The following is a 72,089-nucleotide window of genomic DNA, read 5'->3' as shown; positions in this document are numbered from 1 at the left end:
GGCTAGGTCTCCTACACTACCTGGCCATGGGTTGGCCCTCAGGTCACACACACAGGTGAGAGAGAGGTCAGTGGTCAAAGGTGAGAACCCTGCTGTGGACAGAGCTGTTTCAGCTCTGATCTAGAGGGTGGTAAATACCCACCTGTGATTGACCAAATGGTTAGAGTTCAGAGGTAAAAGATAGGGCCATGCAAGCCCAGAGTCTTCCTGGTCAGGAAAAACTGGTCCCTACTCATTGAGGGTATGAAGGACATGGGAAATTGCACAGTAACAGAATGACCCTGGTACTAAATTGTTAACTTTCAAACATATGACAAACAAAATACAAAGTTGATAGCAAAGTTTAACAAACAATACAACCATACGCATAAGGGTTACTTTTAACAAAAAAAAACAAAAAAAACATTTACTTTAAGAACTGTGCAGCTTTCAATTTCGGTAACGGAATGACCCTAAAATCTCCATGGGTTTTTTATGTAACCCCAAATTCAAAATATCTAAGTTAAATATCTGCTCCAAATTAGGATTCAAATATGCCTGCAGAAAGAGTGGGGTGTTAGCTATCATATGATACATTGAGTTTGAAAATATGTCTTTTGTTTTTTAAGCTACAGTAAGTAAAACGGATTTACATCTGGCAACAGAATGACGGTAACAGAATGACTAAATGGGTCCCCTACAGAAATGCATAATTTCTGGATTTTAATGTCATTCTGTACATGATGATATAGCTAAAATAAGGAAACAAAAGGTAGAAATATATGTATTATTTTATCAACTTATACACTCACCAGCCACTTTATTAGATTACACCTTGCTAGTACCGGGTTGGACCCCCTTTTGCCTTCAGAACTGCCTTAATTCTTTGTGGCATAGATTCAACCAGGTGTTGGAAACATTCCTCAGAGATTTTGGTCCATATTGACATGATAGCATCACGCATTTGCTGCAGATTTGTCGGCTGCACATCAATGATGCGAATCTCCCGTTCCAACACATCCCAAAGGTGCTCTATTGGATTGAGATCTGGTGACTGTGGAGGCCATTGGAGTACAGTGAACTCATTGTCATGTTCAAGAAACCAGTTTGAGATGATTTGAGCTTTGTGACATGGCACGTTATTCTGCTGGAAGTAGCCATCAGAAGATGGGTACACTGTGGTCATAAAGGGATGGACATGGTCAGCAACAGTACTCAGGTAGGGTGTGGCATTTAAACAATGCTCAATTGGTACTAAGGGGCCCAGAGTGTGCTAAGAAAATATCCCCCACACCATTACACCACCACCACCAGCCTGAACCGTTAATACAAGGCAGGATGGATCCATGCTTTCAAATTCTGACCCTGCCATCTGAATGTCGCAGCAGAAATCGAGACTCATCAGACCAGGCAACGTTTTTCCAATCTTCTATTGTCCAATTTTGGTGAGCCTGTGCGAATTGTAGCCTCAGGTTCCTGTTCTTAGCTGACAGGAGTGGCACCCGGTATGGTCTTCTGCTGCTGTAGCCCATCTGCTTCAATGTTCGACGTGTTGTGCGTTCAGAGATGGTCTTCTGCATACCTTGGTTGCAACGAGTAGTTATTTGAGTTACTGTTGCCTTTCTTCCCCATTCTGATGCTCGGTTTGAACTTCAGCAGGTCGTCTTGACCATGTCAACATGCCTAAATGCATTGAGTTGTTGCCATGTGATTGGCTGATTAGATATTTGCGTTAACGAGCAGTTGAACAGGTGTACCTAATAAAGTGTATATTACATAACAAATGGAAATTGATAAAAACCCACATAACACTAGAAACATGTGATTTTCAAACTCTTAATTTAATGTGATTTAAATCACAAATGACATTTGTGATTTTCAGTGTCTTTTTTTTCATTATTCCAAAAGAAAATAGCTACAACTTTTGGCAACAAAAAAAAAAAGAAAATACAAGTAGGCCTATTGTCATGTATAGACACACACAGAGACACCCAATTCTTTGTTGTGTGCAACCAGTGTGGGAATGATCCTAAGAATCTGTCTTAGGGACACCATACCAGATGTGTCAGTCCACTCTTTCATGATAAAGATAAATCCCTTGATGTTATTTTTGTAGAAGTGTGCAACATGTTTGTCATCATTCTCAATGGAAGTACTTGCTCTCCATATTTGTGTGATTTGTTGGCATTATTTTCCCCACTGTTCTCAACAACAATGAAGTCTCTTTTATTGGAGCATGAGATGAGGATGTTGTGGTTTATAACTACAACTGTATGATTTCCCACTGTTTGTTGGCTGTCCTTTTGGAAGAACCCTTGTGGAACCCATTTAAGTTCCATGTAGAATCACATTAGGTTCCTTAAAGGGTTGTCCCACAGGGACAGCCGATGAACTCTTTTAGTGCCTTCAGTAAGCCCTCCTGAACTTTTTCTACATTTTGTTGTGTTACAACCAGTATAAAATAGATTTAATTGAGATTTGGTTATCACTGATCTACACAAAATACCCCTTAATGTAAATTGAACATTATGTTTTAGAAATGTTTACAAATTAATTAAAAATGAAAGCGGAAATGTATTGAGTCAATAGGCCCCCTTTGCTATGACACTCCTAAAATTACAGGGGTTTAGACATGAACATTAAGGAGGTTTGATGCTTTTCTAAACACCTTTGAAGACTTTTTCACAAATTCATTTCATATACTGTTCATTTCATATACTGTATATGGGCAAAGACATCTCATTCTTTCCCCTCAGACTTTCTCAGAAACTGAGGGAATAACAAGACAACTTCTGTATATCACACACTCAGTGACGCATAACAATAAATCTTTTCTGAGTTTCACCACTGTATGTGTCTGTGTATGATTGTATGATTGAAGTGAGTTTGGTAAGTCCTCTTACTCCTCTTGGGGAAGGTATGGGGTATATTTGGGCATTCCTTGCCTTGTCACACATTAGACTCAACCTTCTTTAACACACACACACACACACACACGCACGCACGCACGCACGCACGCACGCACGCACGCACGCACGCACGCACGCACGCACGCACGCACGCCCACACACACACACACACACACACACACACACACACACACACACACACACACACACACACACACACACACACACACACACACACACACACACACACACACACACACACACACACACGCACGCGCACACACACACACACACACACATGCACAAACACACACTGCTGGCCTCAATCTCAAGAGTATTTTATGGCTGCAGGCTGAAGGGTTGCTCAGTCTGTCAATGAGATCCAGATGTGAGAGAGAGACAGAGAGAGACAGAGAGAGAAAGAGAGAGACAGAGAGAGACAGAGAGAGAAAGAGAGAGACAGAGAGAGAGACACACACACACACACACACACACACACACACACACACACACACACAGAAACATGGGTGTTAGAGAGGAACGGATGAAGTGGAGTAAAGAGTATAGAGAATACAGAGATGAGTTTGCAAAAGGGGAAAAATAGTGTGGGAAGAGGAGGAAGAAAGGGGTAGAGAAAGACAGAGGAAGACAGGAAAAGAGAAAGATCCATCTGTCTGGTTTTGTTTTATTGTCCCAGCATTCCAAACCTAACTCACATTCTGAACCAGGAACACTAGCCTCTGATATCACCACATTCCAACTGGAAAACACCAGAAAAACTCACACATCCAGACAGAGAAATCTCCCTCAGGGTGGTCAACTGGTGTTACTGACAAACAAGAGGAGGTATCAGGGTAGTCACTACCTGCTCCTTGCCCTGCTAAAGGATGGATGTATGTCTGTTTCTAACCATCTTAAATGTACACTCTTTGACTAAGGCATTTGAGGAACTCAAAAGGGCACTGTGCGATGGTCAAATGCCTGCCCCCCCTCCCCCCACCCACTTCCTGCCGTACCCTTTCACGAGCTCTCAAAGAGCTAATTATGGTCCCTACTATAAGCATCTGAGAGGGACGCTGGAGACAAAGCAACTCCCTATATGGCACCCACCATGCTGCTTTGCCCTATCCCTGCCCTGATACCAGTGCAGATACAGGTGAGGAGATGAGGAGAGGAAGCCACATCAGACAATTGGGATGCAGCCAGGGAAAAGCAACAACTATATGGCTAAGATATGTGCCAGGTAAAATGCTGAACTTTGACACAGATCAAGGATCAGCTGACCTTCCCAAAACCTAACCATTCCCATTAGGGGGGGGGGGGGGCATATGCAAAACTGAACTTATGTAGATTAGTAAAGGGGCAATTTCATAACACATCCCCTTTAAACAGAAAAAGAGTCCTTCCAAATGTTCACTGTTATTACAGCTGAATCTATTCTAGTGTTTCAGATGACAGGAAGGACTAAGAGAGCAAATAAGAGAGAGGGAGAGGGAGAGAAAGAAATAAGAAAGAGAGAGAGCATGGGAGAGAAAAGGAGCAGGAGAGAATACGAGAAGATCAAATGGCAAGACTAAAACTAAAACAGGTAACACTTTACATTAAGGTCACATTTGTAAAGGTTTATAAATGGTTTATAATTAGTTAATAAATCACTTATAACCAGTTTATTATTCAATTATAAACCAATTACAAACAGTTATAAGTAATTAGTTTAGATTTATCAATATTTACTTGGTGCTTGTGTAACCAAGTTGAGATGGTAAACTCACTCCTCAAGTTCAAATACCACCCACGCTGTATAATTGCTAGCTTTTCGATATTGTAGCTAGTTTACATCGTATTTGAGGAGAGGGTTAAGTGTGCTGGCAAGTCAGAGGTCGCAAATGTGAGGCTCGGTCGGAGCAAGCCAAATTGCGGGGGGTTAACACACAAATTTCAGGGGGTTAACACTTTCTTATCCACTTTCTTGTTTTGTTTTCTCAGGCCTCATTCACAACTGTATTACTTTCAGAGAGATATCCAGCTCCACTGAAACGGTCTTAGTGATATTAACAGACATATTGTTACATGTGGTAGAGACAACTTCCATAAACAAGGCACACATTTAAGAAACTACCTTTTCATACAGTACAAAATGTGCTCAATCTAGCCAGTGTGAGGGTCTTGAACTATCAACCCTATGTTTACACTCAATCACCAGTCCTGTGCATACAAGGTCCGCACCTTTCAGAATCATGGTAGTATGGCAGGGATGCTAGTAGGTGAGTGTTACCTGGCGCTTTGACTGTCATCACACTGATTACACACACACACACACACACACACACACACACACACACACACACACACACACACACGTACGCATGAACGCACTCACGTCATCGCATACAAACACACACACACACACACACACACACACACACAAGTATGTGTGTGTGTGTGTGTGTGTGTGTGTGTGTGTGTGTGTGTGTGTGTGCATGTGAGTGTGTAATCAGTGGACCCAGTCATTAGCCACAGACTCTTCTGGATCCCCATAAAATTTGTGGCAAAAAATACATGGAGGGAGGGAGAAAAAGAGAGAGAGAGAGTAAAAAAAGAAAAAGATAATGGAAGGACAAGGACAGAAGAAAGAAGAGAGAGAGAAAACACATCATTACTTTTCCAAAGACCTTGTCTGACGTACTGAACTCTGTCTAACCCAAACGTTGCCAGTCTGGCCAGAAGTGTGTGTCTGTGTGTGCCCTTGGATACCTGTCTAAGGATAAAGACAGGGGTCAGTAAGGGCACTAGGAGGTGCCAGCTTTACCCTCCCCCTTCTAAAACATTCTTTCATTCAACCCCACAGGGTTTCACAGACGCATGCATGCACACACACACGCACGCATGCACGCACACACACACACACACACACATACACACACACACATACACACACACACACACACACACACACAAACACAAACACACAAACACACACACACACACTACCCTCACAGGGTTTCTTGCAGGTTGACTCACAGTTTGGATGTTTTATGTTCAGGAGTCTTGATTTTCATTCTTGTCAAAACACAAAGGTTAGCAGCACACAGACAAACTGCAGACTACAGAATCCCTCTGTACTGTGAGAGCAAGTCCTATGACACACACACAAGTAAACAATGTCCCTACAAACAAAAAAGCTGAATGGCACCAAACCAGGCAGAGTAGATGATGTAATCCACATGTGAGTGATGTAATGGCAGGTTGGGAGAGTGTGATCACATCATACACGTGATATCGGTGATAGCCACTTCAAGGCTCATGTCTCTACAGCCTACAGGTGAACCACAGAAAGTAACAAACACAAGCACACTCTTAAGAACCACAACTGGATAGGTGGACCTTGCCTTGATACACCTCATGATCACTCATAAACAGCCTGTCTATTTTGCCCCACAGTCAAACCTGGTAGGGTTCAGACAGCAGACATCAGCTAAAGACAGACACTGTAGGAAATGTGTGGTTCAGGTCCCATCCATTGGAAAGACCAAAGGACTTCTTCTCCAGAATGGCTCACAGTGGACTACAGAGACAACAAGCACACACATAATCAGTACTGAAGAGGGATCTGGACACGGACACGGACCCGGACCCAGACACGCACGCACGCACGCACGCACGCACGCACGCACGCACGCACGCACGCACGCACGCACGCACGCTCAGACCTACCTGTATAGCTGCTCTGACCTGTGGCCCTTCCGCTCGTCGCTCATCATCATCATCATCCTCACCCCGAGCCCTACTCCGAGAGCCCAACAGCCATTCTGAAACGGCACTCCTGTTCTTCCTAGTTTTGCTATGGTTACGAGAGTCTTGGGAGTGACATCTGGAGCAAGAGCCAAAACGCCGGACAGAAGCCATGGAGGAAAAGAGGGAATGCAGGAGAATAGAAAGAGAGGGGAGAGCGAAAATAGGAGAGGTGAGTGTACCCTCTCTTGAAGTGGTGGAGTGTCCCTAGGTAAAAAGAGAAAGAAAGAGAGAGAGAGTAGAAAAGGGAAGAGAGACTAAATAGGACAGAGCTGCTCAAATCCACCCACAGACAAGTTGGGCCTAGAACATGGTGTTTGTGTTTGTGTGTGTGTGTGTGAGACTGTGTACACACACTTGTGTCTTTGTGTATGAGGAGAGTGGGTAGCATGCCTATGAGACAATAACACACACATGCTCACACACACGCACACATAGCACACATAGCACAGGGCATAGTTTAGGACTGGATACACACATGCACAAAATGTGTGTGTGATTTAACTGCTCTGATATGAAAGGGGAGATGGCTAAATGTAAGGATGGGTCTTTGTATTACAGACAGCTTTAAACTCTGTTAGACTATGAGTCAGAAGTGAACTACAGGACACTTTACTGTACTTTACTACAACACAGACAACCACAGGGTATAGAGCTAAGCACAGATATTCAACCTCACTGAGCGAGGAGACCAGGGGTGTGTCCGAGTCATGAGAACACACACACACACACACACACACACACACACACACACACACACACACACACACACACACACACACACACACACACACACGACAGCTCTGCTATAAAGTACTGTTTCAGAGTCTTCCCTTACAGAAGCAAACTGCTCTGTAATTTACCAGGGTGGATCCAACGTAACGAGATCTGAAACAGAGAAAAGAGAGAGGGAAAAAGAGAGAGAGGGGGGGAGGGGGGGGCTTACTTGGACTGGGAAAGATGGGAGAAAATGTTGCAAGAGAAAGAGAAAACACAGAAGTAACAGATTATTAATAGACGCTAAGTCCAGTCAACTAAATTAGGTGGTCTACGCTATGTCATAAAAGTGTGTTCATTTTCCCAGAAGAGAAGGGGATGGAGGGCTAAATTATTTGAAAGTGCTGTAGAGGAAGTGGACAACACTTGGGGAACTGGGGTTTTCTCGATGTTCTGCGGATATATGCCCCCGGCCAGCATACAACATTCCTGACACACTGGACACTCTCTTCATCCATCCCCCTCTTTCTTTTTGGCATTGTTTCAATTGGCCCTGAGCACTTTATTAAGAACACCTGTAGACCTTCTCATGGTGGAGGTGGTGTAATGGTGTGGGGAATGTTTTCTTGGCACACTTTGGGCCTGTTAATACCAATCAATCATCACTTGAATGCCACAGCCTATTTGAATGTTGTTGCTGACCATGGGCATCCCTTCATGGCCACAATTTACCCATCTTCTAATGGCTACTTCCAGCATGATAATGCACCATGTCAGAAAGCAAAAGTTGTCTCAAACTGGTTTCATGAACATGATAATGAGTTCAGTGTTCTTCAGTGGCCTTCCCAGTCACCGGATCTGAATCCAATAGAACACCTTTGTGATTTGGTAGAACGGGAGATTCACAGCTTGAAAGTGCACCTGAAAAATCTGCAGGAATTGCGTGATGCAACATGTCATCATGGACCAGAATCTCAAAGGAATGTTTCCAACATCTTGTGTAATCAATGCCACAAAGAACTGAGGCTGTTTTGAAAGCAAAGGGAGGCCCTACACAGTATTAGTATAGTGTTTCTATTAAAGTGTTTGGTGAGTGTATATAGCCATTGATTCTTGAAGAATATATCTTAGAAATGCCCTATGAGTTTACTACAACTGTCTTACCCCATATATATAAACATTCTTTCTGCTTTTGGCTCTATACTCCAAAAGTATGGATCTTAAATCAAACAATTACTATGAGGTTAAAATAGAGATTCTCAGCTTTTATTTGATAGTATTTGTGTACATATTGGTTTCACCATTTAGAAATGATAGCACTTTTTATACATAGTCCCCCAATTTCAGGGCACTAAAAGTAGTGGGATAATTGGCTTGACAGGTGTTTCTTCAATTGGCTTGACAGGCGTGTTCCATCACATCATTTGTGCAGGCATAAGAGAGCTGTCAATGTCTAGTACTGATGCTAGGCATTGCGTTTGCCTTTGGAGTCTGCCTATGAGGAACAAAGAGGTGTCAATGAAAATCCTAAACATAGCCAAAACCCTAGGCTTGCCAAAATCAACAGTTTGGAACATTATTAAAAAGAAAAAAAAAGCAACTGGAAAGGATTTGAAAATGATCTGCCCAAGATCTGTGAAACATGGTGGAGGGGGTGTTATGGTTTGGGCATGTATAGCTGCCAGTAGAATGGGCTAGATTTTCTCAATTAACTGCTGACATCAGCAGCAGAATGTAGTCTTAGGTGGATAGAAACATCTTGTCTGCTCAAGTACATGCAAACACCTCCAAATTCATTGGATGGCACTTCATCATACAGTAAGGCAATGACCCAAAACATATTGCCATAGCAACTAGGGAGTTTTTTCAGGGCCAAACATGTTCTTGACTGGTCAAGTCAATCATAATATTTAAAAATAACTGAATATGCATTTCATTTCCTGATAAGATTTTAGGCATAAAGACCTCAAAACAAACTACAACTGAAGATGGCTGCAGCACAGGCCTGACAGAGCATCACCAGAGAATGTACCCAGCGTCTGGTGGGGTCAATGGGTAGCAGACTTCAGGCAGTTATTACATGCAAAGGATTGTCGACCAAACACTAAACTTGAGTGCTTAATTTGGACATCATATCAATCTGCCCCATTACTCTTGGTGAAATGAGGGGACTATGACTAAAGTGTTGTCATTTCTAAATGGCATGTACCAATATGTACACAAATACTATCAAATAAAAGCTGAGAATGGATACTTCTTTGATTTCAAATCCACACTTTTGGTGTATAGAGCCAAAAAGCAGCTTCACTGTCCCATTACTTACGCAAGGGCACTGTATATGTGTGTGTGTGTGTGTGTGTGTGTGTGTGTGTGTGTGTGTGTGTGTGTGTATTTAGTGGACAGGAAACAGAGAGGATGTTCTCCTCTATGCTCTACTCTCCTGAGGCCAGCAAAACTGAGGACAGGAAACGATGGCAACCTCCCCAACCCATTAAGTTAGATATAACTTTATATTTATATATATTATATTTATTATATATATTATATTATATTTATATTTATATTTATATATATATAACTTTATATTTCTATGTTGGCACCAAACATTCAATGTAATAACAATGCAATTAGCATTGTAACTTTGTGTCTCGGAACATGACACTCCCTTGAGTTAGAATTGTAAATCAGAGTTTGCTAATCTTAGATCAAAGAAACCCTCTCTCTTGCTGAGGTTAAGAGCATCACAGGAAAAAGTGAACAGACTATAAATGCAATGTTATCCTATGTTATTACCCAAAGGTTATACAACAACCTGTCTTATGTGTATAAAGGGGTAGTTCACCTAAATTACACATTTCCTTTTATGGATGACCTGCAAGCAATCTATTGACCCTGAGAGTCAACCATCAGAAATATGGCCTAGTAGACCAGCCCGCAGCCTAGCATGAGCTAAGTGTGTAAAACAGAGTAATGAGTAATGGAAACTAACTTATTTTTACAAAACATTTCTCTTTACTAAAACAGGAGAAAGGGAGAGCAGGGGATAAGACAGCATGTTTGAGTCCTGGTGGGTGGTCTGATAAAAATAAGTAAGTAATAAATTTGATGCTATAAACACGGTGTGCTCTTAGTCTTAATCCACACAGGGCTTAGTGTAACTTTTCAGCACAGACCCTTCTTTCTTTTCATTCTCCCTCCATTTATTGCTCTACCCCCCTCTCTGCCCTCTCCCCTTTTAACCCTCTATTAAAATGAATAAACTGTCTCTTTCTCCTTCTGACAGTCTCCCTGTTGTCCTGTCCCAGCATTCTTGTGCTGTTCCTAAAAGCACTAATGTTTTAGTGCTCTGTGCACCTTTCTTAGAATCAGCACCTTTCAAAGGAGCAAAGAGAGAGAGAAGTAATGAGACAGGAAAGGAGGAAAGCGGGGTCTGATATGGACACACACACACACACACACACACACACACACACACACACACACACACACACACACACACACACACACACACACACACACACACACACACACACACACACACACACACACACACACACACACGCAGGTGTCAACCCACTTGCATTAGTTGTCTGGTGTTTTGAATGGCAGATGCACATCCATATAAAGCTTTATATTGGATGCACACTTATAATGATATGAGGATATAACTGATAAATTGAACGGCTTTGTACAAACACTTTACCTTAAGGCCATGAGTGCATTCTAGAGCGCTGATGATAAGCATGCACGCGCATGCACACACACCTCTGGAGTTTCTTTTGGGGAGTTCAAGGCCATTATGCAACAGAACATGGGAAGATAGGCCACATTCCTGCAGCCTGGTTAAGTGAAAACAACTCAGACAGTAGGGGCTCACTCACACACACGTACATCCACTCACACCCTTTTTCTGCCCTCTCCCTCTCTCTCACTAATCCCACCTTCCCCTTCTCTGCATCACTTCCCTCTCCCTTTCCCTCTTGTCTCCTCTCCTCTCTCCCACTCATCCAACTCTATCCTGATCCCTTTATTTTTGGTCCTAACTTTCTTTTCCTCTATTCTTTTTCTTTAACCATCTTTCTCCGCTCCCCTCCTCCCCAGTTTATCTCCTCTTCCCCTGCCTTCTCTCTCCCTTTTCTTGTTCTCTCTGTTCTTGTACCTGATATCTGGCTCAATTTAATTTCATGGAGCCTGAAGGAATGACCTCATCTCCCTGCAATGTTCCTGAGAGAGAGAGAGAACAAAATAAATAAAAAATTAGATAGCACAAGTAGGAATCTAGGAGAAAGAAAGAGACAAAAAAGAGAAGCAGCATGACGGAATCTGTGGAAAAAATGCTACATAATGACTCCATACTGCAGCACAGCACAACAGAGAGAGTGATAGGGTCGAGGGGAGAGGGAGGGGAGGGGGAGAACGAGAGAGAGAAACAGAGAGAGAGAAGGGGAGGGAGAGGGAGGGAGTTGACTTTCTTTGGTGCAGCGCAGGATCTTGCTTTGTAGGCAAGTGGGCTGCAATCCAGTCTCCAGAAAAGGAAAAAAAAAACTCCCTCTCTCTTTCTCTACTTGCACAGGACTTGTCTGCACTGCATTTCCATTTGGCATCAATTCTTCAACATTAAAATCCACAAAAGCTGCCTCCCCCTCCCCCCACCGGAACGTCAAGGCATTTCATGAGAGTTGGCACATTGCTGGACATTCTGACTTGGAACACTGCTCCAATATCTCCCAGACAAGCACAGAGCACACACACACACACACACACACACACACACACACACACACACACACACACACACACACACACACACACACACACACACACACACACACACACACACACACACACACACACACACACACACCAGCAGCAGCACTGGATATCGTCAAACACATCAGTAACCACAACAACTTCCTGTTTCTTTAAACCCATTTCCTGTCTGTAAACGATCAATCTCAGTTGGACTGTCACAGTCATGAGAAAGAGTGTGTGAGAGAGAGAGAGAGAGAGAAAGAGAGAGGAAGATAGAAAGAGACTTAAACTAAATTAATGGTGAGCATGATTGGATGATTGTAAGAGAGGTTCATTATAATGGTAATTAGGGAAAATGGTAATAAAGACGCACCAGAGAAGACCTGACCCAAAATGCATGTGGGGATGTGTTTGTGTGTATGTATTTGTCCCTCTCTGCATTAATGTGTGTGTGTGTGTGTGTGTTGGCCAAAGTAGGAACATTATTGGGACATGTAACAAACAAATATACCACCACGTCTCTAGCCCTACATCCACACCAGAATTAATCCTGCATACTCTGTCAGCACCCCACTATTACAGCAGCTCTGGGCCCACATGTTGAGGCCATTGTTCAAGTATAACAAAAACACACACACACACACACACACACACACACACACACACACACACACACACACACACACACACACACACACACACACACACACACACACACACACACACACACACACACACACACACACAATACAGTCATACAATGGAAAAGATAAACTGAGTAAAGCAGAACATTGTCCTGGCTATTAGCGACAGGCACTAGTCCAGACGCTAATGCGTTCTGTCTGACATTTGTTTAATGTTGGTTTTAGCGCAGTCTGTTTGTTTAACATTTGGATTACTCTGTCTGATGTTTGCTTTAATGTTTCTGTTAACAAATGCACTGTGAGATTAACCATCTCAAAGTATAGTCATAGCATTTAAGACATGTACGAGTGTGTGTGTGTGTGTGTGTGTGTGTGTGTGTGTGTGTGTGTGTGTGTGTGTGTGTGTGTGTGTCCAAACATCATCAGGTGGCCACTCTTCTGTAGAGCTTTAGTTAAGAGTGTCTCATGTCAATAACATTTGACATTCTCAATAGAATGTAGTTTCCATGAAATTGCAGAAAACATGCCACCCATTTCAGGTGCCAAAGGTCTCTAAGCAATGTCACTGGACAATATCAGAACATCACATCATGTGTGACCCAAAGTGGAAGAGGCATAATTCAATAACACACATCAATAACACAAAAACAAATGGGAAAGACAGAACTGATGTTTTCTCAACATGATTTAAGAAAGTGCCCCTCCTACAACACATCATTACAACAAGCGTATGGGTCGTAAAATGCATGTCAGAACAGCACCACATAACTATACAGTATATCAAAACCACAATCAAACTTAACTGTCTCTGTATAAACTATCCAATGGAACCGCATTTCAGATCACCTAACCAAGTGCTTCAGCACATAAAAAAGAATACACCAACAGACAAAGACAAAAACATACAAACACGCATGCGTGCGCACACAGGCACACACAGGCACACACACACACACACACACACACACACACACACACACACACACACACACACACACACACGCACACACACGCACACACACACACACACACAGCGCAGGTCTCACTCACCACTCTGGGCTTGGTTTTCTGTGGGGCTGGTGTGGTCGACTCCTCACTGCTCTTCCTCTGTAGTCTGGGCTCCTTAGCTCCGGTCGGGGTGGTGGGACTGGAATTGGACCCATCTGGTGCTGAAACTGACACCCCAGCACAATCCCCCATCCCAGGGCCAGACCCAGTAGTGTCTCCCTCCCCTGGGGAATTGAGAGTCAGGATATACTGCTTCGTAACATCCTCCAGGGAAGGGGCCTCCTCTCCGGGAGGTTTACCCAGGATTGCAGGCTCTGGGGCAGGTAGGAGGGTCGATAGACCTCCCTGAGGAGGCTGGGGGTGTGAGGGTGGGGAGATGGGAATAAAAGTGGCTGGTTCGCTGACATGGCGTACATGCTTGGATCTGGCTTTGGGTTTGGGGGGATGGGGAGGGGGTAGAGGGGGGGTGAGGTCAGTCTGGTCTTGATCCTGGTCCTCCTCTAGACCCTGATCCCCTGGTTCTGAAAGTTCTTGGTTGTCTGAGTGAATCTGAGCTACCCGATTTGGGCGTTTTCTTGAGGTCCGTCTGCCCATTCTTGGAGACAGAACCTCTGCTAGCTTGGGGTCAAAGCTGAATGGCTCCACTCCCCCTCCATCCACTGCATCACAATGGAGTTGGGAAGGCAGGGAGCATTCTGACTGGGAGCGAGGTTTCCCTACTTCGCTGTGGTTTCCATGATGATAATGATGCAATGGCCTTCGCCGTTCCTCCCCAAGTTCCCACAGCTGATCTCTCTGTTCACTCAGGATTGGCTCGCTGCTAGAGGGCGGGATCTGCCCAGGCTGGTCCAGCTCGCTGATTGGTTCATTGGGATGATGCTGCCCTTTAAACTCAGGGTTGTCGTGGGAGAGCAAGGGGGCGTCGCTACGACGACTGGGGTCACTGAATGACTTCTTCTTTGTTGCTCTTCCATTATTCTTTTCATCTGTCATCAGTCTGTCCATCGCTCCTGGCTCAGACACTATACTTCGGATCACCCCACTGTAGTCACGGATACTGCCATTATCACGGAGACCGTCGTCACGGAGACCCACATCGCTGCACACTGATAGGTCACTGGCCGCACTACCTGTGCATTCTGATAAGTTGGCTGCCGAGGAGGAGTCTGGGACAATTGCTCCTCCAATTCCTACTCCTCCTTTAGAGGAAAGAGAAAGAGAGCCCAAAAGGTTACTATCCATAGAGGAGAAACTGTTATTCCCCTCTTCTGCCTCTGAGCAGCGGCGGTGAGGCATAGGATCACTAAGTGAACGGTAAACAGTAGAATCTCCATTCCCATTTGTCGACTCCCCATTACTGCCATTACTGGAGTCTGAGCCGGTGTTACCGGCTGAGGAGAACTTACGGCGGCGGCGGATAGCACTGGGGGTAGGAGGGGCTTCAACTGCAATTGTGGCCCCCTGGGATATGCTGGTCCTCCCACTTGTGTTGTTGTTGTTGATAATGCTAATAGTTTCTGTTATTGTAGCAATAATTTCAGACTCTGTCCTGTGAGTGGGAACGACAGAAGAGAGGGAAGACGGGAGATGGGGTTTCTGTTCTTGTTTCTCTCTTGCTCCCTCAATTAAGGCAGAGCCTTCCTCCTCGTGAAGAGCAGACTGCTTCCAAACGGTCAAAGGTTGACCAAGCACATCTCTGCCTAGCATTGATCCCAAACTCATCTCTGTTGACCCCACAAATGACCTTTCTGGGTCACTCGGCCCTGTCTCTGGTTCTGTGACGATCCCCTCATCCGTTAAACTCGACTCATGACCTGACAGCTCATCAACAGACCTGTCATAAAACACATTCTCCTCTGAATCACCCTTCTGTAAGCACTTCTCTCTCTCCATGCTCTCTTTGTCCCTCTCTCTCTTCTCCGATAGGGAAGCAGTTGCACCATCAACCTCAATCTCTCCATCTCTCCTCTCCCCATCTTTCACTTCTCCTTCCACTCCAACTCGTTTCTCATCCCTCTCCTTTTTTCTTTTGAAACATTCATCCTCCCTACCATCTGTCCCTAGTACATCATCATCTTCATCATCATCACCCTCGCGAGCGCTCATCTGGCAGATGTCTCTGATTACCTGTCTAGCCTCCTGAACATACCTGTCCTGCAGTGTAGTAGGAATCACTTCCTCATACCCATAATTCCCTGCTCTTCCTACTCTGCATTCCCCCCCATCACTCTCCACTTCTCTATCTGACATTGATCCCCTCCCTCGTTCCCTCTCACTGTCTCCTTCTCCATCCAGGTCTAGACGTTGTTCAGAAGAGCTCCTCTTCGCTGTGGTGCTGGCTGAATTTCTACGCCCTACAGGCTTGTCTGAGTAAGTGAATGATTTGGCACGTCGGAGAGTTGCAGTGAGGTCCTTCAGCGAGGGCCTAAGTCCAGGCTGGAGGGTTCCATGACCTCTTGACCCCATCCTGTACACCGATGTTGACCCCTCAGTAACCCCTGTCCCCACCCCAGTCTTCCGAACCCTGAGCTCTGATAGGTCTGTTTTCAGGAAGCTGAGGAGAGTCATGGTTTCTGAGGCAATATCCGGGTTGGACATGGACATCCTGTTTCTGTCTTTATCACCAGCTACACCACCACTAAACGATTGTTGAAACATTGCGGTTTCCCTGGTGACCCCCCCAGCTCCATCTACATTCCCTGTGGGTAGTGGGGGGGGAGGGGTGACAGAAGATAGAAGGCAAGGGCGAACCCTAACAGGGCTACGGGAGAAGTTATCCCCATGTCCAAAGCTTGGGGAGCGGTACATGGTGAAATTGCCATGGTAGGTTTTACTTAACATTGAGGATGATGCAGTGGCAGCTCTATTAGCATTAGAGCTAGCTCCCCCAATAGTTTTTAGAGTATTAGCATTAGCCGTTCTGTTAGGATAGCTAGCCTGATCCTGCTCCTTGAGTGTCTCTGTACTTGAGTATCTGCTGCTGCTCTGTGAACCGCCAGGACTCGAGATAAAGGACGAGATGTTGACCTTTGACACCCGCGATACCCCTGGAAGGGATGTAGCTACTGGTGATGACGTAACAGCCCCGTCTAAGGTTGTGTAGTGGCGCCTGTAACCTTCTAGTGCTCGACTCTGCACCACCGCTGGCCGGGTTCTGGAGCCTTCTGGTTCTCTTAAGCGGTTCCGGATGCTGGATTGTTCTCCAGCTGTGGCAGTGTTCTGTTGATGGTGCCTCTCCAGGTGTTCCATTATCACACCTGTGTGTTCGTCACTGTTACTGTCTTCCGATTCTCCATCATCTCGACTAGTTGCTAAGGAAGCACCACTATTCTTTTTCTTCTTCCTCAGAGAGCGTCGCCTCACTGTGTCTCGAATGGGCGGTCCTAGAGAGGCAGGGCTGTCCTCCTCACTGCCTGAAGACCTACCCAGGACCTTACCACCACACCAGCCATTCTTACTGCGAGAGAAATAACCTCCCCGCTCTGTTCCTCTTTCTCCTCCTCTGAATGAGGGAGCACTGCTCCTGCCTACTCCTCCTCTTGTATATTCCTCCTCTTCGTCTCCTGAGCTGAACCTCCACCGGGCACTGATGGCTGTTTTTACTGTGGCTCTATCAGAGGAGGAACCTACTGTAGAGGAGGCTGTAGCTGTAGAGGAGGGGGCTACTGGTCTTGAGGAGCTATGTGAGGAATGTAAACTATCCCTGAGCAGCCTGGCCCCCTGTCTCTCTCCCTGCTCCTGGAGAGAGGAGTGCAGAGAGAAGTGGGGTGTGCGGGAGGAGGAGGGGGCAAGGCCCACCGCGCTGCTCCGAGGTGGGGGGGCAGGGGGAACAGTGATGGGAGCAGAAGGTTGAAGGTTAGAATCAGAGTTTAGACTGGCCGTCCAGGTCTCAGGGTTACCATCTCCTTCACTGCTGGGGCTGTGGGCTCTGAGTGGGTGTGAGGGTTGGGTCACCCTAAGATTACTGCTACTGCCACCAATGACCCTAGTGCTGCCTACCTGAATGCTACCACTGGATTTCTCAACCTCGATCTCATCTGAATACTGCTGGTTAGTGTGAAAGGTAGAGTCCATGCCTTTGTGTCTCCTTTCTGTCCTCCCTTTGCTCTCTGTTACCCCTCTACTCTGTCTGCTGGGGGCACCAGTGCTGCCTCTCTCTGAAAGAGAAAAGCTGGTTTCTGTGGCAGAGCTGTTGGGAGACTGCCTGTCACTTCTATCCGACAGAGAGGTGCTCTCTTTAAAACTGGCTGATTGATTGAGGTGGGCTACGGTTTTTAAATCATCTGCGTCAGAAGTAGACCTGTGCTGCTTTCTGTGCCTGTCCCCAAAAAGTTCTCTGATCTTAGTGACACTAGGCCAGTTCGTTATGTCAACGTGAGTAGTAAGATCTCCGTGGTGCGCCGTGAAATAGATCCTGTGTGACTTGCAGGCAGGAGCGCCACTGGCAAAAACATCATCCTCGGTGGTCAAAGTGTTACTACAGTTATTATCAGAAAGAGACCCGTCGATCTGGGAATAATCTCTTTTACCACAGCCGTCGGCAGATTTGCGAGAATAAATCCATTTTTGACTTTTCTCTGAATCCGATCCGGAGACAGAGTCAGTGCCCGAATAAAACTTTTGCTCCTGAACTTTACTATCAGTCAGACTATCCGCGTCAATAGCCTTTAAATATTCACTGTCCTCATGGAGTGACTTCCGCGAGGGGGACTCGTCTCCCGTGCTGGCTTTAAGCCGGGGTAAAGTAGTGCTTCTCCCGGCCACCGCACTGCCAGTGCTCGGGGTTCCGTGCGTCCGAGCTGAGTTAGTGCTGCAGAACCTCTCTGTGAGCTGACGAATGGAGGGAGAGATAGAGGAGAGAGGAGTAGAGGAGCCTTTCTTTGGCTCTGCGGTCGGGAGGCTGGCGGCGGAGATTTTGGAAACTTTTCTTGACACACTAACATTACGCGTCGCCGAGGGCTGTGCTTTCTCGGCAGCGGTCTCTGCCATAGATGGAGGGGGAAGGGCGAAGTTTGCCTCTAAATCCTTTGATTTGTGTTGTTGATCTTCCCGACTTTTGTTCACGCTCCAACTTTCTAACTTTTTGAAAGAGACGCTGCGATACACAGTAGGCCTAACATTCCTCTTCTCCTTCTCTCTTTCTGCCATTGTTCTGTCCTTTTGTTATTTCCCCCACACCCCTTTATTTCATTGATAAAGTAATCAGACACTTTTCCTTCTGCGGTGCATTGCCTATCCCCCCTGGAAACCAGCATATTACTCTTTACCACAACTGCTGGCAACCCTTTTTGAACTCAAACAAAAAGTCAAAAGTGGCCAAATTGGTTACACCTTTACTAGTGAATTAAAGACAAACAATATTAGATAGCGATGACCTGCATTCTGACCTTACAACAACTTGTTGTCCTTCCCCGAATCCCATCCATGCACGAAGAGAATTTGCTGAAACTTTTTTCACTTGTTCAACTCTGCAGCTTCTCCATCGATATTGCCACATTCCAAATGCTTTCCCATCGCTCAGTCTGGCCCTAGACGCATCATTCACTGTAATTCCAAACTGTTTGCTGTATTCCTTATTTTGACATCATTTTCCGTGACTTATGTTTTACATGCTTATGCTTGAGATAAAGCAGGGGTGGGCGGGACTACTCTAGGTATAAGGGTTGTCATCAAAGCCCCTCGGGAATGGGGAGGAAAAGCGTTTCCTTTCTGATGGGAGAAGGCAGATATTGCGGACAAACCAGAGATAATTATAGCCAAAGGTCGTGCAACTGTTAAAGTTGAAATTCAGTCCACTCAGAACTATTTTCTCTGAAGAGACAATGCTATTGTAACAATGTGTTAGGCCTCAGTGCTGACTCATAACTCAGTTATGATTGTCGTGTTTGTGAATTATGTATATACATTCATAAAACGGTTTTATTCATGCATAATGTCTCTTTTGTGGGTTTTCCCATGACTGTTTGGTCAAATTAATGTTCTCGCAAGGATATTGTGCTGTCCTTTGGGTGATGCGATGGACTGCTGATTAGAGCGCGCTCTCATGGCCGTTGCATAGAAGTGCGCCGTTGGTCCAAATAGGGTCTCTCTCTCTCTCTCTCTCTCTCTCTCTCTCTCTCTCTCTCTCTCTCTCTCTCTCTCTCTCTCTCTCTCTCTCTCTCTCTCTCTCTCTCTCTCTCTCATATCTGATTTAACCTCTTCAATGCACTCAACTGGCTATCCCAAATCCACCCTTTTAGTCCCCACCCTTTATTTACCACTTGTTTAAATCTGAAAGTATTGGATAGTGACATGGTAAATATTGAACCAAGGCTGGGCTGTTAAGAGGCAAGGTGGGTCCATTAGTCTTAATCTAAATCCTCTCCATAAGTGCATAGGAGTCAATTGGGGATTGGTCATATAGTGGCATGTGATGTGCCATGTCTAAATGGGACAACATATATAATAATATACACTCACTGAGCATTTTTATTAGGAACACCTGTACACCTTCTCATGGTGGAGGTGGTGTAATGGTGTGGGGAATGTTTTCTTGGCACACTTTGGGCCTGTTAATACCAATCAATCATCGCTTGAATGCCACAGCCTATTTGAGAATTGTTGCTGACCATGTGCATCCCTTCATGGCCACAATTTACCCATCTTCTAATGGCTACTTCCAGCATGATAATGCACCATGTCACAAAGCAAAAGTCGTCTCAAACTGGTTCATGAACATGACAATGAGTTCAGTGTTCTTCAGTGGCCTTCCCAGTCACCGGATCTGAATCCAATAGAACACCTTTGTGATTTGGTAGAACGGGAGATTCACAGCTTGAAAGTGCACCTGAAAAATCTGCAGGAATTGCGTGATGCAACATGTCATCATGGACCAGAATCTCAAAGGAATGTTTCCAACATCTTGTGGAATCAATGCCACAAAGAACTGAGGCTGTTTTGAAAGCAAAGGGAGGCCCTACACAGTATTAGTATAGTGTTCCTATTAAAGTGTTTGGTGAGTGTATATAGCCATTGATTCTTGAAGAATATATCTTAGAAATGCCCTATGAGTTTACTACAACTGTCTTACCCCATCAGAACCCCAAATATAAGCTTGTTTACTCCATTGTTTGTAAACAAATACTATATAGCTTCAAAACAGGGTTACAACTATCATTTTGATCTAATGGATGTATGAGGGGAGACAGATTTCTCACCTGACATTTATTATATTCTTATAATCAATATAGCCATACCACAATCTATTTCAATGGGTATAACCATGTCATGATTATATTTTGTTCAGTCATACACGGTTCAATGGTGTTATGATCAGTCTATAGACTCATTTATAATTTTGTGTAAAACTAGAATGACTATGCAGTAACGGTACGAATCAAGTCAGTCAGGATGGCGCCAGTTATATCTGTCTCCTGGGCTGTATCTGCTGGTTGGGACGCACTGATTTAGGTGCAAGGCTACACTGACCTATGGAGGGACACTCTTGTTATTGAACTGTGAATGTGTTGTTGTCCCTATAAAAAGTCTGCTTGAAAACACACCTTATCTGAGAGAGCTTGAGACAGAGAGAGATTGTGCACTCTGCCAGAGGAACAGGTCTCTGCGCAGACAGTAATTTTTGATCTGTAAAAAATTGTAAACTTTGGTTGGACTCCGGAATCGAACTTGTCTACTTTTATTTAAAGTATTCAAGTTGGGCGCAAGGGATTTCCTTGCACAGATGGTCAGTCCTTGCATCCATAGCTCATACTATGAATTTGAGAGTGGTTACATTTCTCTAGCCCTATCCCTTAGCTGTTAACTAAAATAAGTGGTGGGGAGACCGCTTATTTGTTTTTTGAATCCCAGATTGCCCCTTTACATGTTACATGTCCAACTTATTCATAAAGACTGATCCCTTGGTTAGGTGGATGTGTGGCTGCCAAGCAATTTAATAACCCAGTAAAGACATTCAGTGGATGCATGTACGCTTTATTGTCAACTGTCAGTAACAAGTTAATCACAACACAGGTAGTTTCAATATATTTGGTTTACTAAAGAGGATACAAAAGTAAAGGTATGGAGATGGACATGTGCATCCAATAAATACATTTATAAACATAAATGTTTACTTAATATTGATATGTAACAAAAATATAATTCTATTAATTCTATATAATTCTCTATTGTACAGTATGTTATAAAAATAAGTCTACCTCTAAAAATAATACTGATAAAGAAACATCTCTGTGTCTGTGAGCATACATCTCGCTCCAGACAGATCTATTAGTGGCATGTGCCCAGCATATACACCTTCTCTTACTTCAATGAGCCTTAAGGAAGATATAGGAAGTGTGCACAAACAGTAAGTGCAGTAAACAGTAAGCACACACACACACACACACTTCACATTCAAGATATAGTTGTGAAAATGTCACACATATTTGACTAAAACAAACCAATAAAAAAAAAAAAAACATACTCACTCACTCGCCCTGTGTACACTCATCACTATGGCCATAAAGGATTACAATGGATTATGAAATTTACCTCAATTTGAGTGCTTATGTATTTACAAGATCAATGTGAAAGATGAGATTAATGAGACCACCTACACATAATCATCAGAGGAGAGAAATCCACACTTCTGTGTTAATTGCAAAGAAAACTGTATTTTGCATTATACTTGAGGGGTCAAAAGTGTACACATGTATATTTCAATGCAAAGTAGGGCAGCTGCAGCTGCTAAGCAGAGTGCTTGACACATAAACTGTCTCCCATTTGATGGGAAGATAGGCTACATACAGGATGTAGAAAACCACCACTTTCAGGCTAAACTTAGACCCTGCCCAAAACCCTACCCCAAGTTTGCATCCTTACTTCCTCTCTGATCTGACATACAGTAACTGTATCATGAGTGCATGCATTGGTGAAAACAACATAATAGAACCCTTGCTTTCACCATTCCCTATGTTGTTAGATCAGTACATGAGGGATGATGCACTTCACAAGTATTTGAACGTAGTCTTAGAGGTAACAGGGCAGACATTTCAGTGCAATGGGATCAGTAGGGTAACACACACCACCTAGTGATAGGAAGAGGGAATAACAAGCAATGTAATCTTGAAGTTGAGGATGCATACTAAATCTCAACGAAAGGAAGACAGGTTTATATAGGTGAGTACTTCATGCATATTATTACACATACAGAGACATAAGAACACATACAGTAGCATACAGACATACAGGTCATACAGACACAAGCACACAAACATCTCAAGCACACAAACCGTAGCAAAACACATTATCTGTTCTTACATGGCCATTTTAAGCCCTCCCTACCAACTCCTAATTCAAGTCCATCCTTCATATGAGGGTCTTATAGTGGAGAAACCCTGTCGGTGGTGGCCCAGCTTAGGGTCATGGGAGATAAGGACCCTGAGTTGACCCTCAAAATGAGGGACTACAGATTGAAAAGGAGAATTTTAAGTGTTTACAGTTCTAGATGTTCCGCTCACACACTGATTCCCTTGTCTCTAAGTGTTGTGACTTTGAGAATAAGCTTTCTAGTGCTCCTACGGAACCGTGGCTGGGTAAAGTAGAACAAGATAGGATCTAGAACACTGTTCATGCTTGCGAAAGGCCTTGTGCTCTTGTAGATGATGGAGAACAGGTTCCGAGTCTCGCATGGTGCACCTGGCAGTGTACGCACCAGCAGGTACATGGTCTTGGTGATGTGGAACGGTAGGAAGCTCACAACAAACACCGTCACCACCACGATTATCATCCTCACCGCTTTGTCACGCTTCTCCCTTGCTGCTATGGAAGCACCCATGTACAACACTGGTTGACACAGGAGGCGGGCCATCCGGCAATAGCACACAACCACACCCATAAAAGGCAGCATGAAGCCGAGGCAGGTCAAGGCCATTCCGTATGGGTAGTAGTCTTTTGAATGCTCTGGTGTGCTCAGGTCGTAGCAGACCGTGCGGTTGCGTTGCATTCCGGTAGAGGCAAAGTGGAAGGTGGGGGCACAGAGAAGGGCAACCACCAGCCATACCCCCACACAGACACTCCATGCCAGCCTACACCCCCCTTGCTTGTGCCAGCTGGCCAGTGGGTGGCAGATACCAAGGTAGCGCTGGACACTGATACAGGTAAGAAACAGGATACTGCCATGGAGATTACTGTAGAGAGAAGAATCATAAATGAAGAGTAATAATGCTTTAATTAATGATGTTACTGTGGGAACAATGAGAACAGTGAGGTGGACTGATGTGCAGGTTAGTGAAATAATACCTAATTATATTATAGCCCACTAAATTATATCAGTCAAGCTATTCAAAATGCTTTCCAGAGGATAAATAGAGTAATAAAAGTACAAGACTGAAATGTTCTGATGATGTTATAATAGTGAAGGTGAAATTTGATAACAGCTATAGAATTAAATTATGATCACCTGTAGAACTGGAAGCGGACCAGTCTGCAAGCCAGCTCTCCAAAGGGCCAATAGTCACGACTGGCGTAGTTGTAGATAAGCAGAGGAAGTGACATCACATACAGGAAGTCGGCCATAGCTAGGTTGAGCATATAGATGTTGCTCCGGGTCAAGTTGGGTCGTGTCTTCCAGATTCTCAGGATTACCACTGCGTTCAGAGGAAGACCAAACAGGAAGACAACACTATACATGGCAGGAAGTAAGAAGCGTTTGAAGTCCTCCTTATAGGTGCAGCGTGGGTCAATTGACCACGTGGCATTGTTGTTGCTTGAAGGGATAAGGAGTTCCGTCGAATAGGGTTCAATGGGGCCAAATTCTGTGGAGTAAGGTACCAAGGAAAACTTTCCAGCAAAGATGGGTTCCGTGGGGAACACTTCTACAGAGGGCATGGCAACAGCTTCACATTCTGGAAGAAAGGACAGATTCAATATTGAGATAGAATACTGTACAATATAACTTAACATCACACATGGGGAAAGTCACTTGGTCATTGTGCTAACAAGCAACAATATGATGAGTGAGAGGATGGAGAGGAGATGGGAGGAGAGGAGAGGGATAAGATTGGATCTGTCATCTGCTGAATTGAATGATCCTGGAGCTCAGGAACTCTATGGGGACAATGCTCATTTCAAAACCCTGAGAGAATCCTACTAGTTTACAAACTCCCTAGAGAAAATGTGTGTGTGTGTTCCTGTGTATCTCCATCCTCTCCTACAACATGCTATCCCCACCACAGAGAGTTGTGGAGCACAACAACATGCTATCCCCACCAGAGAGCGTAGTGGAGCACAAGAACATGCTATCCCCACCAGAGAGCGTAGTGGAGCACAACAACATGCTATCCCCACCAGAGAGCGTAGTGGAGCACAACAACATAGCTTTGCAGGACCGAAACATGTTGAGTGCCGTCTAGTTGTCTGCCGCCCACCACTATCCCACTCTGTCTGGAAGAGGTTACATCATCTACATCTAAATGTTGTTCTTCCCCCTCGCCACTACCATCATCATCATCATCATCATCATGTCATGTCATGCCTGTGTGTCCTCAGAAGCATGGGGGTGACTGATTGCCAAGTAAAGTAAATCAATCTCAGACTCTGATTAGTCTGTCTGAAGAGTGACTTGTGATTTCACAACGCTCTACCTCAGTGTGTGTTTGTGTGGCACTCACCGAGCTGTCTTGCCTGAACAGTGACGCATGATTTCACAACTCATGGTTGCTTGGGGGGGGGGGGGTAGAGAATAGGGAGTGCCAATATGCTGAAGACCATTTAGTCTCACTATGCATGTGTGAACGAGTGAGAGGAAGAAAAAAAAACTATTTCTGAGGTGGAAAAGACAAACAGAAGCTTTTCACAACCTATGCATCCCACGATGTGAAAACACCCATCTATCCCAGGATAGACAGGCTCTATTTGCAAATATTAGGCCTTTCTCTGTGTGTGCTTCAGCATCTGTCAGTGTGTGCGTGTGTGTGTGTGTGGGTATACTTATCATCAGCACTCTAAATTGCTCTCATGGCTTTAGTGTGAAGTGTTTGTACAAAGCTGCTCGATTTATCAGTTATATCATCATATCATTATAAGTGTGCATCCAATATAAAGCTTTTATGGGTGTGCATCTGTCACTCAAAACACCAGACAACTAATTCCATATTGTGTGTGTGTGTGTTTGTGTAAATATGTGGGTGTGTTTGTCTGCTCCAGTAAACCCGTAGCAGGCAAACAGGTGCGAGCTCATGCACGGCAGGGCAGAGAGAGAGACACATCCCCACATGTGTGCGTGCAAGCCAAGGGGTCCACTTAGTGCCAGAGGCTTATTTATAAACTCCACTATCATGTGACTCTAACTGGAGACATATCAGATATGGAAGATGTCAATATTGAACAGCTGACACACAACAGCCCTATCGCTCTCCTGCACACACTCTCCATTCCTATCTAGTTTCCTTGCTTGCTTAATATATGCCATTTAGCTGACACTTTTATCCAAAGCGACTTACATTGCAGTGAGTGCAAACATTTTTCTGTATATATCCCAGCGGGACCATATATATATCCTTCTGTCTGGACAGACCTAGCTCGTGGGCCATAAAGAAAAGGAAGGAGCCTGTTGATTTCAGGAAGTGGGTGTAAATATGATTATGGTTTCTGCTTTTTCACTTTTTACTTTATAGATACAGGCCTAGCAAAACATTCCTATAGTTTACCAATATCTTTCTCTGATGGCTATTCTACCAAAATCTACGGGCTCCTGGCTGATAGGTATGCCCTAAAGATCCCTCTTTCTAACACTGTCCACAGGTTTATAGTTTTGTCATTCACTGTGGTAGGCATTGTCATGGTTTGGTAAGAAAAAGAAGAAGTGAATGTGTGTCAGTAAATTACAGTGTTACATATGGTAATGGTTGGCATTTGCCTACATAGCGCTTTCACAAGGTCTCAAAGCACCTTATACTGATGGTGGAGGGGGTGACTTAGTTAAGTATCGAGGAAGAGACTTGACTTTATACCTCTCTTCGACCAGGAAAGAGACAGTGAACCTAGAATACAACCAGTTTTCTTCTCTTCTTTGTCCCTCTTACCCCTCTGCCCATTGTTTGTGCCAACAGAACACTAATCTGGTCCCTGCCAGCCAGTGAAAACATCCACAGAAGCCTTACTAATGTCTAACGGAAGGGAATCCTTACTGAAAACATCAGAACTGTTCCATTGGAGTTTTCTGTAAATACAAGCAGAGTAATGCTTTCCCATCACATAAATGAATGCACAAACACAATAATACCCTATTCATACTACTGAGCTGAACCACGCTGAACTGAGCTGAGCTGTACTGTGCTGGCCTGGGTATGCATCTACTATAGGTGCTCTAACAGTGTTAGATATCCAGCCAGTACCACTTACTGATAGAGAAGGGTTGGGTAGGCTGATAGAGAAGGGTTGGGTAGGCTCATGATCCAAATCTAACACTCTATCCACCGTTGTGAGTGCATAACATTATGAGTACATTGACTGCACTGCCCAAAGCCATGTATAACACAGTATTTGTAAATATAAATTATTCAGAGTTAGTTACTAAATATATATTTATGAATCTAATCAACACATTGTAGATGTAGGGTAAACTAGAGCAACAGAATGTCTGATTTTACCAACTCATGCAGAATAACTTCTTATTTGCAGGCTGCAGCGCAGCAGGCCTAGTCGATGTGCATATCTGGAGTGCAATGGTCGTACAATTAAGAAATAGACAGGATTACGTAACTTATTTTTGTTAACTTCAAAAGTAACAACAACGTATTTAGATGCAGTATGCATTTGTGACGACGGGTTTGGAGAGGGTATTGACACTGTTGAAGGCTGGCACAGAAAGAATAATGCACTCCATCCAAAAACATAGGAGAACCATGCCATGGTACAAATTAGGTCACTGTCTATTTGAGTCACCTCAATATAAAGTGAGATTGAAGCACTTACCTCCACTACTGCTACAAAACATCAACTTTTCTCTATCGCTGGCACACTGTCAACAAGTTGCGATCCTGTACGCAGGTGCCTCCCAACCTCGTGTATCGAGTAGTGACAAAGAACTGCCTAAACATAAACGTAGTTTAAATGGAGACAAATATAATCAGGCTCATTATCCTGCATACAATCCTACTTATTTTACACCTATTTTTCGGCATCAGAGCACATGATATTGCACCCCTCTCATGTTCTGCTTTCCTGCACCTCCGCGTTCATATGGTCCCCCCGTATCAAATGTATGCTCCTGTGGACGCGCACAGACTGGCTCATACACCGCCCCCGGTTTTGTTGAGTTTGAGAGATTGCGCGTGTGGAATGAAGAGGGCGCGCGCCTTTTAGGGTACCAAAACTGTCTATCAAAATATTCAAAACAATGATGATGGATGAGGTTCGTCGTGGACACTGATATAAAGCGGGGCTTTTACACAAGTTACAACCTCTGCTTTTATTGCACTTTTATTTGATCTGTCAATACTGCACCCTGCCTCCTGTTCAGGATCCGGCCGCCTTCAAAAAATTGTCCTCAATTGAAATATGGCTTATGACATTCTATTCTGGTTCAGGCTAACTGTTGGAAGCGTTAGGTGTTAAAAAGAGAACTTTGATACCACATCAGATGACTGCCAACCTCGATGAGACCGACCTGGTTCGTAAAGCCTCATAACACGTTAAGTTAATTCTAATACCTCTAGGGGCATAGGGTTCTTGGAATGAAACATCCAATGAAATTGCGAGCACATTCTCCCATTGCTCCGTCCAATTCAATCCAAGCCAGAATGGCTAATCTAAAATTCTCCAGAACTCCAAAAAAGGTGTGAGAATAACGTGATTTGGAGGTATAAACTATGCGAGATTACTGCATATACTGTATGTTACAATCAATGGCCACAAACGAAGAACAAGTCTGTGGATGCGTTCGAACTACCCTCCTGAATTTAAGGAACCTTCCTTCCTCACTAGTTGACCTGGAGGTTACTGACCGGCAGCCATAATAAGGACCGTTTGAATCGTACAAGGCATAAAGGAAAGGAGCTTCGAACGTCCTTTCCTACCACCTTTGACATACCGTAGGTTGCTTGAATGTAACTTTTGCGGAAGCATTTGGGGAAATTCCGCCCCAGGTTAAATGACCTTTGGTATATTGGGTATTACAGTACCTTCGGTATGTTCGGTATGTTCTGTGACATATTTTAACTCAATTGTATGCCCACTGTAGCATCACTGTGATAGGAAGTTTGGTGAATAAATAAATCCATTAATATGTTGCTTCACATGACATCAGAGTGTATAGAACAAATATAGATTTATTTTAGCCTTGCTTTTTCCCTGCAACTTTTCCTCCCATCCTTACTTCAATTTTGTGACATTTTCAAAGAGGTCCGCTAAAAGTCGTAAATCTAGTTTCATATTGGATATTCATCAGACATTTGGCTCTTTAAATCTCAATAGCTCTGTAACGGTGCATTCAATTGACATAGGATCTAAGGTAACCCTTTTTTGTAATATATATTTTTTTGAACTTCAATAGCGGTTTGCAATACAATACAGATATCTAAAACCAACTTAATTCAAACCAGAGACACACTGGCAAGGTTGCACAGCCTTTATTCTTCCAGAAATCTACTGTCACCTGGACCCAGACCACTCACAGACAGATAGACGGACAGAGAGAGACAGGAACAACTCAATCTACAGAAGCCAATTGTGTGTAAAGTAAAGGCAGTGCAACCTTACTAGTGTGTGTCTGGTTTGAATGAAGTTTTTTTTTTTTTGTATGGCAAAGTAAAGTAAAAAAAGAAAAACAAGATAATACCTTCGATTCATACATGTTTTTTCCATCATCATGAGCTATTGAGATTTGAAGAGCCGAATGTCTGACGATTATCCAATGTGAAACTAACTTTACCACACTAAGGAAAAGTCGCAAGGTAAGAACAAAAGCCTCATCTTCTAAAGTATTTGAAAGCAGCTTGTACCTCACACCTAGGATGGATTTTCTTCAGTCACAGTCCACTTCTACATCGCTCTGCATTTAGATGCTGCTACTTTGGGTCTAAATTCTCTATAAAAAATGTTTTCATGTATAGATATAGAAATCTATGTCCATATTTTGGAACTTGATCAGATACATTGACGGAAAAAGATGGAACTGATTACTTCCATTTCATTATTTTCTTCTCAGTATTACCCCGACAGAGTCATTGTTTGAAAGAGTTCCTGTTCCAAACATTGATTGTCATCAACTGTTATAAAATATACCTTGTAGACTATAAAACCACCACACTGTATGCAATTACAATTAATGCTGTATCATTTTATCAATACTACAGATATACCTTACAACTCTACATTCTATTCTGGTTCAGGCTAACTGTTTGAAGCGTCAGGTATTTGAGAAGGAGAACTTTGGTGTATTCAACACCGATACCACATCAGATGATTGCTAACCTCAATGAGACAGACCTGGTTCGGAAAGCCTCATGACAGTTATACATTACAACCGTAAATTGTGCATATTCAAATACTATTTGAATACTATTCCTAAGCAACATCAAGGTTGAAACTTGAAAATATTTCTTGGAAGACTCCAGTGAAGAGTCAGTGTGGTTTTGATTGTATATGTGTGTGGGTGTGTGTGCCAGCATAGTTTTTATAGGAGCAGTTTGCTTGGAGCTGCGAGATACAGGTTCAAACATATCCTCCAGAGGCCAGAATGATGTGTGTGTGTGTGTGTGTGTGTGTGTGTGTGTGTGTGTGTGTATATGTATCTGTATGATTGTACACAGAGAGTTTTCATTGGTATTTCAAATTAAGGTATTCCACATTCGTTCTCAGACGGCTGTGTGCCCTCAATTTGGAGTTTGTATTGTCATGTGTAAAAAGACATATCTCCTTGGTAGTTCACATAAATGAGTAATTACTGAAAATAAGATAGACAGAAAGAGAAGATGGCACCAACACAGTTTATGCTCATCATAAACATTCCATAACACTGTGCATTCAGGAAGACCTCAATTACAGATGAAATACTGAATACTCTAAACCTAGCTAGGTCGAGGGTATTTAATCAGAGCCAGAACCCAGGCCCTATGTACCTGAATGTTGTTCACTGATGTGTTTTAATTACAGTCCTGTTTTTCCTGATTACCCATCCCTGTAATTTTCTGTAATTTCACAGATACCCTATCAGGCTCTGATCTGAAACTAAACAGATTTAGAAGGGCCATATGCCCTGCCCAGCTGTACTCTAGCGGACGCAAGGAGAGGAAGGCAAACATAATCCATTATATTAGGACCTATAGGATCTCTGGTCATTACCAACCAGACGGCCACAACTGACCAGCCATTACGGACCAGTCTCTCTCTCTCTCATTTACTCATCTATCTATCTATCTATCTATCTATCTATCTATCTATCTATCTATCTATCTATCTATCTATCTATCTATCTATCTATCTATCTATCTATCTATCTATCTATCTGTGTGTTTAGGAGAAAGAGAGTGTTCCTGCTCCTTCTCCATATACAGTGGGGGAAATAATTATTTGATCCCCTGCTGATTTTGTTAGTTTGCCCGATTACAAAGAAATGAGCGGTCTATAATTTTTATGGTACTTTTATTTTAACAAATAGAGACAGGATATCAACAAAGAAGTCCAGAAAAAACACATTATACAAAGTTATAAATTCATTTGCATTTGATCGAAGGAAGTAAGTATTTGATCCCCTACAAACCAGCAAGAATTCTGGCTCATACAGAGCGGTTATATGCCCATGAGGCACACAGATTAGTCCTGTCACTTTAAGAAAGTACTCCTAATCTCTGCTTGTTATGGGTATAAAAGACACCTGTCAATAGAATCAATCTCTTCCATTCCAACCTCTCCACCACCATGGGCAAGACCAAAGAACATTCAAAGGACGTCAGGGTAAGAGTTGTAGACCTGCACAAGGCTGGAATGGGCTACAAGACCATCAGCAAGAAGCTTGGTGAGAAGGAGACAACTGTTGGTGCAATTATTAGAAAATGGAAGAAATACAAAATAACCATTAATCGCCCTCGGCCTGGAGCTCCATGCAAGATCTTGCCTCGTGGGGTAAGGATGATCATGAGAAGGGTGAGGGATCAGCCCAGAACTACACGGGAGGAGCTTGGTAATGATCTCAAGGCAGCTGGGACCACAGCCACCAAGAAAACCATTGGTAACACACTACACCGTAACGGATTGAAATCCTGCAGTGCCCGCAAGGTCCCCCTGCTCAAGAAGGCACATGTACAGGCCCATCTGAAGTTTGCCAATGAACACCTAAATGATTCAGAGAAGGCTTGGGAGAAGGTGATGTGGTCAGATGAGACCAAAATTGAACTCTTTGGCATAAATTCGACTTGTCGTGTTTGGAGGGAGAGAAATGCTGAATGCTACAATCCCAAGAACACCATCCCCACCATCAAACACGGAGATGGAAACATTATGCTTTGGGGTTGTTTCTCTGCTAAGGGTACAGAATGACTTCACTGCATTGAGGGGCCAATGGACGGGGCCATGTACCGTAAGATCTTGGATGAGAACCTCCTTCCCTCAGCCAGAGCACTGAGGATGGGTCGTGGATGGGTCTTCCAGCATGACAATGACCCAAAACATACAGCCAAGGCAACAAAGGAGTGGCTCAAGAAGAAGCACACTAAGGTCATGGAGTGGCCTAGCTAGTCTCCAGACCTTAATCCTATAGAAAATTTGTGGAGGGAGCTGAAGCTTCGAGTTGCCAAGCAAAAGCTTGAAACCTTCAGGATTTGGAGAGGATCTGTAAAGAGGAGTGGACCAAAATCCCTCCTGAGATGTGTGCAAACCTTGTGACCAACTACAAGAAACGTCTGACTTCTGTGCTTGCCAACAAGGGTTTCTCCACCAAGTACTAAGTCATGTTTTGCTTGGGGATCAAATACTTATTTCGTTCGATCAAATGCAAATTAATTTATAACTTTATATAACATGTTTTTCTGGACTTTTTTTATTGATATTCTGTGTCTATTTGTTAAAATAAAAGTACCATAAAAATTATAGACCGCTCATTTCTTTGTAATCGGGCAAACTAACAAAATCAGCAGGGGATCAAATAATTATTTCCCCCACTGTATCTTGAGTTGTTGACAACGCTGCTGAAACCTTAATGAGTGACTTTTGGACCCCTGTGGTTCATCAGATGCTGGATTGTTGAACTCCCGACACCTATGAAATAGGACCCTTGGTTGTTAACATACACTGAAGTCAGATGAATAAAGACAGTCTGTACATGTGTATAATGTGTTAGAGAATGAGTGAGACAAATTAATTTACATGAGTGTGTAATGTCTTTATGAAGCGAGTGTGTATGTGTGTTTAATTGGGAGTGGTTGATGTGTGTGTGTGTGTGTGTGTGTATTTGGGAGTGGTGTGTATTGCTCAACTCAGGAAGTCTGACAGGCGGTCAGAGAAGGAAGCAGAGAGAGAAGTGAGAGAGTGTCCATTTATTTCCCAACCCTTGAGATTACTCACACACCACCCACACACACACACACACACACACACACACACACACACACACACACACACACACACACATTCACCTCCGCTTTATGTACATAGGCTTAAACATTAGTAAACACACCCACTGACTAACATAGCCACACTATACTACCACTCATAACCTACCACTAGACATGTAGTACAGGTCTACATACAATACACACTCCAGTACTGGCACTCGTTACCACTGACTACACCACAACTAATACTAATGGAACATCTCTCTACTACCTACTAAACCTCTACTTCCCTGAATTCATCTAGTTATCAAAGCTAGGTTGTATTTCGTGAACTTATACATTTTCTAAGGGAGACCTAGTATTATGGCTATTGCTCATATCACAGCAGTAAGTAATGGGAGCGTGAAGCATTTCTTCTTATTTTACGTCTACACTTTTATTTTAGCGTATTTGTGTACATATTGGTTTCACCATTCAGAAATTACAACACTTTTTAAAAATAGTCCCCCTATTTTAGTCCACCAAAAGTGATGGGACAGATTTATCAAATGTCCAAATCAAGCACTCATGTTTAGTATTTGGTCAACAATCCTTTGCATGCAGTATCTGCCTGAAGTCTGCAACCCATTGACCCCACCAGACACTGGGTATCTTCTCTGGTGATGCTCTGCCAGGCCTATACTGCAGCCATCTTCAGTTGTTGTTTGTTTTGAAGATGTTTTGCCTTAAAGGGGAAGTTTACCCAAAATCCATTTTCTTGTGTAATTCTGGTCAATTCATAATGCATACTGTCTCTAACTATCATCACTTCGCATGCAGCTGTATCATAGCTATCGAAACGCAAGTTCTGTGTTTATGTCACGTGGTGAACTGAACTGAACTGAACTGAACTGGGGCTTGGCCACTAGGGGAGTCAACAACTTTCAGTCAACAACATTCCACTTTTTGGCCATGAAAACCCTAGTTGCTATGGCAGTACGTTTTGGGTCACTGTCCTATAATGAAACACTATCCAATGAGTTTGGAAGCATTTGCTTGTACTTGGGGCTGACAAGATGTTTCTGTACACTTCAGAATTAATTCGGCTGCTGCTGTCAGCAGTTACATCATCAATGACAAGTGAGCCATCACTCTGGTACATGTTAATCTTTGTCTCATCTGTCCACAAGACCTTTTCCCCGAACTCTGCAGGTTCTTTTAGGTACTTTTTAGCAAACCGTAACCTGGCCATCCTGTTTTTTAGGCTAGGTAGTAGTTTGCAATTTGCAATGTAGCCTCAGTAGTTCTGCTGGTGAAGTCTCCTGTGGATGATAGTCTCTGACACATTCATGCCTACCCCCTGGAGAGTGTTTCTGATGTGTGGGACAGCTGTTTTGGGGTTTTTCTTAATCATGGTGAGCTTTCTTTGGTCATCCACTGGAGAAGTCTTCCTTGGCTTATCAGGCCAATTGCGAGCTCTCTTTCCTTGCGAGCTTTCTTTCCTTTTAATTATGTTCCAAACTGTTGATTTTGGTAGGTTTAAGGTTTTGGCTATGTTTCTGCTAGATTGTTTCTGATATTTCAGCATCATAATGACTTCCCTGACTTTCATTGACGTCTCTTTTGTCCTCTTGTTGACAGACACCAATAACAGACTCCAAAGGCAAATGAAAGCCTAAAATCAATACTGTACATTGAGAGCTCTCCCATGACTGCAGAAATTATGTGGTGGAACACACCTAACAAACCAGAAACACCTGTCAAGCCAATTGTCTAATCACTTCTGGGTACCCTGGAATAGGGGGACTATGCATAAAAAGTGTTGTACTTTCTGAATGGTAAACCAATATGTGCACAAATACCATAAAATAAAAGCTGAGAATCTCCACTTTAACCTCATTGTAATTGTACTCTACAGTAAAAGTAATCTACACTCCAAACTTTTGGAGTGTAGAGCCAAAAGAAGAAAAATTTTTTCACTGTCCCATTACTTATGCAGGGCATTGTATGTCCATTGATACAATTGACTGCTGCCCATTACTGTGCTTTACCTGAAATTAACCTTTACTGCTTAAGATATACTTATATATCTGAAATGTATAAAATAGACAAAAAACACAAATCAAAGACAAAAGATGGGATTCCTTTTATAGGAACATTTTAATAGTTATTCAATGTTCTACATCTTACAGTAAATATTATACAATTACAAACTTGGCTTAGTTATAGTACTAAGATCACTAACAGAATTTCAAAAAATAAAAACATTAAAAACAAAAATTAAAAACAGATTTACACTTCATATCACAAGCCTGACATAGGTCCCAAACACTGGACCAATAGCTAACATACAATTCAATTCTCCCAACGTTGAAAAAACGTTGTGCCATAGTTTGCCACAACAGTTTGGTAATGGTTACCATTGTTTGTGCAAACTGGGTACCAAACTTCAAGGGGGTTCTTCCTAAACTCGCTCCAGGGATAAAAGTATTTTGGAAGACGAGGAATTTCCACTTTTTGCATCACATTTAGTGTCAAATTAAACTTTCATTACTCTCCAACAAGTGAAATTAAAAGATGCAGAACATTGGAGATAAAAATAATCTATTATTCCTTCAATAGCACTGTTTTAATTCATGAGAAAACTGCGAAAGACATGACCATTGCAACGCATAAGAAAGAGAGAAAGATGGGGGGACAGAGCAAGAAGGAGGTAGAGAGAGGGGTGATAGTGTTTGTTTAAAAACATGTTGACTTCGCATACGGTGTATTTATGAATTTATTAAAAAAAAAGAAAATAAATCACCGAAAAACAATTAGAATCTTTATGCAATTGAATTATTACTTTTTTCACATTTTTGGAAATGTCTTCATATATGGAATACAAAATGAAAAGTGAAGGAATTAATTGATATAGACCATGATTTAGACAAGCTTATATTGTAGCTTATATTCCCCCAAACACATGAAATTCCTCTCACCTCACATCTTGTAACTGACACCAGTCTGATCTAGTTTTTCCTAAGAACAGTGTTTAGGTTTTGCCACATTATTGTTGAGGAAGATTCTAGGATTATTGTTTTCCACATATCCAGACACCAATGACTTGCTTTGATTATGTTATGAAGGACATACAGTATGCAGTTCTGGTATGACATCTCCACACTGCTCTGTGTCCTAAGTAACTACTGTTACCACTGGCTGTGGCAAGTCTGGCTACACTTCTCACCTAACAGCAGAAATACAGTATACATAATGTTGTCATTTGAATGCATCTTTAAAATGGCCATGTCTAATAGAGGAAGACAAATTCTGTGTGCGAGAAATAAAAAGATGGAGGTGGAGTAAGATTCAGAAAAACAAAAAGATAGGAAGAGAGAGAGCTGGAGAAGGAAGGGGACCTGTTGTAACTTGACGGCAGGATAGATGTCATCACTAGATGTTATGTAAGATTTAATTTTCGACTTGTGAGCAAAGAGTTTCACAGACAGTGGATGTTTTAATTTGAGAAATACCAAATAACTGGATTAACCACTTCATAGTTAACTGATAACTGAAACACAGTATGTCACATGCCACTAAGCCCAACATTTCAAATGATTCCAACATTTAATTCTCTCTCTCCTTCCTCATTTTAGTTCATATACTGTATGGTAGGGGAGGTGGATGTGTCAAAAGCACACAATAGCTGCCATGTTGATGCAACCATGCTTCGCTAGAACACACTACTGTACCACTCACTGTATAAATATACTGCATTATTCTTAAAGATAGCCAATGCTGTAGGGTACTATACCTGAATATGTATACTGTCTATTTATGCTCAAATGAAGGGAAAAACGCAATATTTTCTTAAAATGTGAAACACTGAAATAGTGGTTGATTATATAAATCCTTCTAAGAGAAATAATGCTATAATCTTTTGTTGAGAATTATACAACTATTATAAACATTATCAGGACTAAGAATACAAAATACTTGGTTTTATTGTTTAATTTGATTAAATTAGCATATTAACTGCTACTCTCTCACTACAAAGCCTAAAGGTACCTGTTACTTAGTATAAATTATTGTCGTCAATGCTTCCTCACTTGTGGACTATTCAAGAACAGAATTTTGATATGTTCTATTCTCTCCTCAGAACACAGTAACTGCAATTACAAGGGCTAAAAGATAGAGCTGGAGCCAGATCCCAGATTCTGAAATGATGTAAGGATTTTCTCTATTGATTCAAAATGCTCTTAAAATAATGACTCTGTGGCAATAGTATAATAAGGCTCTTATTATTGCAATTAAAGACTTGATCTTCTACCTCACATTGGAAATGCCTTTTAATGATCTGTACCCCAGATTCTAGTTCTGATTTCCATCACCTATTATTTATTGTCCCGAAACTTGGCACGTATCTCATCTAGCTGAGCCTACTTCTCCCTCTGGGTGAGTTCACGCATCTTCCGGTCCCACTCCTGTCCTGTCCTGTTCTGTTCTGTCCACCCCAGCGCTTTCATATCCCTTTATCTCCTACGCATGTTCCTGAAGAAGCTATCTGAGTGGTGTGTTTCTGTCCATGTCCTACGTATTCATGAAGTCCGTGGAAGTGTGTATGAGTGTATGACTATATGAGTGTGTATCAACTCTGTGTCTTTGTTTATTATGATTGTGAAGTTAAACTGTAATTTCTGGCACACCTTTGATAATGTTTAGTATTTGATTGACATCAGAGTTGGAGCTAAGTGCCATGAAGTGATCCTGATTTTAGAGTGTCCAAAACACTGTGTGCATGTGTTTGAAAGTATGTGACTGCGTGCATGACCACACACAATGTACACACACAGAGCTTTAATATAAATATATTCATATCATATAATAATTTATCAGTCTAACTTGAATACACTCACCTGATTTACAAGCTAAATGAAGGTACTGGAATACTCAAAATGGCCTTGTATCCCAACATACAAACAGTCAAAAAACATGTTATGTATTGGTCATGCATATTGACTAGTATTTTAGTATGGATATTGGGACACACAAGAGGATAATTGATGGTAAGTACTCTGGCCCTAAGGACTCACACACCATGTTTCAACAGCCAGTGAATCTAGCCACATCTATCTAAGAAACAGGTACAAGCTGGAAGACAACCCTCTTTACCAGTGGAGGATGAACTGAAACCAGAAGGATAAATGAAACGGATGGATGAAAATCAAGGAAAACAACAGGATATGGCCTATGCCTATTGGAGAGAAAGAGCGATTAAAAGACAATCTAAAGAAATTAGATTAAAACCCTGTGCTGATCTAGACGTTAGAAAATTTGGCAGCATAAGTTGATGATAAAGATAATGGCCATGGTGATGATGAAGATAATAAAGAAGTGCCGTATACATTCCCACCACTGAAAGCAGAAGTCGGAACACACCAGCGGAACACAGAACACAAGAAGAGCAACGGACACCTGTGATTGGTCTGAATCACCCTGGAGTTCCAAATAAAGAAATAACAATTGATTATAAAAAACAACAAAACAATGCAATGGCAGATAAAAAATAAAAAGGAAAAAAAAGGTTGAATAAAAAAATAAAAAGCAGCTTCTGTAAAACACTAAAGAATGCATAAAGTAGCCGTTGCACTTTCTTCTTGCAGACAGATGCCAGGTTTCCATGGTAACCAATAGATGCCCATGTAAGACTCGAGTAGTTGCATATGATGTTGGACTCCAGTTCTGGAAGGGCAAAAGAAACAGAGGACAACAATTATTGTCTGAGACTGCCGTAGTTACTGGTAAGAAGTGGAAATGGTAAGATACCATTTCCACTTCTTACCAGTACCAGAGAAGGAGAACAAAGTAAAAAATTACAGTACACCAAAAGAGACAGACATAGAAAGAGAGAGAGTAGTGAGAGACAACAGGGACAGACAGCACACAAGCGTGCAAGGGAGACTTACATGACTTAGTGGGCAGTCTACCAGTGGGGTGGGACATAGCTGTATCCAGGTGTCCCCTGGGGCCTGTATGTTGGCATGGTTACCTGGTGTGCTCCAATCTGAGTGTGCTGGGGTGTGGTCAGCAGAGTACCTACAGGAAGTCAACAGCATAATTAGAACATTCAAAACAAGATGTTTATGCTTTACAATGATGCCACTGGTGATGGTAATGCAGAGGGTTTCAGGTATACAGCCAAATTTTGATGTAATTGACATAACTGTTGTAGACTTAGTAGAGGATTTACAATGTAGGGTGTCTAATCAAAAATTGCATTAATTGCGCAGATAATCCTCTAAGAAAGCCAATGATCCAAAACGCATGTTTCTATCATAATCGGTTCACAAATTATTGGAGTGTTTACCCTTGAAGGATGCCCAAAATTAGGGTGACTAAATCAATGGAGGCCAGAGAAAAAAATTCTGGAAAATTGCAGCCCAACTGATTAGCACTAGGCTACTACTGTAATTAGCATTAGGCCAGACAGGCTCAATTTCCTCTTCAACTCGTTTTCTTTCTTCTCAAATCGGCAGGACATAAAACAATACAAAGGTAAGATAGATTGATTTTTAGACAGTATTTTCATATTTGAGTATACGCTTTTCATAATAACGCCAAATTATTATTCTTTTTTCAAAGATTTCGCACAAAAAACAAGCGTGTCTTTGTTAAATGTAAACTGAGTGTACCCGAGCCTTTTATATTCAAAGCCTTTTACATTTAATTCAGCTCATATGATCCTTATTTAGTTTTTTGTGACACGCGGGAACAACTTTGAAAACGACCACCACAACATGTAAAATCCTCAAAAGTTGCTGTGAGACAGCATCACTGCTCTGTGAACAGTGCTTGGTGCTTATAATCAGATGTATTAGGTTACGAAATCTGACTTTTGTACTGCTCTTCTGTACACATATGTCTATACTGTTCATAATACACATATCCTTATTTTTTTAATGCTACTGTTAATATACTGCACATCTGTAGATACTGTACATATCTGTTTATACTGTTCATACTGCATTCCATATTTATTCTGTTCTGTTACTGTTAATACATATACACTGCTTATACTGCACTGCCTATACAGCTCATATGCTGCTTATACTGTTCATACTGCATTCTATTTATTCTGCTTATCATATACTGCTACACTGCACTACTTATACTTATACTGCACTACTTATACTGCTCATATACTGCACTACCTGTATATATTGTTCACACTGCACATTTCTGCACTTCTGGTTAGACGCTAACTGCATTTCGTTGTCTCTGTACTTGTACTCTGCACAATGACAATAAAGTTGAATCTAATCTAATTTAATCTTCTGGCATGAAAGGTTTGTGATATGTTAAAATAAATACCCCACATAATGATTCACAGGATCATATTGCTTTGGCAAAATGTATTTTATAATATCAGCAAGTGACATTTTCAAAAACAGGATCCTGTCCCTGTATCTCCAGAAAGACCACTCTGAGAGTCCCCTTGGCCATACTGTAGGGGTCTTACCAGCGCTCATAGCCATGGTGGTCCCAGCCACCATCCCCATGGCAGCCATTCCGTTGTTTCTAGGGTTGGGGACAGGGGAGGGGTAGAGGGCTGAGGGGATACTGTTGGGCTGAACCACTGTAGTGTGGTGGATAACATGTGGCTGGGCCGCATACATTGGCTGGGTGTAGTACGCTCCCTGTATACAGAGAGATAAACAGTTAGGGTGTGTCTGTGTGGTAGTGTGGACAACCTGTGGCTGCATTTAATACACTCCCTGTAGGAAACCAGCTTAGAGAGAGAGAGAGAGAGAGAGAGAGGTTACATTTACATTACATTTTTGACATTTAACACCAACGCTTTTATCCAAAGCGACTTACAAGTACATTTGTCTAAAGTAAGTGAATCATCTATACATCAGTCATCATAAGAAAAAAATAATCTATGCTAGGACCATGTGCCACTGGCAGTTACAATGCTAGAGGAAGGAAGGATTACTATTATTATTATTTTACTATTTAAAAAAAGCCCAGTATAGAATAGAGTAGTATAGAAACAGTATAAAAAAATACAGTAGAGGAACTGTGCAGAGGGGTAGTGGGGGGGTGAAGAGGTCTTTAGGAGGGATAGTCAAGATGTAGCCTGAAGAGATGGGTCTTCAGTCTACAGCAGAAGATAGGTCGTGACTTTTTTCAGGTTCAGTTGTGTGTAATCAGTTTAGCTGGGAATAAAGGTGTGTGTGTGTGTGTGTGTCTGTTTACCTGTGCATGTGCATATAGGTTCTGCTGAGGGTAGGCACTGCGTATGGGGTACATTGCTGTTTGGTAGGGGTTGGGGGAAGGGGTGTAGGGTGGAGGGGCTCCATTTGTTTGAGTAGGGGGCACTTTATATGGAGTACCCGCTGTGGTATATCCTAGAGAGAGAGAGCGAGAGAGAAAGGAAAAATATTTCAAACATAATTCCAAAAGGAACAGCTATATGCAAACAAATCCTCTTAATACCAGTCCCTCAGTGGTGCTATGTGCTGTCATTCAGTCTATGACAGTGTCTCCTCCTAGTGGTGAAGCCATATTACTACAGTCTCCATCACTGACTACCCCTTTTCCACCAAGGCAGTTCGTGGGCCGGTTCGGAGCCGGTGCCGAATCTCGAACCAGTTCTGCGCGTTTCGACAGCAAAAGAACCGGCTCTCGGCCAGGAAAACCGGTTCCGCAGTGCCACCAACACTTGGCTGGTTCAAAACCGCGAACTGCTTACGTCAGGGTCTGGGGGCGGGATTATCGTGACCAACCAAAGCTTTGTGACTGCCATTTTTAAAAACCCAGAGCTTCATTAGTATTCCAGTTTGCTAGCTAGGTTTAGATCAGTTGAATTTTTGGACATAAAGCTAGCTAGCTTAAGGCTAACATTAACATGTTACGTTCAGTGTTAATAAGAATCAAAACATCTTAAGTAGTTACCTTTCTTCTTGAACGTAATCGCCGTCCATAGCAATCGCGATGAGCAGCACAAATGTGTTGTATCAGTCGTGTTTGGATGCCGAAGTAGGCTCGCAAAGTAAAGTGATGACGTAGTCTGCCATTGTTGCTGTTGTGCTTGAAGTTTGCGTTAGCCTTCCTAGGCAACCGGAGGCGAACACAGTGACGTAATGACGTGGCTCTCTAGAACCAACTGCGAACCGGCACCAGCCCAGAACCAGTACTAGGTTCGAGTTGGTGGAAAGGGGATATCGGGATGTTGCAGTTGGTAACCTCAAAATGAGTGCATCCAAATAGTCTAGATTGGTCTCCTCTCTTTGATCTGCCTAAGTCATGAGCAGAGGGCCAATCGAGGACCATACCTGGAATAAAGGCACTACACAGGAATAAAGTCACATATCCTAAGACTTCAGGTCAGTGCAGATGAAGGAGAGGAAACCACATTACACTTAGTGAGATGCACCATTGTTACCCAAGGCTTGCTCTCCTCTCCCTTCTCTGTATAGTAAATGCTCCCAGACACAAGGAGTGCCTGAAGGTCACAAATGCTGATTGTGCTCCACACAGGCGCTTCTGAAAGCTCACACAGGCAAGAACAAGGGAACAAAGAGAGATGCTGGAGCTGGAGGGGGTGCAGTCTCTCTCACTCATGCATGCATGCATAAAACACCAGTGCAGTGTCCGACTCTTTGCAAGGCAAAGCATATGTAGCGGTAAAACATGTCTCTTTGATTCACCAAACTGGTTTGTAACACCAGCCATACATTCTATGGGCTGCAGTTCAGTCATTTTAGCTCACGCTGGCATGTCTCCATCATACTTCAGCAATGAACAATGCTATCATATATTGTGATATTTTCTAGAGTAATATCTTCAATAAAATCATTTTGATATCGCCCAACCCTAGACAAAGCATTCCAAAACACCTTGAATACTCAACACAATAAAATATGTGACTAGTACAGCATTTTTACCAATGTCACCCATATGCTATAGGACAGATTCTTCGAGTAGTTTGTCACTCACACTACAGGACTGTGTGTGTGTGTGTGTGTGTTTCTGACTGCGGGACCATGAGCATCTGTCGCCTGGCTCCACTTCCATTTGCTGTGGTTATTAGCTTGAACCCATTTAGTATGGGTTGTGATCTTACCTGGTGGATAGCCTGGACTACCTGTCTGATAGAGGTTAGGTGAGTAGGTGGGAGCAGTGGTGGGATAACCTCCTGGGTAGCCTACAGACATAGGAGAGAACCGAATCACAGTTGCATACATAATAGACCACTGGGTTCAGGGAGTGTGTAGAGAGAGAGATGGGAATGTGTTTCTGTGTGTGCGCGCGTGTGTGTGTGTGTGCAAATGCATTTATTGGTTGCAGTTATCTGATGGGTAAGGAGCCTCAACAGTATACTGATGGACAGAAAGACAGCAGAGGTTTGTAATTGAAGAGGATGTGCACATTACAACTCATCTGTCTCAATAACACACACACACTTGGGTGGACAAAACACGCTGGCAAGCATGATATGCTTAAAAGCATGATATTTTCAAATGACTGTTTCCAATAATGGCCCCTTCCATGGCAGAAGCTATACTAATCTGTCTTAATTTTTGTGTATGCACCTCACCTGCCTCACTTGTATGAATGCACCTCACCTGTGTAGGCCATGTTCTTGGGGTTTCCGTAGGGAGCTCCAGGCTGACTGTAGACTGGATTCATATTGGAGGGTAATCTGTTCTTACTAAGAGAGAGAGAGAGAGAGAGAGAGAGAGAAAGAATATAGATATTAGCGCTGTAACTGGAAAATCTAAAACTAAACGCGCATGCACACACACACACACACACACACACACACACACACACACACACACACACACACACACACACACAAGATAGGAACAAAGCGCATCATGCAGTATTTGGCAGCTTCCCATGATTTCTTGTCCTGTGTCTACAGACCTCTGAGTCATGGTTCTGTGAGTGTGTTGTATTACTTACCTCTCGATATTGTGCATGTCTGGTTAGTGCTTGCGAGTGTGTGCATGTATGTATGTGGCGTACCTCTTGTCAGGTTGGTACATGAAACTGTATTTGTCAGTGGGGTGCCCGCTCGCCATTCTTGTTGTATGCAAATGAGGAAGAGGTGGGAGTGGATATGCAAATCTGAAATCAAAACAGCGAGAGATCATGATTATAATGAACACAGCAAAGAAAAACTGCAGAGAAAGAACATTGAGCAAAGCAAATGGCATAGCATATGTGTGTATTGTATGAGTGAAAGTATATGAGTGTGTGTTATGTATTAGGGCTCTAATCTCACTTTCATTGGAATGTTTGCATGATACCAGCAATCCCATTCCTAATTTCCTGCCCTTTTGTATGTTTGTTATGTGTGTTTGTGGGTCTTGATTATGGTATTTATTCATGGGTGTGTGGGTTGTGCTGGTAATATCTACAAATGTTGGTGTCACAAGATGTGTTTTAATGTGTTTGTGTATAAGTACTGAGTACATTGTATATAGGTTGCATGCATGTGTGAATGACTGCAGTGTGAACAACAGCACAGAAAGAAAAGCAAACAATAATACTAGCCAATGAGAGCACAAAAACATTAGAGTGAGAGAGAGTGAGAGAGAGAGAGAGAGAGAGAGAGAGAGAGAAAAGTTTTGCCAAATCTCTCACCAAAGCAATGGATCAATATATAGATTAACTAACTAAAGAGCTGTTGAGAGTATGTGTGTTGAGACCTGTATGTTGTTGGTTGATGTTACTTTGTTTTGTGTATGTCTGGGTCTTGATGATTAACAGGATCATTTTGTGCTGCTGATACAGGACCCTGTGCACCACCTCTCTCTCTCTCTCTCTCTCTCTCTTTCAAACTGAACTTAATTCTTGCCCATACTTACAGTTCAGTAACAGTCACACGATCAAAGAGCAGTTCACATGAACACATACTCTGACTGTTCAACGCGCACACACACCTCTACTGCCCTACTGCCCCCCTAGGCCTCAGTAATACAGACACACAGACACACACACACTATAATTAGGCGATTACTCCATCATTAATGAGAGATGAATGAAAAATGGCCTTACAAAGAAAGGAAAAGAGAGAGAAAGGGGGCAGGTATAAATTATTCAGGTGTCTGCTGAGAGGAGACCCGACTAGCAAGCATTGCTGGAGATACCCGTCAAAAGAATGAGTGTGAATGTGTTAGATACACAGTGGGAATTCTGTGTTTGTCACTCCACAGTCCTGCTGTTTAATTAGCTACGAGAGAGTGTTGAAACAGATGAATTGGCAACACCCACCCGTACTCACAAGACCTAGATCAGTTAAATGAGGTGTGTGTTAGAGAGCAGTTTGTAGGGCCTAGTTCTCCAGGCAAGTATCAGTGTCATTGATTGGAACAGAGGGACTGACAGTAACTATTTGGAATGCCCTCTAGTCACACACAAGTCTTTTATAATATATCCCCCCTATCATCACCTCCTCTCAATCTCCCTAAATTCAAATCACATCACCCCCTACCATCACTTTTCAATTCCAACCCCTCTTTGCCCCCCTGCCTCTCCATGCGTGCAACTACCTCTAACCTTCCCTCCCTGATCCGGTCCCTTCCTCGCATCTTTATCATCACCACCTTTCATCTCCCCTTTAACCTTTGCTGCTGCACTCTCAGCAACCTCCCTCCACAACCACCTCCTTTCAGTAATTCGGAAAACAGGGAAACACACAATAACTACCAGCAATGGACAGGTGGCTTAACTAGCCCTAGGGCACCCACCAGCTGTGCCTAAATACAAATAGGCTGGGGTGTGTGCATCTGTGAATGAGTGTGTGTGTGTATGTGTGAGGTGTGTGTGTGTGTGTGTCTGTGTGTAGGTGCTTGCATGGCATGGCCTATGTTTCTGTATGGACGGCCATGGGTGGGGGAAGGGTAGTGTCTTAAACTGCAAGTCTCTTTGTTTCAACCGGGTGAAGAGTGCTTATGGCCCTCTTCATTGTGAAAAGCCCATTCTTTCCCTAAGCTCCCTATTCACAAGACCACTACCTCCGATTGTAAAGACCATTATTCACTGGATTGTTCAGTAAACCAACACAGGAGACAGAGGGGGTGGGGAGAGAGAAAGGGAGTGAGATGGAGAGAGAGTGAGAGGTATCATTAGTGAGACTTCTTTCTTTGTGACATTAGCCTAACTCTCCTATTTCTGACTAGCTTTGCAGTGATTTAGCAGTTAGGCCTAGAGCTCAGTTAGGCCTAGAGCTCAGTTAGGCCTAGAGCTCAGTTCGGTGAAGATCAATAGGTGTGGCCTAACACACACACCTGACCCCACATTCAGCTAAGATGAGTGGTTATGGGGACTCTAATGCACTGTGTTGCCTCAGGATTTGGGGCAGAACAACTTTGGTCAGCATCTGTTGTTCCTGGCAAGAATACAGTTAGTTGTTCCACTAATTGAAATATTAAACAGAGTGGGAGGAGGTTTGTGTGCGTTTTAACATTAAAACTATTTATGCTCCCTCCAGTCTTTAACCTAGGGACACACATGGGGAAAGAATAAGATATCACCACAACGAATATCACTCCCACTCCTGAAAGGGACACATGTTCAATAGACATACCTCCCCACTTCATTCCCATACCTCCTCTTCCAGCAGCTGTTCCTGGGCTAGAGCTAGTCAGCTAGACTATTGAGTACCGAGGAGCGGACATACTTCTCGTGACTTTCAAATACCTAGCGAATTTCCCCATAGGCATTGTATCAATGCCGATTGTTCAATTTGAAAGCATGAACCCACCCATTCAACAACTTCCCAGATTAATCACTAATTTGTTATGACTTGTTTGTGACTTTTAAAATGGTAAAGTTACGAGAACATGTTCGAAATGGGTTATTTTTTGTTTTGCACACTTTGAAGATACTGACTAGAATAATAGCACAGGGAAATTCCTGTAAGCATTGAATTTATAATAATTAAATTAATAATTCATAATAATCCAGACGGGAGAAAATGTATGTGGACTGTTTGAAGTGACGACACACCTTGGTACTCAAAAGAAAGGGCATTGCATAATGGAACATGAACACAGTGTTGGTTATACGAGTTCTAGCCTAACGTTCTAATCTAACCGCTCCCTCCCTCTATGGCACAGCCTATATCAAGGTACTGTGGGTAATGCATAAAGTGAATGAGGCTATATGATTAGGGTTAGGGATTCTGGTCTAATGTTGTTAATATATGCGCTTGGCCGTGTAGGTATTCGTGTGGTGCAGAGGAATTGTTAGGGTGCAAGGAAAATCCCTTGGGCCCAACTTTAATACTTTAAATAAAAGAAGACACGTCGATTCCAGAGTCAACCAAGGTTACCATTTATTACAGATTGCAGGAGAGAGACAAAAACAGCTGTCTGCGCAAGGACTAATTTCTCTGGCACAATCTCTCTCTGATATGTTTTCGCAAAACCTTTATATTCAGGTATTCTCAGGGCTAGTAACCTATGCACAGGTCAACAAGAGCCCCTTAGGTCAGGGTGGCTTTGCACCTAAATCAGCGAATTCCGACCAAACAGATTGAGCCCAAGGACAGACATACCCAGCACCAACCTGACTGCACGGGGCAAGCAGATGGACTACAGTACCCAGGTCATGCATCACCATGGCCACTTGCTGTTGACCTGCACATGTTCCCTTTAAATAATACAAGATTATACCTGACTATCTTGATTAGTACCGTTATTACATAGTCATTCTAGTTTTACACAAAATCATAAAGGAGTATAATACTGATCATGACATAACATCATCCCAACAAATTATCATGGGGTATATACTGATCATAACAGAATTATCCAACAGTGTATATAGACTGATCATAACATAATCATTGAACAGTGTATGACTGAACAAAAATACTGCATACACTCACCGGCCACTTTATTAACTGCTCGTGTTCAACTGCTCGCAAATATCTAAATCAGCCAATCACATGGCAGCAACTCAATGCATTTAGGCATGTAGACATGGTCAAGACGACCTGCTGAAGTTCAAACCGAGCATCAGAATGGGGAAGAAAGGTGATTTAAGTGACTTTGAACGTGGCATGGTTGTTGGTGCCAGACGGGCTGGTCTGAGTATTTCAGAAACTGCTGATCTACTGGGATTTTCATGCACAACCATCGCTAGGGTTTACAGAGAATGGTCTGAAAAAGAGAAAATATCCAGTGAGCGGAAGTTCTCTGGGCAAAAATGCCTTGTTGATGCCAGAGGTCAGAGGAGAATGGCCAGACTGGTTCGAGATGATAGAAAGGCAACAGTAACTCAAATAACCACTCGTTACAACCAAGGTATGCAGAAGACCATCTCTGAACGCACAACACGTCGAACATTGAAGCAGATGGGCTACAGCAGCAGAAGACCACACCGGGTGCCACTCCTGTCAGCTAAGAACAGGAAACTGAGGCTACAATTCGCACGGGCTCACCAAAATTGGACAATAGAAAATTGGAAAAACGTTGCCTGGTCTGATGAGTCTCGATTTCTGCTGCGACATTCAGATGGTAGGGTCACAATTTGGCGTAAACAACATGAAAGCATGGATCCATCCTGCCTTGTATCAACGGTTCAGGCTGGTGGCGGTGGTGTAATGGTGTGGGGGATATTTTCCACAGCCTACCTGAGTATTGTTGCTGACCATGTCCATCCTTTATGACCACAGTGTACCCATCTTCTAATGGCTACTTCCAGCAGGATAACGAGCCATGTCACAAAGCTCAAATCATCTCAAACTGGTTTCTTGAACATGACAATGAGTTCACTGTACTCCAATGGCCTCCACAGTCACCAGATCTCAATCCAATAGAGCACCTTTGGGATGTGCAGCAACAAATCTGCAGCAACTGCGTGATGTTATCATGTCAATATGGACCAAAATCTCTGAGGAATGTTTCCAGCACCTTGTTGAATCTATGCCACAAAGAATTGAGGCAGTTCTGAAGGCAAAAGATGGTCCAACCCGGTACTAGCAAGGTGTACCTAATAAAGTGGCCAGTGAGTGTGTATTCATCATGACATGGTTATACTGATTGAAGCAGATGTTGTATAGTTTGATTGAAGTGACCTATTATACGGCTTTAATGATCAAAGTAAAATCTCTGTATGGTTATATTGATTATTAGAATATAATAAATGACAGATGAGAAATCTGTCTCCCCTCCCAGTACCCTGGTAAAGACGTCTTATCATCCTGTTTGAGCAGAGAGTTTAAAGCAATCATTCAGTAAGACAGGATACTGGTCACAGCATGATTGTCCAGTAGTCCTCGGCAGCTTAAAAGGACCCATGAGGATAAACATTTGTTTTAATTCATCAGAGCATCCCAAATTGGGTGTCAAATGAAAGCTAATAGTCTATATTTTTTAGGAAATGTTCAGAAACATATTTCTCAACCATCTACCATCATAAGAATAGGGATTAGGCTTTAGGCATTTAGAAAAGGCTTTGACTTCTGGTCAAACATGGAAAGGCGTCTAAGAAAACTTCTACCAGAAAAAGTATTTTAGGGTGTTTAGAAAAACATCAAACCTCACTAATGTTCAAGTGTAGACCACGGTCAACTCATATAAACACTGAGATTTAATTTTTAGCAAATGGTTTGGCTTTAGATAATAGCCAAGTCTCTGGGTCATTCTGTTACCAAAAACCCACATAAGAGTAAGATATTTCTTGTTGATTAGAAACTAATTAAAGTTCAAATAAAATCATACCTTTGAAGAAGAAATATATACAACATGACAAAATTATGCTACACAACTTTCTTTTACTTCATTCCAAACCGCAGACAAGAGGCAGAGCGTAGGATTTCTTCCACTACAAAATCTGAAATAAATAGATATTTTTTTTATTTTTGTATGAAAATAGCAATCCAGAGGAAAGACAAACTTCAGTTTAACTTTCATCCTCGAACCAATCATGGCTATTCATCATTGGTTGACTAGCAACATGATTGTATGACTAGCAATTTAGTTTTGAAGTTCAGGGTTAAATATTTATTAAGTTTGACAATGAGGACAAAAACTAGCATAGGCAGCCAGTCACATTTCATCCGAAACAAAACGGATGCTATAGATGCTTCTTATACAAATTTAGCCAGTTACAATTTTGAAGCTATACGTTTTTGTCTTGTTGATATTACATAAAATCATTGCTGAATGCTACATATCTCTATCTTCTTCGGTGGTATGACAACTTCCTTCTTAAATTAAAATGAGCTGCATAAATTGAGTTCCAAAATGACAAATCTATGGGTGTGTATGTGTCAGAGACTACCATCCGCAGAATAAAGGCTTCACTGCAAGATGCAAAACACTAGTTATCCTTAAAAAGGATTACTGTTAGAGGTTACTGTCAGGTTACAATATGCTAAAAAAGTACCTAAAAAGCCTGCAGAGGTCTGGAAAACGGTCTTGTGGACAGATAAGATTAATATGATCATGTACCAGAGTGATTGCGAGATGTAAGTCTAGAGAAAAATCTGCCCAATATTTACAGCATACCACCTCATACCACATGGTGAAGGGGTGCTATGGTTTGGGCAAGTACACTCATAACACTTTATTAGGAACACTATACTAATACTGGTTAGGGCCTCTGTTTGCACTCAAAACAGCCTCAATTCTTCGTGGCTTTGATTCCACAAGATGTTGGAAACATTCCTTTGGGATTCTGGTCCATGACGACATGACTGCATCACGCAATTCCTGCAGATTTTTCAGGTGCACTTTCACTGTGAATCTCCCGTTCTACCACATCCCAAAGGTGTTCTATTAGACTTAGATCCGGTGACTGGGAAGGCCACTGAAGAACACTGAACTCATTGTCATGTTCATGAAACCAGTTTGAGACGACTTTTGCTTTGTGACATGGTGCATTATCATGCTGGAAGTAGCCATTAGAAGATGGGTAAATTGTGGCCATGAAGGGATGCAACAATACTCAAATATAGCCTGTGGCATTCAAGCGAGTGGTATTAACGGGCCCAAAGTGTGCCAAGAAAACATTCCCCACACCATTACACCACCATGAGAAGGTGTACAGGTGTTCCTAATAAAGTGTTCAGTGAGTGTATAGCTGCCACAAGAACAGCATACCACATGTTGGAGGGGGTGCTATGGTTTGGGCATGTATAGCTGCCACAGGAACTGGCTAACTTGTTTTATTTGATGATGCTACTGCTAATGCTGACAGCAGCAGCAGAAAGTATTCTGAATTGTACAGAAACATAGATTACAAGCAAATGCCTCCAAATGTATTGGATGGCTCTTCATCATATAGTAAGACAATAACCCTAAACATACTGCCATTTTTTCAGGTCAGAGTGGCCAAGTCAGTCTTCAGATTTAAATCCATTTGAACATGCATTTCCTGATGATAAGATCTGAGGCAAAAAAGACATAAAAACAAACAACAACTACAGATGGCTGCAGTACAGGCCTGGCAGATCATCACCAGAGAATGTACCCAGCATCTGGTGGGGTCAATGGGTCGCAGACTTCACGCAGTTATTGCATGCAAACGATTGTCGACCAAATACTAAACTTGAGTACTTTATTTGGACATTATATTATTTTTTTCCAATACTTGTGGAGCCCTGAAATAGCGGGATTATGTTTAAAAAAAATTGGTACTTTCTAAATGGTGAATCCAATCTGGAGAAAAACCCCCATTGAATTAAAGCTGAGAATCTCTACTTTGACCCCATAGTAATTGTTTGACACCAAATCCAATCTGTTGGAGTATAGAGCTAAAAGAAGACAAAATGCTTCCTCTTTCCAATACTTATGGGGGGCACTGTAGTTTGTTGTTTTGGAACTAAACTATTCATTACTATAATCTTTCCAACGCTATTTCCTGCAGAACTCCTTATTAGATTACACAATAATGGCAACCATTTCTTCCCCACTACATTTCGTTGTCTCAGTACTTGACAATAAAGTTGAATCTAATCTAATAAAACCACTTTACACTCTTTTTCTCGAACAATCCTCTAACTTAAAAGAAATGTAACTACCCTCTGACCATCTTTTATCCATTGGCCTATCCTACTATCTCACCTTCTTTCAACTACCCAGCTGATCTATGTATCTATCATCCATAGTTAACCATCTTTAACCTTTCCCATTACATAAATGAGGCTACAAGCCCAAAACGTTTCTTCTGGGTCTTATTTTTCTAGTTATTTTCTTTCTTCAGATTTGTTCCACTACTACTTCTCCTACAAGTTTTAAGCGATTCACACCAATCCAGCTTTAAGAGATGTCCAACTCATTACACTTTTTGAACTATTAAAACCTGAAAGTGCATATTTTAACATGGATGTCTCTGGAAACCAAAATATGCAATTTGAACCACTGCTGTTCTAGCAACTTTCAAGCTATTTATACCTATCCAATGCAACATATAAAATAAACTCCAAATGATCAACCCTGATAAAAGCTTTGATAACTATTTAACTTTTTAAACTATTAAGCTTTTTGTAACTCTAAAAACTGTCATCCTGTGAACATGGTGGAATGTTGATTTAGGCCAACATTCTGTGAGCTCCTTTGTTATTGCAACAGCCAGGGAACGTTCAGGACTTTAACATGAAAAAAGCATAAGACCTGCAGAATGCATTCTTAGAATTTCAACAAAACAATGCACTCTCTTGGCAACCAGTTCTACCACTATAAAACCACCTTACACTCGCTCTCAATCTAGCTTACCTTAACAATCCTCTAACCTTCCCTCATCTCTCTGGCTATCCTTCTGGCCTTCCTACTCTCACTTTCTTTAAACTACCCAGCCATCATCCTTCTTCTCTCTATCTATCTTCCAACCTTTTCTCATCTATCTGTCTATATGCTACCCTCTGACCATCTTTTATCCACTGGTCCATCCTACTCACTTTCTTTGAACTACCCTGCTTATCTATCTATCTTTAAACTTTTCCCACTACCAAAATAAAAGACTGCAAGCCCACAAAGTTTCTTCTGGAACTTATGTTTCTGGTTCATTAGTGGGCTTGCTTCAGCAAGTCCTACTATTGTTCTTGCTCATACTTATTATTATTCTATTTCTTCCAAATGTTCCCTCTGCTACTCCTCCTACAACTTTTAAGCAATTTACACCAATCCAACTTCAAAACGTGCAGAGTTCTTAAACTCGCTTTGCTTGTATTAAACTTGTTATACTTTTTAAACTATTCAAACTTGAATGTGCACATTTTAACATGGAGGTCTATGGAACCCAAAAGATGCAATAGTTGGACCATTACTGCTCTTACACCTTTCAAGCTATTCACACCAATCCAACTGTAAAACGTGCAGAAAACTCCAAATGATGACCCTGTAAAGATAATTATATACCTATTATTCAACTTTTGTATCTCCAAAAACTCTCATTAGTTAACATGGTGTTAAGAATTCAACTTAATTTAAAACTGGAACATAGCAACTTATAGCCATTAACATCCTATAAGTTGCTAGCTTCTAGTTTTAAATTTCCATAAGCATAGGCCTTCTTTTTTATATAGTGAAGCTTGGATAGGTTATAATTCATGTTGTTAGTCATTCTATAGCAGAGATGTAAAACCAGCTTCCAGGAGGACCACTGTATACCAGCCAACTTCATGTCAATCAAAGTGTGCTTGATTCACGTCCAACATTCATTTCAAGCTACCAGAATTGACCATTTAACAACAATCATCCTGGGCGGGCATAACAGCTGTGACTTCGCCCCAAACCTTTTTGAGCCAGGAAAAACCCTATTATCTATACAGCGGGTGAAATAAGTATTGAACATGTCACCATTTTTCTCAGTAAATATATTTCCAAAGGTACTATTGACATGACATTTTCACCAGATGTTGGTAACAACCCAAGTAATCCATACATACAAAGAAACCAAAACAAATAAGTTCAGAAATTAAGTTATGTGTAATAATGTGAAATGACACAGGGAAAAAGTATTGAACACGCTTACTGATATTCATTTAATACTTTGTACAAAAGCCTTTGTTGGTAATGACAGCTTCAAGACGCCTCCTGTAAGGAGAAACTAGTCGCATGCATTGCTCTGGTGTGATTTTGGCCCATTCTTCCACACAAACAGTCTTCAAATCTTGAAGGTTCCGTGGGCCTCTTCTATGAATCTTGATCTTCAGTTCTTTCCATAGATTTTCAATGGGATTTAAGTCAGGTGAATGGCTGGGCCATTCTAGCAGCTTTATTTTCTTTCTTTGAAACCAATTGAGAGTTTCCTTGGCTGTGTGTTTGGGACCATTGTCTTGCTGAAATGTCCACCCTCGTTTCATCTTCATCATCCTGGTAGATGGCAGCAGATTTTGGTCAAGAATGTCTCGGTAAATTTGCCCATTCATCCTTCGTTCAATTATGTGAAGTTTGCCAGTACCATTTGCTGAAAAGCAGCCCCACACCATGATGTTCTCACCTCCAAACTTCACTGTTGGTATGGTGTTTTTAGGGTGATGTGCAGTGCCATTTCTCCTCCAAACATGGTGTGTATTATGGCATCCAAACAGTTCAATTTTCCTCTCATCTGACCACACTATATTCTCCCAGTATTTCACTGGCTTTTCCAAATGTTGTGCAGCAAACTTTAAACGAGCTTCAACATGCTTTTTTTTCAGCAATGGAGTCTTGCGTGGTGAGCGTGCATACAGGCCATGGCGGTGGAGAGCATTACTTACTGTTTTCTTTGAGACAACAGTACCTGCTAATTCCAGGTTTTTTTTAAGCTCTCCACAAGTGGTCCTTGGCTCTTGGACAACTCTTCTGATTATTCTTTTCACTCCTCTGTCAGAAATCTTGCGAGGAGCACCTGATCGAGGCAAATTTATGTTGAAATGATTGTCTTTCCACTTCCGTATTATGGCCCCAACAGTGCTCACTGGAACATTCAGAAGCTTAGAAATGCGCCTGTAACCAATGCCATCGTTGTCATGTCTTGTCATGTCTTGCAACAATTAGGTTGTGAAGGTCTTGAGACAGCTCTTTGCTTTTACATATCATGAGATGTGTCTTGTGTGACACCTTGGCAATGACACCTTTTTGTAGGCCATCAGTTGGGACTGAACCAGCTGATATTAATTTGCACTGACAAGGGGCTGGATTGCTTTTTAATTACTGATAGATTTCAATTGTTGTCTTGGCTTTCCATGCCTTTTTGCACCTCCCTTTCTTCATGTGTTCAATACTTTTTCCCTGTGTCATTTCACATTATTACACACAACTTAATTTCTGAACGTATTTTTTTTGGTTTCTTTGTATGTATGGATTACTTGGGTTGTTACCAACATCTGGTGAAAATGTCATGTCAATAGCACCTTTGGAAATATATGTACTGAGAAAAATGGTGACGTGTTCAATACTTATTTCACCCGCTGTATATGGGCAGTTCCGTGTACAAAAGGACCGATGAGGATCAAAATGTGAAATTCATCAGAGCATATCAAATTGGGTGCCAAATGAAAGCTAAGACTCTATATTTTGGGGAAATTAAGTCAGAAATACATTTTTCAACCATCTTCCATCATAGGAATACGGATAAGCAAAGACTTTGACTTCTGGTCAAACATATGGAAAAGCATCTAAGAAAACATCTACCAGAAAAAGTCTTTAAAAGGTGTTTAGTAAAATATCAAAGCGTATTATTATTCAAGTATAGAACCCAGTCAACTAATAAACCCTAAAGGTTTGGCTACTAAAGTCAGATTAAGGGTCATTGCCCAGTCTCAGGGTTATTCTGTAACCAAAAAAAGTGTTTTTGAAATTTCTCTGCCTCATGAGGAGTGAAAAGTTAGGTAGGTAGACCTACCAAATACTTGTAGTGTTTTTACTGATATTGTGAAAGAGCACACTGACACATATGGTGTGGTGTCCATAAAACAGATTCTTAGGATCTTTCCAACACCGGTTGCAGACAATAAACAACATTTCACAATACAGTGGGCCAGTGTTTAATGTGAGCACACCGACATCGCAGCGGGGTATACCTCAATGCCGCTGCTGCAGAAGACACACGGTGTGAAGTGCTGCCGAAAGCCACCACAAGGTGGTGACAAGAGATGTGAAGGATGTTTGAAAAGAGAATGGTTTGCCTGATCAGCTTGCCTTCTCAGATAGATTGGCAAAATCTAGTTTATTATAGCAGCTCATGAATTGCAGATGAAGTGTGGAAATGGTTTAAATATCAGGTTATTTTAATGAGGACCAAGCAATGGGACCAACTCCTATCTACTCTCATACCGTCATCACGCATTCTTTCACAGCACAGAGAAACAGGGTGAAATGTTTTAGTGCAGTCTGACCTGATGAATGAGTCGGCTTTAATAATGTAATGTATTGATTCCAGAATGAAGTTAGGAATTTTTCATGCGAGACAGGCTTAAGGATGTTGGGTTTCAATGGGATTGAGACTGGATAAAAAAAGTAGCCTACTGTTGTTATCATTAAAACCGTCATAATAGAATGTCCACAACAAGAGAATCCTTCTCTCATTCACACAATGTAATAATCATAATAATAATGCATTTATTTTGTATAGCGCTTTTTGAGGGATTATTTGAAGGGGGAGAGCGTGCTGGATTCTTTGATGTGGTTTGGGAGTGTCCCAAAGTTAGCGGAGGCTGCAGTGAAGAAAACCCGGTCCCCCCATGAAAACACTGCTCAATCAAACACCTTTCTGTCATAACTGGCAACATGATTTAATATTTGGGTGATATTAAATAAAGTGTACTAGCTAGTGATAACTGACAAATAAGCAGTAGGCCTATCTGTAACTATCTTGCTGTAAAATGGAATTGATAAATTCTCTAAAATATGCAACATTTTGGCTACATTAAAATCAATGTTTGTATTTCAGTCTTCTATGAACTAACATCAAAAAACGTTGAATGAAGAACAGCAAAAAACTACAAACTTTTGTTTGTTAATGGGAAGTACACACAGACATTTAATTCCCCCTTCACCTTCCCCCACCCATTTGTTAACAATGGCCAGATGAGGCAGATGTTGGCAATGGCATTATGATAAAAAAAAATGTGTGCACAAAAAACTGATTAAATTACATTTTTCTTTATTTGTTACAAATAAACGACACAAATGAAATGACATTTCAACCTACTATGACAACTGGAATCAACAGACTTGTGTCATTACATCAGGAGATTGGAGCAAAACTAATTTCTGTCAAAACTGAGTTTATTTACAGAGTGGAAATGTTTTAAATATCAGGTTATCTTAATGAGAACCAAGCAAGGACCACCAACTCTTTTTTTTCAAATATCCTTATCAACTCTACCTATCTACGTACTTACCGTCATTCTCATTCCTCCCAAATACACTACAATTCGCTCACATTCCCACACAACAATAACCTGTTTTAATAAAGGTACATAGAAACTCCTGTTGTCTCACTTAATCATCGACATATGTAAATACAACTATAGAATTAAAAGTATGTATTTTTTATCATAACTGGCAACATGACTATTAAATAAAAGTGTACCAGCCAGTGATAACTAACAAATTAGCAGTAGGCCTATCTGTAACCATCTTGATGTAAAATGGAATTGATAACATTTTCTAAAATATGCAACATTTTGGCTATAGTACAATCGATGTTTGCATTTCAATCTTCTACTGTATGAACAGAATTTATTAAATGAACAGCATTCAAATTGCATTTCTAAAAGACTGTGTAGCTAGATAAAATCACGCTTTTGTTTGCTAATGGGAAGTGATGAGCTTGTTGTAAGCAGAGCTCAAGCACACACAGACATTTAATTCCCCCCTTCACCATCCCACCCATTTGTTCACAATGACAAGGTGGCCAAAAATGTCTTCAAACTTCAATACAGAAATGTGACCAAAAACAATATACAAAAACTCAATACAAATTGGACAAGGAGAAGGAAAGTATTTAGTTTTAGTATTTAGCCTGCCTCACATTAAAAATCACAAATGGCTGAAAAAGATGAGTATAAATAGAGCAGTATACCATATAGGATACAAGAATACTGGGAACAAATATTTTATGTTCCTATCCCATGGCACCTGGTTTATGAATCAATATATAAAACAACAACTGACTCAACGCTACACTTTTTTCAAATTAAAATACTATATAAAACGATTGCAACCAAAATGATGCTCACCATGTCGGGCATTAAACAATCGCCACTATGCAGATTTTGTAGTTAGGAAACCGAAACAATAGAACATTTATTTTGGTATTGCCCCATTGTGTCTGACTTTTGGTCTTAGGTTTAGGAATGGCTGGCAAAAAAACAATATTAATCTAAAAATAACCTTACAAAAAGCACTAGTGGGTGATTTAGTATCAGACGGATAATCATTAAACCAACATAATCATACTCTTAGCAAAAAGATTAACCTTTAGCTTAAAATCTTTGCAGGTTCTAAGAATTGAAAGTTTCAGGAACTATGTGAGACATCACAGCACAATTGAAAAATATATGGCACAAGGAAACCAAGAGACGGTGGCATATCCAGAAAGGTGGGAGCAGCTGGGGTGGAATTAAAAAAAACAAACAAATAAGAATTAATTTTCCCTTTAGGGGAGGGTTGGGGCAGGGAGAAAAAAAGGACTAGAAATTATGCAAGCAATGCTATCAAATAGAACTAAAATTCTATTTTTTTTCAAAGCTGGTTTACCCCAAACAAAAAAAGGAAGAACAATGGCCAGGTGCAGCAGAGGTTGGCAATGGCATTATGATGCAAAATACGCTACAATTTACTCATCTCCACTACAATGACCTGTTCTGATAATAATACAGTACATAAAAACTCCTGTTGTTCCACTTAATCATCGACACATGTAAATACTACCACAGAATTAAAAGTATCAGGGCTATAATAAGAGTCATATAAAGAGTCAAGTCAAGTCAAGGTTTATTGGTCATGTACACAAGATAGAGGTAGAAAACTGTACAATTAAATGCATTCCTTGCAAGCTTCCTCTTAACAGTAAATAAGGCAATACGTGTAAGATAAAGTGAGCAATACAATGTCCAGTAACACTGGACACAATGTGCTGGTTTGTGCTGTTATTTGATTTTCATTCAACACTGACGTTCTTGATCACATTTTGGTTGATTGGAGAATAACGTAGTGGTTAGTGCGAGTGAAAAGCATGAAATGATCAGGTCTCCGGTAAATGACACAAGGCCTACTGCTGATTGACCCGAGTGCACCGGTCTGGACCCTATAAACATCTCTGATAATAAGAGCATTGCATATATTTGTCAGTATATCAACTCATATCCCAACTCATCCAAACCTGCACTACAATCTAGTAGGAGCCTATGTCAACACGCACCACTACACAAAGTGACCACGTATTGGCTTTAGGAGTAGCTAAACCAGCGTGATATCTAGACTACCAGAGCACAAGTTGCTATCGGTATATTACGGTATGTTAAGACAGAAAGGCTTGTAAATACTTATGTTCTCTATGACAACTGCATCGTAACATGGCAACAAACGTAGGCTAACATTAGACAGATCTCAGAACCAAGATGAACATCTCTGCTGCGATAAGTGGGTCATGATGGGCAGTGAATTACAATATAGTGGGGGAAGTTGAGCGAATTTGTCAGCAAATGTGGTCTGATGTCACACTCATCTTCTACTGTGCTTTTTAGGTTGTTATCATTAAGCGTCACAATGGGCTCTGCCAAATCTATGCACTTTATTGGAAAGCTGATATCTAATCCATGACAAATGAGGATAAATCAGCGGAAGGAGGGGTGTGGCCGCAGTTCTCTAAAATAACATCAATGTTTGCATGTCAATTTTCTATGAACTAACGAAAATTGTCAAACATAGACAGTAGGCAACTACAAATGACTTACGTCAATACGGGCAGTGAAACAGTGAAAATATAATTAGTTTTATTCTCATCATTGCACATGTAAACATTTTTGATTGATTCATGAAAGCTCTCATTTCAATCATGTGAAATATGTTCAATGTGAACTTGCGGTGCAAGAGTGGAAAATTATTGACACGCACTGCACTCTTTGCTTTGTGAGCATGCTGTATCCATATAGCCTACTGCTGAAATGCGTGGAATAAACAGCGAAACATTATATCGCTATGAGTTAATAGTATGCTATTTCGCGGACACACATATTCCATGTCTGACATAATTTTATGAAGTGTCCATGAAGACATGATTTGTTCTGAATTAGGGTTTATCCAAGGACATCATTTGAAATTTCTCTGACCAGACAATAATTTGTCCTTTTCCAAATTGAAACAAATACATGTAGTGTTTTTACTAATATCTATTTAGTTTATGAATTAACAAGTGATTAAAACTGATCATTCTGTTGAAAAAAAAAAACAGCGGGAAATCATGAAGTAGTAGTTACAAACCACCGCATCAACATCCTCATCTCATGCTCCAATAAATGGAGATTTCATTGTTGTTGAGAACAGTGGGGAAAGCAAAGTCAGCAAATCACACAAATATGGAGCGTATAAGTAACTTCCATTGAGGATGTTGACATACATGTTGCACACTTCCACAAAAAGAACATCAAGGGATATAGGGACCCTAACCCAAACCCTATGTACACTGACACATATGGTGTGGTGTCCCTAAAACAGATTCTTAGGATCCTTCCCACACAGGTTGCAGACAATAAATAACATTTTCATTTTGCAGAGGCTATCATACAAGTATCATCTGGACATGAGAATCAAGCCTATAAACGGACAAGGATACGAGTATGACGACTCCGGCACACCCCTACTTTAGGTATAATGAAGAAAACACACTGAAAACCACAAATGCCATTGATTTAAATCAAGTGTCAAAGGCAGATTTATGTTTCTTGTGTTTTGTGAGTTTTTATCAATTTCCCTTTTATATATAAGTTAATTAAAGAATACATTATTATCTTAATTAGAGTGTCTGTATATTGTATAATTCTACCTTTGTTTCCCTATGCTAACTCTATCATCATGTCCAGTATTACATTCAAATCCAGAAATTATGGGGACCTGTTTAGTCATTCTATTACCTGATGTAAATCCACTTCACTTACAACAGCCAAAAGAGATATTTTCAAACTCAAGGTATCATATGATAGCTAACACCGACTCTTTCTAGAGACATATCTGAATCTTTATTTGGAGCAGATATGGAAAAGAGTTTTGGGGAACAGTGGTTACATAAAACACCCAGGGAAATTTTATGGTAATTCTGTTACCAAACTTTGAATCTGCACAGTTCTTAAAGTAAATATTTGTTTACATTTTTCATTTTAAAATGTTTGTTAAACTTTGCTATCAAGGGTTTTTGTTGGCATACATTTGAAAGTGAAAAATGTAGTCCCAGTACCATTCTGTTACTGTGGAATTCCCTATATCTGTCTATCTATCTATTTCTATCCATCTGGCAATCCTACACTCTAACCATATGTCCATCCTACTACACTTTATTTCAACTATCTAGCCATCATCCTTTCTTCCTATCACCAGTGCTACTGCTTTACTCAGTACAACCCATACTGATTAACCTCTTAATTATATCTATGCATCCCTGCTCTCATCTATCCATCTTTTTATTCTACTGTATGACATTCTTTCATCTCTTACCATCTGACCATATTTTATCTTCATCCATCTGTCCATCCTACTATCTCACTTTCCTTCAACTACTCAGCCATCATTCTTTCTTCATTTTGCCAGTCACCATCTAACCTTCTCTCATATATCTAACCTGTCACAAGGGTGTCAAAAACACGACCCATGGGCCGGAACCGGCCCATCAAGTGGTCCAATCAGGCCCAGGGGTGATTTGTGAAAGGATAGATCAGCTTTGAAATGGGAATATATATATATAGAGTTTCTTATTATTGTTTGTAATGGAGAAGAAAGTATATTAGTTAATTAATTAGGGGTGTAGGCTGAGTATAGGCTACTGTAAGAGTATTGTAATAATATGATGTGCTGGTGCACACAGCTGTGGACATTTGGTTATACTAACAAATATATTATTTGTTCTGGCCAGCATGAGGTTGACACCCCTGTTCTATCATCTATCAATTCATCCAACTATCCATCCAACCAACCAACCATAACAAGACTCAATCTAATTTTCTTTCAACTACCCAGCAAATCTATCTATCGTTCAAACCATCTTTACACTTTTTCCACTACGAAAATTAGACTTTGCAACCCACAAAGTTTCTTCTGTAACTTAGTTATAGTTGTCTATGTAGGCTTGCATTTATAGCAAATGTCCTGTAATGATTCATTGACACACTAGCTTTGTAACCTATGGGAATATGGCTATAGGGAATAAGCTAAATTCGCAGACAGAAAGCAGCAATGTATTATTGTCTGTAGTTTTTGTTTCTGACAGTTTAATGGTCGTGCTGTCCACTGTCATTTAACCTGTCGGTAACCAAAACACACACAAAAGACACGTGGTTCCAGACTTCAACTGGATAGTTCAGTGTAGCTTAAGTGCTGTCCACTCTGTCAGTCTCAACGACTCCAAAAACGGTCATGTTCATCAAGGTAGGCAGATGGCTGTGGCTAGCCTTCTGCTACTAAAAGCAAAGCGACATCAATTTGGTATCACAGATTCACACTCACAGGTGCTCCGACTGACGCTTGCTAATGTCATGCCTGGTTATGACTGATTTTGAATGACCAAATGTGTGACTCTCAAGACACACACATTGGTCTAGGTGAGGTTCAGCATTGAAATATTTTTTTCTTGTAATGAGCGTGTCTTGCAATGAGCGACACATACAAGACCGGCGATAAATCTAATTATAAAGCGGATAATCATACATTCGCAGATTATAGCTTTCATGGGGCTTTACAAGATAATAATCCAAAACGGATTCGGGCAATACGGATCATTGAACACATCTATAATTTCTGATTGGCAGCAATTATGCCAGACTAGCCAGAGTAGAGGTTTGAGAACAACGCAATTAATCGTCATCCTATACGTTGTGGCCAGCTAAATTAATTGCGATACACCAGAACACTCAAGAAGAATTCGATTTTTGATACAAGCGCTTTGTGAAAGTGATTAAACGTCCACATCCGATACAACTAATGTTAGACTAGGTAGCTAGGCTGTATTACGAGAATAATATTAAACAAACAAAAAGTCACACATGCATCCGACACCATTTTGAAAAACCACTGTTACTGCGCCGAGTGGAATGAAAAATGTATGTATCAGCGAGCTATTGAAAGAAGTCGGCACAATTCACTGCATTCACTTGCTCACACAGATTCCCGTCGTCATGTTCGCTAACAGCATCTTTGCTGTCAGTCAGGACACAATGTCCTTTATCTTGCAATCAAACGATCGAGAACTTACTACCCGTTAGTTACAGCAATTACCTCTCAAACGATGGGGAACAACGTAGTTAACGTTACATTCTCCATCATTGATATTGTGTCCCCGGCCCTAGGCTTTGCGCCCATCATTTAGTTAGCTAGCGAGCTAACCCTTCATCAATGCATTTTCAAGCTACCATGTCATTTTTGGGAGCAAATAGAAGTGAAGAAACAGCGCTATTTAGCGGGTGAGACTTACCAATGTCAGTCGGACAGATGTGGTTCTCTGAATTCCCTGTTTGTCCGGATATCTAAGGGTTGTCTAAGCGATGTAATGTAGCTACCCTTTAGCTATCAACGTAGCTAAACGATGTGGAACTCTCTTTGCTGGAGCGATTTTCGGGTTAGAAAAACGGCGTTGGGAACACAGATTTCAGACACTGAGTGGGGGGATGGGGATGGCGAGAGAGGGAGGGAGTGATGGGACGGGGGGAGTAGAGTGGCAGCGGCGGTAGCCGCTATAAAGAGCAGGCAGAATCTTCAGTTTAGCTTGACGAAAAGTTGCACCATTGACACAAACTACAAGTATGACACTGAAGGCATTACAATAAAGACAAATTATGTTGCATTATGTTGTTGGTGAAACTAATAGAAAAAAATGACATATCCAGCGTTCTGTATAGGCGGCGCCATATTATGACGTTTTGTTGTAGGAATTCTCCCATAATAAAAGTAATCAATAATACTGCCTTGTGTATCTTTTGGTCTTTGTGTAATATTTGTACCCCTAGCGAATCTATTCTTGTTTTGTGTGTGTATATTATGTATACGTGATATGCGTTTTTGTGCAATAAAAATAAATAAATAAAGAGCTGTCATCAACCACAATAAATGCTGTCAACAAAGAAGCATCATCTTCTTTGGCAGTCATTGATTATTTTCGTCCTGACACAAGTCAGCACACGTTCAGAATCAGAATCAGAATCAGAATTATTTTATTTGGCCAAGTATATTTGCACATACAGGAAATTGACTTGGTGAGGTTGGTGCAAGGGACATACAAACAATAGCAAATATTGACAAGAAATTTACAAAATAGCAAAATATTAATAAAATAGCAATAACAAATGTGCACATTTACAAAAAAGAACAATAAAACAATACATTTTGTAGGCTGTGTGGGGCTAAGTGCAATGAGGCACACACGTCACACACGTTAGGATAGCACCACCTGTAGTGTTAACATTTTACACTGCAGTGCTCGTATTACGGTGAAACAACTATGGTAATTATGGTAATGTCAATATGTGACCAAAATATAGGCTACAACAATGAGGATGTATAGTATTTCATAACACAGCTTAATTTTGGGAAATCACATTATGATTTGAGGGAATCACATTATATTCGATTTCGAATAAGTCCAGTTGAGCATGTTCATATAAATCAAATGATAATATTGACCTACTAGAGTCTAGTTCCTATATCCCGAGGATATACCGGTACTGTACCTAGCTCTGCCTAGCCCTATAGCATATCATTTGCGCCATCTGCTGGACACGGTTTATACCGCCATTCACATGCTGTCTTTTAAGTGCTCTTGCTACAAGACAAAGACATTAAATGATTAAGGGGGCAAGTACATGTGTTTTGTATGTGTGCGTGTGCGTGTGCGTGTGTGCGTGAGAGAGAGAGAGAAAGAAAGAGACAGAGAGAGAGAGAGAGAGAGTGTGTGTGTGTGTGTGTGTGTGTGTGTGTGTTAGTTAAGGTGCTCTATGCTCTGAGTCTAGTGCTCTCCTTTATCCAAGCCATAATGGAGTGCTGAGCTGTAGCCCAGGTCATATGCAGGCTGTTGAAACGTTTGATGTATGATATAGCTTTTAGTGTAAAAACAACTTTATTGTATCAGTTCCAGAGTCGTTATTATAAATTGGATGTATTTAATTTTTCTAATCCAGAACTGTACTTGTAAGTTTGATTTACAAATTTTTTCCTGATTAGTCACTTTATTGTAACCAGATTCATGAAACATATTTTATTGAAGTTCCTAATGTGTTTTTTTTAAATTTACATCCTACTCAAAAAACGGATGCAAAAAGTTCCCTAAATTTTCTTATAGGGTTGTTCAAAGGGTGCCCCCGCAGAAGAAGAAAACGTTTTTTCTAAGAGTTTTTCCTAAGTTTTTCCTATTTTTCCAAATAGAACCTTAACTGGCAGTTCAGAGGGCTGAACCTATAGACTTGCACACACTTCACGCCACACTTCTTGTTTTATTCTAAATATCTTACGTCTGTGCTTATGTTCATGTATTTTGTCCAACCACCCTAACAAAACACTTGCATGAACATAAGCACAGACGTAATACATTTAGAATCAAACAAGAACCAACATCAAAGGTACATTAGTTAGATAATGCAACAGAAAGAACAGAAATTCGCAATTACCCAGAATGCCCTTGCAATAGAAGGAAGCATATTTGCTAGGGAATTGTGGGTAAGTGTGAATGTCTGTTCTTTGTGGTGCATTATCTCACTAATCAAAGTACCTGTGATGTTGGTTCTTATTTGATTCTAACTGTATTACATCTACGCTCATATTCATGTGTTTTGTTGGGGTGGTATTTTTTGTTATGTTTTTTGTAAATGTAACGTAATATTTATGAGTAGATGCATGTACTCACAAAAATAACATTGACATTATGCAGCTGGCTACGTTGAATATGTATTTCTGAATATTATGTTTGTGGAACAAATCAAAATGAAGTATGGTACTAGAAATATTCATGTAAAGATAGAAACTTACATTTTCTTAGTCAAAACCATACTTTTTTGGGAGCCCCTGAGCAATTTTTTTTATTTTTTATTATTATTATTTCTTTTTTTACAGTAGGGCGGCTACAGGCCACATTATGAAGAAATTGTGCCTTTTAGAATAAAAGCACCACATTTTACACAGAGCAAGGGCAGGTCTTAAGGAGCATTTTTAGCTATAGGACCATCACAGATTTGCGATATACGCCTTTGCGGCCAAGACCACACTAATTTTGAAAGCCCATATCTGAATAAATTATTGGTGCAGTAAGACCAAAGATGGTTAGAAATGTTTGTAGGAGTGTAGAGAACAAAGATATGTTAAAAGTGTGCCAGGTATATTTGTCCTTTAAATGTTTTTTTGCTGTTGTTTTATCCCTAGTTTAAATATTTTACATGTAAACAAGTAGTCTCTAATACCTACTGATTAAAATGATATGCAACATGACTCCTCATATCATGTTAGTGTTAAGAAATATGACAAGAAATCTGCCCTGTGCATTTCACTCTATGGGAAATCCCATAGGAATGATTTTCGTCCAGTGGAGAGATAGAAATCCAATTTTAGCAAAGTGTCTTAAAGATGAGAGCATAAAACCTTTCCATTCTAATAGAGGGACTTCAAAAATTAAATTGGATATAGGGTAATCAAAGATTTTGTCCATAACAGTCTTTATCAAAATGGCCACCAAGCATCGCTACGCAGCTAATACCACACCCATTTTAAGTGGTTTAAGCTGTAGAGTTGACAGAAAAATGCAAATAATAATTAAAAAGTAATAAAGATTACTATAGTTGGACATGCTTATGCAAGCCATATAACAAGCCAATATATATTGTCTTGTTCATGTTTTCTACACCCCGACAAACCATAATTTGGCTTACTGCACCAATAATTAATTTAGTTATGGCATTTATTGTTATTTTTTTAAATAAAAAAAATAATATATATATATAATATTTTTTTTTAGTTATTTATTGTTATTTTTTTTTAGTTATTTTCATTTTGAAAAATAATGCCATGGGGGAAGCTGTGAACAAAATTTGCTTCGGCCCTATATCCAGTTTAATTTGGTAGGTCCCTCTCTATACAAATTGAGAGGTTTTGCACTCTCATCATTAAGACACTTTACTTAAATTTGTTGGATTATGTTTGTCTCCACTGGACAAAATAGAGTGAAATAAACTTGCAAGCAATGGTTAGCCCCCAAACCCCTGCACGATCACTCCGCTCTTCCACCTCGGCTGCCCGCCTGGCACCGCCGCCTCTACGTGGATGCAGCGGCCACGCCACTCGGTCACGGCTTTTCACTGTCCTGGCACCCCGCTGGTGGAATGAGCTTTCCACCACTGTCAGGACTGCAGAGTCACTACTGATCTTCCGCCGTAGATTGAAAACTCATCTCTTCAGGCTACATCTTAACAGTCCCTCCTAAAGACCTCTTCACCCCCACTACTAATCCTAACCCCAACCCTTGAGACCTCTTCACCCCCACTTCCCCCTGTACAAGTTCTCTCCTGTTAATAAAAAATAAATAAAATAAAAATAAATCAATAAATAAAGCCTGCTTGCATTACAACTGCCAATACCCCTGGTGTGAGCATTGATTACTTTGTCTTATGATGACTGTTGGATAGATGATTCACTTACTTAAACAAATGTATTTGTTGTAAGTTGCTTTGGATAAAGGCGTCTGCTAAATGCCATGAATGTAAATGTAATAAACAGGGCAGATGTTTTCTTCATATTTCTTAACACTTACATCATATGATCATATTAGATCATATGATCATATTAGATATGCATATAATTATTATATAAAAATAATAATCAGTACATATTAGAGAACATTAACATGTTATTTCGTACTTGTTTACATGTAAAATATTGAAACTAGGGCTGAAATAACAGTAAAAAAACTGTGATTTTGACTGTTTTTGTGATACTTTTCTGTCACATGTCAGCCAACCATTTAAAGGACAAACATATCTGGCACACTTTTGTCATGTTTGTGTTTTCTGACCATGTTTTGGTCTTACTGCACAAATGATTTACTCAGATGTTGCCATTCAAAATGACTGTCTGTGCCGCCCCAAAGCGATATCAGTGATATTAGCCACTGAAAGCAATGGCCGACGGATTGAGTTTCTGCTGTGACGGCATCTTTAAAAATCAAGAATAGTTCCACGATTTACGATTTTTTTAAGAATAGTTCCAGGCGAAGTGACGTCGCGCTAGAATGAAGATACCTGACATAAGACAATGGCTTTATCCTTCATCAGTCGATCTATACTTCTGTGGTGGCCACTAAAATTCACATAGCACTAACCAGAGCGGGTGCAGTGGGAGGCCACACGGCTAGATTCACCCCCTCCGTCCAAACGTGTGAAAGCAAATAGTATGTCAAACTGACCATGCTAGCTAATAATCACAAACCTTTTAGGCACAACTAAACCGCAAACACAAACTAATTGTCAAACGAACTAACTAACAAACTAATTGGGGCCGAATCCATCTAGAAACGGTTTATTTTATGCAAAAAAGCAAGGTGTATTTATTTTAGTCTTGCATGTATTGCCACGCAGCAGAATTAATAAAATAGTGATTAACTTTTTAGGCACACCCAAACTGCTAGCAGACCAGCTAGCTAGCTAGATTCAGGAGACAATACATGACGAGCACTGCTACAAGTCTTGATGAATTTCAAGACGACTCGCTGGTGCGACGATGTCACTGAGGTACCGCGACAGCAGTTAGGAATCATCTTGACTATTTGCCATGTTTTATTTCAGGTGAGAAATTCGAAATGATGTCCTTGGATGAACCTTAATTTAGAAAAAATCATGTCTTCATGGTTCATAAAATTATGTCAGACATGGAATATTTGTGTCCGCGAAATTGCATACTATTAACTCATAGCATATGTTTTGTCAGTTGATTCCGCACATTTCAGCAGTAAATATTGTTTTATTGATTCATGAAAGCTCTCATTTCAATCATGTGAAATACGTTCAACGTGAACTTTATTGACAAATATTTGACACAAACTTTGCTTTGTGACAACATGCTATGTTCACATAAATGATGCACGGAATCAACTGAGAAACATATAGCTATGAGTTAATTAATATGTAATTGGAAATAAAACACTGAAGAATTGAGGACATGTAAAAAATGAGACATAGGCCTACATTTATTCCCAATAATTACTTCTAATGGTTATGGACATGATGAATCGAACTCAACACAAGTGGTCACATGACCAACTAACACAAGTTAACATTACGTTATATCTCACTCCGAAAGATATTTCATGGTTAATAATGATTGACAATGCTTTGCTCTTCCCTGTGTGACAGACAATCGATCATATCGGATCCTAGATTCATTAAGAATACCCCAAACGCTGTTTTACCATACCCTCAAGTTAAGATACATCGGCTTTCGAGGAGTTTACGCTCAGGCCAATATCTGTAGCTGACTCTACGTCTCTTTAACGACGCACGTGAACATTACACATTAAATGTGAGAACCTGGTCATGATTATGTCATGCTGTATTAACAGAACCTTTATCTACCGCACAACCTCACATTGTATATGTAGACGTCTGTTGAGGACAACACGGGAGACTGGTGGCCATTGGCCTAAACCGAGTAACTCAAACAACATGTTCCTGTCCCTCTCTTGAAGTATCATTCCCAACAAAGGACAAGGTGTGAGACACACTACAATCGCAAAGGAATTGACAAATGGCGAGGGTGCGATTTCTTCAAGATGTCTGCCAGGTATGCTCATTCAACTGTAAATAGGTATACACATTAAATCAAGGCTGGCGCCACCAAAAACCGTCTACATTATGAAGTGTCCATGAAGACATGATTTGTTTTAAATGAAGGTTTCATCACCCCCCTCACAACATTTTAGGCAGCACCCCCTCACGAAATATACTTCCTGCATCCCTGATAACAACTGTAGGCTACCTTTCTATCCAGTCTCATTCCCACTGAACCCCAAATGCTTACGGTTATTTGTGTCAGATTTCTCTAAAACATTTCCCCGCTTCTCTGTGCTGTGAGAGAATATGTGATGACGGTATGAGAGTAGATAGCAGTTGATCCCATTGCTTGGCCCTGATAGAAATAACCTTATATTTAAACCATTTCCACTCTTCATCTCTGTAATTCATGAGCTGCTATAATAAACTTGATTTTGCCAATCTATCTGAGAAGGCAAGCTGATGAGGCAAACCATTAGCTTTTCAAACATCCTTCACATCTCTTGTCACCACCCTGTGGTGGACTTCGGCGGCACTTCACACCTTGTGTCTTCTGCAGCAGTGGCATTGAGGTAGACCACTGCTGCAATGTCTGAAGCTATTAACCCCTGGTCCGCTGTACCTTTTACTATGCAATAATGGAAAACAATATTTTAAAGGGGGGCTTGGCTTATTCAGTAAAATTGTGTAATTATTTCTGTCCTAGTGATCGGAAAAACACAATATATTGACATTTTCTTTTTTTAATCATCACCCACAGCACAACACCATTCTAAACTTAAAAATTGCTCTTGAAGCCAGCTTTCTCTCCTAAACATTAGTTTAGCTCAGTATTGAATCCTAAATATTTATTGTGTCTGTAACTTTTCCCTTTTCGTTTTGTGTAAGGTAGACTATTTTGCACTTTTCCACAACATTTTAGCTACTAAACCTCTCTGACAATGTGCATGTGAGTGGTTGACCTGAAGACGGACGCTGATGCTTTCCCACATGAAGAGGATAAGTCAAACCACAATCTCCCTCTCAGCTTCTCCCAACTCATCTTTGCTGTGATGTGAGTATTAGTATCATCAATGTTTTAAAATGTGATTCTCAGTTGCATCTCCACTGTCATCACATACTGTGTAACTGTAGGGATGGTTGTATACTTGCTTTCATAATCTATCACGGTTGTTCTTGCTTATGCTAGGAGACCAACAAGCCTACCCATTGATGTTTGGTCAGGGTAAGACGAGGGTGTCAACTGAGAACAGTGGTTGAGTTTGCACTCTTTTATGCAAAACCAGGTAATAACATGCTTCAATGTTGAGGCTTAGAATTTTCTTTGTCCATCCTCCAGTTTAAAGTTACACTATGGAAGTTGAATTGCTTTTTTTTATTTATTTTTTTACCTCAAATCTTCGCTTGAGTGTTTGGTTATCATACTCATATGAATATCAATCAATGTCTTGCCTCATTAAACCACACAATCCTTAGCAGGGTTCTCCCCAAAGAATGAAACTGATATTTCGTAATGATAAAGCAACTATCTTTGATTGGCAATGACATCACTGTTAAAGGTTAAAGTGATTTTGAAGCGTTATTATGTTCCTCAGTTAATTCAGCATTTTAGCTGTGTTTTTAGCGCATTTCGACATGAATAAATGCAAATTGGTTTTGATAATGAAATCCAGCGGCACCTTAAAAAATCCTCGGGAGAACCCTGCTTAGTTCTATCCTTACATACTGCAAAGTAAGCTTATGGGCAGTGGGAGGTGTGCCCCTTTTTGACCAATGAGATATTTTCTGTGCATTATTTCTGACTGTTAAGGGGACCCCTTTTGGCTCAACAGCA

The 72,089-nt window shown here is 41.1% G+C and overlaps 3 protein-coding genes across 3 annotated transcripts in view; all 3 read right to left on the bottom strand.

Annotated features, from left to right (window-relative positions):
• The window catches only part of arhgef17 (Rho guanine nucleotide exchange factor (GEF) 17), a gene marked incomplete at its 3' end in the record, with an annotated part of 58,328 nt that extends 39,038 nt beyond the window's left edge, over nt 1-19,290 (bottom strand). The window contains exon 1 of the mRNA XM_083695651.1: nt 13,844-19,290. Within this exon, the coding sequence (XP_083551777.1) occupies nt 13,844-18,949 (5,106 nt within the window). The 5' untranslated portion in view covers nt 18,950-19,290. The remainder of the gene's footprint in view (nt 1-13,843) is intronic.
• A 2,471-nt stretch (nt 19,291-21,761) lies between these two features.
• Nucleotides 21,762-28,012, bottom strand: p2ry6 (pyrimidinergic receptor P2Y6). The gene is made up of 3 exons (XM_083694988.1): nt 27,755-28,012; nt 24,240-24,684; nt 21,762-23,967 (listed from the first exon to the last, which is right to left on the bottom strand). The coding sequence occupies exons 1-3, from the start codon at nt 27,774-27,776 to the stop codon at nt 23,295-23,297; spliced, it is 1,140 nt and encodes a 379-aa protein (XP_083551114.1). The 5' UTR covers nt 27,777-28,012; the 3' UTR covers nt 21,762-23,294.
• A 7,455-nt stretch (nt 28,013-35,467) lies between these two features.
• Nucleotides 35,468-64,056, bottom strand: fam168a (family with sequence similarity 168 member A). Its single transcript, XM_083695946.1, has 8 exons — nt 63,928-64,056; nt 44,329-44,430; nt 43,923-44,008; nt 43,421-43,501; nt 41,551-41,702; nt 40,811-40,988; nt 39,258-39,387; nt 35,468-39,033 (listed from the first exon to the last, which is right to left on the bottom strand). Exons 2-7 carry the CDS (start codon nt 44,382-44,384, stop codon nt 39,275-39,277), a joined length of 666 nt encoding a protein of 221 aa, XP_083552072.1. The 5' UTR covers nt 44,385-44,430; nt 63,928-64,056; the 3' UTR covers nt 35,468-39,033; nt 39,258-39,274.
• Between the last annotated feature and the right edge of the window lie 8,033 nt (nt 64,057-72,089).

The sequence above is a fragment of the Argentina silus genome (assembly GCF_951799395.1).
Source record: "Argentina silus genome assembly, chromosome: X".
Classification (NCBI taxonomy): domain Eukaryota; kingdom Metazoa; phylum Chordata; class Actinopteri; order Argentiniformes; family Argentinidae; genus Argentina; species Argentina silus.
This window is presented reverse-complemented; position numbering and strand designations above follow the sequence as displayed.

Bases quoted from the DNA above. Each gene is read 5' to 3' on its own strand.
- p2ry6 (XM_083694988.1), bottom strand. From the start codon at position 27,776: ATGTTTTGTAGCAGTAGTGGAG. The intron at 24,685-27,754 runs GTAAGTGCTTCA...CCTTTCTTCCAG, and splicing joins GTTTTGTAGCAGTAGTGGAG to AATGTGAAGCTGTTGCCATG. The intron at 23,968-24,239 runs GTGATCATAATT...TTCTCTCTACAG, and splicing joins GTCCGCTTCCAGTTCTACAG to TAATCTCCATGGCAGTATCC.
- fam168a (XM_083695946.1), bottom strand. From the start codon at position 44,384: ATGGCGAGCGGGCACCCCACTGACAAATACAGTTTCATGTACCAACCT. The intron at 41,703-43,420 runs GTAAGATCACAA...CTCTCTCTCTAG, and splicing joins TAGTCCAGGCTATCCACCAG to GATATACCACAGCGGGTACT. The intron at 39,388-40,810 runs GTAAGACCCCTA...GACTTCCTGTAG, and splicing joins CACCATGGCTATGAGCGCTG to GTACTCTGCTGACCACACCC.